Source organism: Homo sapiens, chromosome 7 (genome assembly GCF_000001405.40).
Source record: "Homo sapiens chromosome 7, GRCh38.p14 Primary Assembly".
In the NCBI taxonomy this organism is placed as follows: Eukaryota; Metazoa; Chordata; class Mammalia; order Primates; family Hominidae; genus Homo; species Homo sapiens.
The window spans coordinates 106,301,587-106,373,675 of NC_000007.14; the positions used below are offsets into that span (position 1 = coordinate 106,301,587).

A 72,089-nucleotide genomic window follows, 5' to 3' on the forward strand; every position below is an offset into this window, starting at 1 on the left:
TGAAGTCAATTTTAGAATAAGTGCAATATGGTGTTGAGAAGAATATATATTCTGTTGATTTGGGGTGGAGAGTTCTGTAGATGTCTATTAGGTCTGCTTGGTCCAGAGCTGAGTTCAAGTCCTGGATATTCTTGTTAATTTTCTGTTTTCGTTGATCTGTCTAATATTGACAGTGGGATATTAATGTCTCCCACTATTATTGTCGGGGACTCTAAGTCTCTCTGTAGGCCTTTAAGAACTTGCATTACTGGCTGGGCACGGTGGCTCACACCTGTAATCCCAGCACATTGGGAGGTCGAGGCAGGAGGATCACCTGAGGTTGGGAGTTCGAGACCAGCCTGACCAACATGGAGAAACCCCATCTCTAGTAAAAATACAAAATTAGCCGGGTGTGGTGGCATGAATGCCTGTAATCACAGCTACATGGGAGGCAGAGGCAGGAGAATCGCTTGAAACAGGAGGGGGAGGTTGCAGTCAACTGAGATCAAGCCAATGCCCTCCAGCCTGGGCAACAAGAGCAAAACTCTGTATCAAAAAAAAAAGAAAAAAAAGAACTTGCATTATGAATCTGGGTCCTCCTGTATTGGGTGCATATATTTTTAGGATAGTTAGCTCTTCTTGTTGCATTGATCCCTTTACCACTATGTAATGTCCTTCTTTGTCTTTTTTGATCTTTGTTGGTTTAAAGTCTGTTTTATCAGAGACTAGGATTGCAACCCCTGCATTTCTTTGCTGTCCGTTTGCTTGGTAAATATTCCTCCATCTCTTTATTTTGAGCCTATGTATGTCTTTGCATGTGAGATGGGTCTCCTGAATACAGCACACTCATGGGTCTTGACTCTTTATCCAATTTGCCAGTCTTTGTCTTTTAATTGGGGCATTTAGCCCACTTACATTTAAGGTTAATATTGTTATGTGTGATTTTGATCCTGTCATTATGATGTTAGCTGGTTATTTTGCCCGTTAATTGATGCCGTTTCTTCATAGTGTTGATGGTCTTTACAATTTGGTATGTTTTTGCAGTGACTGGTACCAGTTTTTTCTTTCCATATTTAGTACTTCCTTCAGGAGCTCTCATAAGGCCGGCCTGGTGGTGCCAAAATGTCTCAGCATTTGTTTGTCTGTAAAGGATTTTATTTCTCCTTCACTTATGATGCTTAGTTTGGCTGGATATGAAGTTCTGGGTTGCAAATTCTTTTCTTTAAGAAAGGTGAATATTGACCCCCACCCTCTTCTGGCTTGTGTGGTTTCTGCAGAGAGATCCGCTGTTAGTCTGAGGGGCTTCCCTTGGTGGGTAACCCAACCTTTCTCTGTGGCTGCCCTTAACATTTTTTCCTTTATTTCAACCTTGGTGAATCTGACAATTATGTGTCTTGGGGTTGCTTTTCTTGAGGAGTATCTTAGTGGTATTCTCTGTATTTCCTGAATTTGAATGTTGGCCTGTCTTGCTAGGTTGGGGAAGTTCTCCTGAATAATATCCTGAAGAGTGTTTTCCAACTTGGTTCCATTCTCCCTGTCACTTTGAGGCAGGAATCAAATGTAGGTTTGGTCTTTTCACATAGTCTCATATTTCTTGAAGGTTTTGTTCATTCTTTTTCATTCTTTTTTCTCTAATCTTGTCTTCATGCTTTATTTCATTAAGTTGATCTTCAATCTCTGATATCCTTTCTTCCACTTGATCGATTCGGCTATTGATACTTGTGCATACTTCATGAAGTACTTGTGCTGTGTTTTTCAGCTCCATCAGGTTATTTATGTTCTTCTCTAAACTGGTTATTCTAGTTAGCACTTCCTCTAACTTTTTTTCAAGGTCTTAGCTTCCTTGCATTGGGTTAGAACATGCTCCTTTAGCTCGGAGGAGTTTGTCGTTACCCACCTTATGAAGCCTACTTCTGTCAATTAATCAAACTCATTCTCCGTCCAGTTTTATTCCCTTGCTGGTGAGGAGTTGTGATCCTTTGGAGGGGAAGAAGAGTTCTGGTTTTTGGAATTTTCAGCCTTTTTGTGCTGATTTTTTCCTCATCTTCGTGGATTTATCTACCTTTGGTCTTTGATGTTGGTGACCTTCAGATGGGGTTTCTTTGTGGACATCCTTTTCATTGATGTTGATGCTGTTCCTTTCTGTTGGGTAGTTTTCCTTCTAATAGTCAGGCCTCTCTGCTGCAGGTCTGCTGGAGTTTGCTGGTGGTCTACTCCAGACCCTGTTTGCCTGGGTATCACCAGTGGAGACTGTAGAACAGCAAAGATTGCTGCCTGTTCCTTCCTCCTAAAGCTTCGTCCCAGAGGGGCACCCGCCAGATGCCAGCCAGAGCTCTCCTTTATGAAGTGTCTGTTGGCTCCTACTGGGAGGTGTCTTCCAGTCAGGAGGCACACGGGTCAGGGACCCCCTTGAGGAAGCAGTCTGTCCCTTGGCAGAGCTTGAGCACTGTTCTGGGAGATCCGCTGCTCTCTTCAGAGCTGGCAGGCAGGAACATTTAAGTCTGCTGAAGCTGTACCCACAGCTGCCCCTTCCCCCAGGTGCTCTGTCCCAGGGAGATGGGAGTTTTATCTATAAGTCCCTGTCTGGGGCTGCTGCCTTTCTTTCAGAGATGCCCTGCCCAGAGAGGTGGAATCTAGAGAGGCAGTCTGGCTACAGTGGCTTTGCCGAGCTGTGGTGGGCTCTGCCCAGTTCAAACTTCCTGGTGGCTTTGTTTACACTGTGAGGGGAAAACCGCCTATTGTAGCCTCCCCTAACCAAGCTCAAGCGTCCCAGATCGACTTCAGACTGCTGTGCTGGCAGCGAGAATTTCAAGCCAGTGGATCTTAGCTTGCTGGGCTCTGTGGGGGTGGGATCTGCTGAGCTAGACCACTTGGCTCCCTGGCTTCAGCCCCCTTTCCAGGGGAGTGAACAGTTCTGTCTCACTGGCATTCCAGGTGCCACCGGGGTATGAAAAAAAAAAAAAAAAAAACAACAACAACTCCTGTAGCTAGCTCTGTGTCTGCCCAAATGGCCATCCAGTTTTGTGCTTGAAACCCAGGTCCCTGGTGGCATAGGCACTGGAGGGAATCTCTTAGTCTGCAGGCTGAGAAGACCCTGGGAAAAGCACAATATCTGGGCTGGAGTGCACTATTCCTCATGGCACAGTCCCTCACAGCTTCCCTTGGCTAGGGGAGGGAGTTCCCCAACCCCTTGAACTTCCTGGATATGGTGATGCCCCACCCTGTTTTGGGGCTCACCCTCTGTGAGCTGCATCCACTGTCTAACCAGTCCCAATGAGATGAGCCAGATACCTCGGTTGGAAATGCAGGAATCACCCACCTTCTGTGTTGATCTTGCTGGGAGCTGCAGACCAGAGCTGTTCCTGTTCAGCCATCTTGCCCGCAACCCCATCAATTTCTTTCTGTATTAGTTAACATTTTCAATTTTATGCTTTCCCTGTCATATTGTCAGATTAAGCATTTTTACTGTTCTACTTTTTTCATAGATTTTTCTTCCATTAATATAAAATATTCCCCTTTTTTTATGTAATGATTTTTCATCTTGAATTTTATTGCATGCAAATTAACATCACGGTATTTTCTTTTTATTGGCATTTACTTTAGCTATTTTCTTTCCAAAACTTTATTTCAATTGTTCTGGGTCATTTTATTTTAGATACGTCTCTAATAAAAAGCATATGACTGGATTTTTTAAAAAAAATACTGAGTTTTTTTTCCTGTCAATAGAAGAACTTAATTCATTCATATTATTGGGGCACATCCTGACATTTTCTCTTATGCTCCCCAGTTAATATTCCCCCTTGTTAATTTTTTTCCTTTCCTCTGGAGATCAAGAGAAAATCCTAAAAGTTGCCAGAGGAAAGAGGGTAAGTTGCTTACTGAAGAATAAGAAGCAGAATGCTAATGGACTTTGCATCAGCAATGCGAAATACTGGAGGACAACAAGCAGTATCTCTAGTTCTGAAGGAGAATTAATTTTAAATTAGAATTTTTAGTCAGTCACAATTGAATTCAAATATAAGAGGTGGAAATGACATTTTTGAACATGCCAATACTGTCTACTGCTTAGTATAGAGTCGAGCAAGCCATGCTAAAAGGGCAGAAGTCTCATCTGAGGTCCCGTTCTTTTTACTGCAGTCTTTCATATTCTTGCCCAAGCATGTCCTTGCATTTGTGGATCTTGAGCGTGGAGCAGGGGTCAGCCACTATGGCCTTTGGGCAAAACCTACTCTGCTGCCTATTTTTGTAAAGGTTTTTGTAAAGGATGTTTGGTTGAAACACATCAATGTTTGTTCACGTATGCATCTGTGCTGCCTTCTCCTGCCCTGGAAGAGTTAATTGCTACAGAGACTGCCTGACTCACAGGGCTGAGACTAGGTGAGGAAAGAGAGGTGCCCAGGGTGCAATATGGATGCACTCCTTTTTAAGGCTGGCCCTGCACTTGCATGACCCCGAGCATTAACACTGCCTTGAATTGTACTCACCAGCTTCCTCACACTTAGTCCCTACTCTGCCCAAAATACTTTCAATGTGATCCTTAACAGAAATTGTTCCCCAACACCTGGTTTAAAGTATTACCACAATTGTTTGCATTCCTGGGATGGTTTTCTCTTGTACAAAGTATAGACCATAGTTTCCTACCTTCAGCTTTCTCTCTCACATGCTTTTTATTTGTGATCCATTATTTTTTAAAAACATTTTTTTCTACGTGTTTTGGGTAGGAGGATGGTAGATCTATTTTACAAAGAGATCTAATGACAATTTAGTCTAAAAGATAGCATTTTAATATAAACTGCTATTCTTTTCTTGTTCCATTCAACAACCCCCTCACCCCCACAACTTTTCCTGTAGAATCTATTATTGGAAGTTTTACCTTTTCAGAGCAAATCTGACAGTTTTGCAGCAGACATGGCATGGAGTTATATATTCTTTCCCAACCACCCGCCTGTCAAGTTCCTAAAAGGTTCATAAATATGTCACTAGAAATTGTATTCATATTGATTTTTTTCCTTGAGTCCTTTTGTATTTATTGCCAAGGCATAGAATTAATATCATTCTTACCCTCGTATTGGCTGCCTGCCTTGCACAGTAAAATGTCATTACTGACTTGTTTATGTATTTAGCATCTACTTTGTGCCAAGTACAAGTGCCGTGCAAGGGGCTAGGGCTGGTGATGAGAAAACTGACCCTGTTCCCGCTCTCACTGAGCTTACAGTCTAGTGTGTGAGGCAGCGATTAAGTATTAGTTATAAGCTGTGGTGAGTGGTATGAAAGAATGATACAAGAGGTGCAATAATGTCTAAAGGGTGATCCTGACCTAGTCTGAGACTGCTTCCCTGAGAAAGTGATGTGGGAGCTGAAATCTGCAAGAGGAGAAATCAACTAGATACACTTAAGGAGAAGAAAAAAGAGTATTTGGGGAGAATGAGCACTTTATGCAAGTGTCCTGAGGCAGGACAGAAATGACAGAAAGATAAAGTGACCAGAAGAAAGATAAAGTGACCAGAGGGCTGACAGTCACTTCCATGAGGAAAGAGTATGGACAAAAAAAGGCTAGAAAAGTGGTCAGTGGCCACATCATATACATGATGTAAATTTTGGCCCTATTTTTTAGAGCAATTGAAATTCATCAAAAGCTTTTAAGCTGGGAAATGGTTGATGATATTTAAATAATAATTAAAAGTCAGTATTGTAAATGCCAGAGGAGAAAAGAGAGTGGGTGTGGGTACAATTATGTTAGGAGTTATGGTAGGAAATGGGAAATGGTCCAGACTTAATGGCTTCCTTTTGCTTGATGATCTGTGAATCAATGTCGTCTGCTGAGAGCAAGGAGGGAACAGATGTGAGGCGAATGGAGAATTGAAGTCGATTTTGTGGGGCATGGGAGAGGAAGTTGACCAGAGGCACGTGTTGAATTTTGAGCGGCCTAGATTTGTAGCAATTGCTACAAATGTATGACAATCAACTTTAGGTCAGGACCACCTTTTAGACGTGATTGCACCTCTTGTGTTGTTCTTTCACACCACTCACCAGGGCAGCATGATTTCCTTTAGTAGACCTCTTCTGGCTGAGTGTAAGCTGTTTGGATAGGAAAAATTGGCTGACTGGTCAGGGAGCCCCTTTAATTTAATATGTGCCTCAAAGCTCCTAGCACAATGCTAGGCCTAGAGTAGCTACTAGTAAATATTTGTTAACCAGTTCTTCCCAAATGCTTTTGAAAAAGACCTGGTCAGCTCTACCCACCATTTCTTCTCCATTCCTCCTCGGAGAGCCACTTGGCCTCCCATATTCTCAGCATCCTGTCCATGCTCAGAAAAGTTAGGTGTTCTGGAACCTTGTTCAGTAGATGCATGTTGATGACTGTTTTTTTGTTTATTGTTTTTGGCTCAGTGAATGAAAATAAAATGGAGCAGGACCATTTAGGTCATTTGCTCCTGCTATCATTATTCTAACATTATGTACAAGGCCATTTTCTTTTTAAAATACATTTGTGGCATGTGCTTTTTAGGGGATGGAGTCCTTTAAGTCAAGGACTCTTTGCCAATGTTGTTTTATATCTCCCCTAGCTGTCTTTGTGGGATTCAATGTTTTGGCTAAAGTCTTGATCACAGCCAATTGGGGAAGATGAGGTACAGGCAGTTCTCCCTTTTCATCGTTGCTGCTGCCTTATTTGGCACTACCAGTGCTTCTCTGTTACCCTGAAGGCAGTGGTTTCTGCATAGACTGAAATGGTGAAAAACAACAGCATCTGAGCAACTGAAATAATACTCATGCTGTCAAGAATTTATCCTACTTCTAGGTGACTGAAAACATGGTTTTCAGAATACATTACATCTAAAGATGAGCTAATCTGTAACTGAAGATTGGTATCCCATCTTTTATCAGCCAGCAAGAAATACAAGGACCCACTGAACATTAACCAGGTAAGACATTTTACAATTAAGTAGAAAAATGTACCATTTCAAAAAAAAGGTCCCTGCTGTATCTTTTTTTGCATGTTGCTTAATAATATTATTCTGCTAAGCAAAGGTGAAAAATCTAAGAAAAAGACAATGTGAGATAAAAGACTGGACTAACCCAGTAACAAAGTACTTATGATTCTTATAATCTGTTTTTTTTTTTTTTTAACAAAGGAAATCTCAGAATGACATTTGTACCTCAGGCCTAGAAAGCAATACATCCAAATTAAAAGTCAGTGTTCTTCAAGAAGAAGAAAAATGGAATGAATTTCATGTAATATCTAGCATGAGTAAGAGGCTTGACTCCATTTGTAACCGGGTCTCACTCTGTTGCCCAGGCTGGAGTGTAGTGGCACAATCATGGCTCACTGCAACCTTGACCTCCTGGCCTCAAGCTATTCTCTGACCTCAGACTCCTGAGTGGCTGGGACCACAGGTGTATGGACCTCCTGGGCTCAAGTGATCCTCCCACCTTGACCTCCCAAAGTGCTAGAATTATAGGCATGAGCCACCATACGCAGTGGAAGATATTTCTTCTCAAAACAAACAAACAAAAAACTAGATGCAATCAGAACTACCAGAAAAACAAAGACCTACACAAAAAAGTCAGAATCTAAATATGCAATTTAAATATGCATAATGACTTTCAAAAATTGAGAGAGAAGAAGAAAGAAGAATCCATTTGACCTCAACTCCAAAACATTCTTCTTTGAGTGGCACAGGGGTTGTGATGTTGGCACTATACAAAAGAAACGGCACACTTCACCATGACTGTGCTTCTTCTCTATAGAAGGTCATTGCTCCTGAAGAGCAGCTCATCCCTTCCACAAAGCTTACCCTGGAAATTCTGGCAACTACTCCTTCTGTAGTTACTTCTGGCCTAGAGATTGCCAACCATGGCTGAATCACCATACCTTGCTGGTTTCCCTTAACCCTGCTCACACTTTTGTAAAACATCCTTCATGAAACTCTCTTCAATCACCTCTCTTGAGAGTATCTGTCAGTACACTGACACCATGAGGAAGAAAGTGAGACAGTGCTTTAAATTCCACCCAGTGATGACTGCAGGCCATGAGGTCATGGGAGATGAGAAACATGCATCAGGCCCCATGTCCTTAGGCCTCTCATAGTGTGCTCATCTTGTTGTGGCACATATGATTCCAATGTGTGTGTTTATAGGTACAAATGATTCCTAAACACAAACATACTATTACTACCTTAGACTTAAGTGAATAAACAGAAAGCAGTTCTCATAGTCAGATGTATTAGTCCATTTTTACATTGCTATAAAGAACTACCTGAGATTGGATAATTTATAAAGAAAAGAGTTTTAATCAACTTACAGTTCTGTGTGGCTGGGAAGGCCTCAGGAAACTTACAATCATGGTACAAAGTGAAGGGGAAGCAAGGCATGTCTTACATGGTGGCAGGAGAAGGAGAGTGAAGGGAAGTGCCACACTTTTCAACCATCAGTTCTTGTGAGCCCTCACTCACTATTAGAAAAACAGCATGGAGAAAACTGCCCCCATGATCTAATCACCTCCTACCAGGTCCCTCCTGTATTACAATTCAAGATGAGATTTAGGTGAAGACACAGAGCCAAACCTTATAATCACAATTAAAGCATTTAGTACTGTGATACAAGCTACTAGAAGGCTCCTTTTCTACATCTTGGCAAACAGAGAAGGCTACATCCATCCCTGTTCATCCCCAGCTTGGAGCCCTTCTGCAGGCTGTGCACAGGCTCCCCCATCACATGCAATGGTCCTGCGTCTCTCTGTGCCAGAGGAAAAATTGGTTATGTTGGACTTACTGAGCAACTATTCAGTCTTGAACTTTATAGACTGAGAAAATAAAATGTTGAACCACAGCCAAACCTTCCAAATCAATCTTCTCATGTTGGGTTATGAGAAGGGACTTGTTAGATGTTTCTGTGCGATACCAACACATCTCAGCAAAAGCCCAATCCAGACACCAGGCTCACTGACTGATGATTGAACTTTCCAGTTTTTATGAAAACACCTGTGTTTGTCCATTTTGCATTGCTAAAAAGGAATACTTGAGGTTGGGTAATTTATAAAGAAAAGGGGTTTATTTGGTTCATGGTTCTGTAAGCTGTACGAACATGGCTCCAGCATCTGCTTGGCTTCTGGGAAGACCTCAGAGAAGCTTTTACTCATGGTGGAAGGCAAAGGGAGGGCAGGCTTGGCACATAGTGAGACAGGGAGCAAGGGCAATTCCAGGCTTTTAGACAATCAGATCTCACGGTAACTAGTAAGAGTGAGAACACACTCATTACCATGTGGCGGCCCCAAGCCATTAATGAGGGACCCACTCTCATGACCCAAACACCTCCAACTAGGCCCTACCTCCAATACTGGAGATCACATTTCAACATGAGATTTGGAGGGGATAAATATCCAAAACTACATCAACACCTCTCTTGGTGCTGAAGACCACCCTTGCCTCTTGCCCTCTCAGATCCCACTTCCACGTTGGTATCCCTTCCCTCACTTGGTCAGCATCAAGGCCTTTCTACGTCTGCCTCACCCCTAGCCCAGGGGTAGCCACGCTGCACACATCAGCTTCTTCTAACCCTGCTTTCAAGTGCACATTTAAATTAGTGGCTCAGTTGTGAAGTAGGCAACACAGATTTCCAGGCTCCCCATTCTGCGTCATTTTCCCCTTTCTTTCTGGCTTCTCCCCCATATCAAGCTTCCAAGGTCTTTTTGTTTGGAAACATACCAATGCTACCCAAAGGATGTTTTTTTCAATTATTTATATTTGATCTGAAGGTCCATTCTAGTAAGGATAAGTCCTCACATTAAATGCATACAATTTGCCTGTGGGACTTTGGTATGGTTATGGCTGTCATACATTCTCCCTTCTTAGCCCAGTGTGGGTGTGCCCAGACTCCACTACTGGTTGCTGATAGAGCACCATTCTCTTTCTCAATTTAAAGCAATTAAAGAGCCCATTTCTACCCAGCACCACTCTGGTGTTGTGGCCCAGTCTATGACCCTTAATCCTATTTTACCAATAGGTGAAACCACAATAATAGCTAGCATTTTCTCAGTGCTTTACATTTATTAATTTATATATTACTTATACAAGTTATATGTAACTTACACTTGGTAGTTATACAAGGTAGATTCTATTATCCTAATTTTACAGGTGATAAAATTGAGGTACAGAAAGGCTACATACTTGTTTAAAGTCAGTAAGAGGTGGTAGGTTTCAAACCCACTCAATCTGGCTTCACAGTCCATATACTGGCACTCGATAAATGCCACATATCCTCTGGGCCAAGCTTAAATATCGCCCTTTCGGTTCTTTTTCTGCCTTATACGATGGGACAAATCTCTACCCTCTGCACCCTCATTAACCTGTACATGCCTCTATAGTAGTCCTCATCTCATTGCACAGGGTTATTTTACAAGAATGCTTTCTAGTTAGATGTGCCTTGAAGGTGAGACCATGCTTCCTTTTGGTATCTCAGTACAGTGCATGGCAGGCTATATAAATTCTACAAATGTTGGCTGAATAAATCAAACTTTTCCTGGTTCCTTCCGCATCCTTCAAAACTCCTATTCTATATCTCTTTCTAATAGGTTGCTGTATGATTTGTACATTTTTTCTTTAAATCAATGCATCAGTATCAATGGCTGATTAGAGTTCAAGTTTTGATGGGGAACTTTAATGCCTTAATAGGATATAATAGCTAAGGGTGGGAGGTTTAGGCACTGTGATACAATGGCAGGGGAGAGATTCGTCATCAGCTGGTATGAGCCTGAGGCTAAAATCTTACCTTGTAACTGGCTATTCGTTCTGTCCATTCTTAGGGCATAACTTGGTTACAATAACTGGAAGTTAGTGAATTTATTTCCTTTTCGTAAAATGAGAGATTTGAACCAAATGATGTCAGTGTTCCTCTTCAGCTCAAAATTCTGTATTTGTAGGAAATTATAGAAGTAAATAAATATATTTTGAGAAGCTGATAAAAATAGGTGGAATTAATGCAGGAGTTTCTAGGAAATTGTATAAAATGTTAGTGGTAAAAGTGTCATCTGAAACTACTTGGAAAGAAATGTATTTACAGAGTTAGGTATGTGCAAAATTAAATATTTACAAGGCTATGTGTAAGCATTAAAGTAAAAACATGGTTCCGAATATGGTAAGGATGAAGAACTTGATTTCATAATAAATACTGAATTACTATACTTCCTTCTTGGGAACACCAGCCAAGGGTTAGAAATTTTAAGGATAAAGCCATTTTAAAAATTATTGCTAGAAAGTTTTCATTTTACAAAAATTACCTAATTTGCTGTTCATACCAAGATAGAGTTTGTGTTTATATAAACAACATAAATTTAAATTAGATTTTTAAAAAAGTTCTTAATTGGTAGTGTAAGGTCCCCTCTGTGCATCTTCTAAGTGGTTTACATGGAAATATTCTTGAAAAAGCCCAAATAGATGAATAGTTGCCACAGCCTTGCAGTGCTATGCAATTCAAGTTTTAAGAAGATTTGAAAAAAGATAGGGTGGGAGAAGGAAACAGACATTCATTAAGTATGTCGACCAGTCATGTTCCAAGCATTGTGCTGGGTAGTTTACATATGCTGTTCCATTTAACATGCACAGTCACTTTGCCTGGTGTTTATACCATCCCCACTTAAAAATTTAGAGACTAAGTCTGTTCCTTCTTCCTAATGCTACTGTTTATTTCCTTTCTTTTCTCTTGAACACGGGCATTTTATGTTTTTAGGACAAGTTATTCTAAATAATAAAAAGAGCAACAACCGCTGTTTATTGGGCATTTTCTATGTACTAGGCATTGTGACAAACATTTTACAAAAATTTCATAATTTACTCTTTATACCAATCCTTTGAGGTGGGGATTACTTCACAAGAACAGAGAGATTAGATACCTTGTGCTGAATTACATGTCTAGCAAGCAGTGGAGTGGGGTTTGAAACTGGAACCATTGACTCCAGCCGCTCTACACTAGTGTCTCTGTGGTTTCCATGTGGTCCACTCAATACTGTGATGAGCTGGTTCACAGGAATGTCAATAAGAAAGAAAAATAATGATGTAAATAACAAAGTATGTCATGAAAACCATTTAATGTTGGTTAATTAAATTATACAACATCTGTGGAGCTGGAAAAGAAAAATTTCAGGTTTTACAAATAGTGCCTAATAAAACAATTGAAAACACAGTAAGCATGATTTTATCAGAGTTGAAAGTACACAAAGTGCACACAAAAATTCAGAAGTACCTTTAGTCCACGTTGTATTTTCTTCCTGTTTAGTCACTTCCTTTAGGGAAATATTGACAAATCCCTTACAGCCCCCCATTTAAAACAGTTTAACCAGTAGATTCTTGAAATTCTGAACAGGGTCTTTAGTGATTAATTAATTGAATGCTTTTTATATTCGATTCTTATTCTCTCTGTGAGGCACAGCTCTAATGTTTATAAACCTAACTTTGTTCAACCCCCAATAAAGATAGGTTGGCCTAGTATACACGGAAATAGGATGTCTTACATTGAAAGTGCCTTTATTATGTACATTTTATGCTGTTCTTTTCTTTCAATTTCTCTTTCTCCAGCTTTTCTCTTATACAGTTCCTTAAACTTACTTCTCCATTCTTCTTTCTGGTTTTTCTCAAATCTTTGTTCACTTCCTCAAAAATAAAACTGAAGTCATTCTCCAAGGGTTCTTTCTGGTCCTGTGTCTGTACTTCCACCTTAGAGTCAGTAGTCTCTTATGTAAGTTTCCGTATCCTGACTCTAACTTCCCTGAACAAGCTCTTAACTTTCTCCTTTCTCTCTCTCCTTTTCTTATTTTTTTTTTGTTGTTATCAATTGTCTTTGATAGAAGTTTGTCTTTTTAAAAAACATTTTTATTCCACTCTCCTTGTCCTTTAATTGCTTCTGCCCATTTGGTTGGCAAGACTGAATAGCCCATTTCTGCTTCTCGTTTTCTGTATGCTTCAAATTAAAGAAAGTGTTAATTTTAAACCTGATCCCCTTTCTGTCAATCTCCTCTTCTCCCAAGAATGGAGGCTTGGCTTCTATTGGCTTATGGTACCCTTGTTTCTTCCTGGGTGATTATAGAATAATGGGCATCAGATTGACCTGGAGAATTTTCCCATATGTCTGATCTTCCCATTTCTTTTACATCTACTCTGATATCCTGGGAATAGGGTGGTATAGGGGGTGAACAGCAGACACAAGGTTTTTTTGACAAAGCTCCATGTGATTTTCCTGCTGAGACCTTCTCTCTTCCAGCCTACCACTGATTGGGATCCTCTACTCCAGAAGCTCCTACTTCCTGGGTAAGACATAGATACATGTGTTTAAGGCAGGATTCTGCCAGTTGATGAATGAGCCATCAGTTTAGCAAGCAGTGAGCGGAGTGCTTTAGGGGGCAAGATGTGAGTGGTGCATGAAAGGGATCATATGCCTCTTTTCCATTTGCTACCAGGAAATTCATGTAGGGTTGAGCCAAGATTCATTCTATTATTAAGTTGGTGCAAATGTAATTGCGGTTTTTGTTATTAAAAAAATGGCAAAAATTACAATTACTTTGCATTAACTGAATACAATCAATAGTAATTCTTCATACTGCATTTCTGCATACTTACTTAAATTTCAAGTGAAAAACACACACACAAAATGTTGTTCTGAGTTCACATAGCCTTTGGTTTGCATACAGAGTCTGCCCTAAATTCTCCAAGAATTGGAAGTCCACTGCGTCCAAAGAAATATACTGAAACAAATAATCTTCAGGCAATGCCTAGAGATGTGTCTACCAGTTTCTCTGACTTGGACTAGAGCCTTGGATAAAAGTAAAAAAGAGACATTGTCCATTTCCAGTGAAATTGAAGGACTCAACACCAGTATCTGATGATGTATCAAGTCAACTATATCCTCCAGAAGAACAGGAAGAACTTGATTTTTTATTTGATGAACAGACGCAACAAATAGAAGAAAAAGAAACACATTTACTGATTGGTCTCGTAATGATTCAGATTATGAAATTGATGAGCTGAATTTCAACAAGATGTTGATTTGAACTCAGCTATCATTTTACCTGAGAAAACATCCTGGATAAGATCAAACAGGCAACCACAGGTTTCAGGCAAAAATGGCCTATGTCATTATGAATAAGACTTGTGGATGGAAGAGGATGAAAACAAACATACAGCCATAAAGAAATCGACACGCTGATCTAAAATTCACATGGAAATCCAAGGGAACCAGAATAGCCAAAATAATCTTGAAAAAAATGAATGAAGTTGAAAGACTCGTACCTCCTGATTTTAAAACTTACTATAAAGTTAAAGTTATCAAGACAGTGTGGTACTGGCATAAAAACAGACATATAGGTCAGTGGAACAGAATTAAGAGTCCAGAAACAAACCATGTGGTCAACTGATTTTTTACAAGGATGCTAAGACTATTTAATGGGACAGAAGACTGTAGTCTTTTCAACAAATGGTGCTGGGACAACTGGATAGCCACAAACAAAAGAATGAAATTGGATTCTTACCACACACAATATACAAAAATTAATTCAAAGTGGATGAAACACCTAACTCAAAGAGCCTAAAACTATAATACTCTTAGAAGAAAACATAGGCATAAGTCTTTTTGAACTTGGTTAAAACATTTATGACACCAAAAGCACAAATGACAAAAGAAAAAAATGGATTAGATTTCATAAAAATTTAAAATTTTCAGCCAGGTGGTGGCTCATGCCTGTAATTCCAACACTTTCCGAGGCAGGGGGATCACTTGAGCCCAGGAGTTCAAGACAAGCCTGGGCAACATGGAGAAACCTCATCTCTACAAAAAAATTTAAAAATTAGCTGGGTGTAGTGGTGTGTACCTGTAGTCCCAGGTACTCAGGAGGCTGAGGTGGGAGGATCAATTGAGCCCACGTGGTCAAGGCTGCAGTGAGCTATTATCATGCTGCTGCGCTCCAGCCTGGGTGACAGAGAGAGACCCTGTCTCAAAGAAAATACAAATTAAAAACTTTCGTACTTCAAAAGACACCATCAAGAAAGTGAAAAGGCAACCCAAGAATGCGAGAAAATATTTGCAAGTCATGTCTGATAAGGGAATTAAATGCATAAACAACTTTTACAACTCAATAATAAAAAGACAAATAACTCAATTTAAAAATGGGCAAATAATCTGAATAGATATTTCTCAAAAGGAGATTTACAAGTGAACAATAGCACATGAAAAGATGTTTGGCATCATTAGCCACCAGGGGAGTACAAATAGAAACCACAATGAGATACCACACTACCTAGCACTGGCTGGCATAGCTATAATCAAAATGACAGATACTAACAAGTTTTGGCAAGGATGGAAAGAAATTGAAACACTCATAACCTGGTGGTGGGAATGTAAAATGGAAAACAGTCTGGCAGTTCCTCAGAAGGCTAAACATAGTTATCCAGCACCTCTTATCATAGGTATATACCCAAGAGAAATGAAAATATGTGTCTAAACAAAAACTTGTACATGAATATTCTTAGCAGCATTGTGAAAGTGGAAAGAACTCCAATGTATACCAACTGATGAATGGATAATTAAAATGTGGTATATCCATGTAATGGAATATTATTTGGCAATAAAAACAAATGAAGTACTGATACATACTACAACATGAAAACCATATGCTAAGTGAAAGAAGCCACTCACAAAGGACAACTTATTGTATGATTCCATTTATATGAAATGCCCAGAATAAGGCAAGCCATAGAGACATAGAGCTGGTGGTGGGGAGCAGGCAGAGAGGAAATGGGGAATCAATGCTAAGGTTTCTTTTTTGTGGTGATGAAAATGTTCAAAATTGATTATGTTGATGGTTACACAGCCCTGCTTATACACTAAGAACCCCACGGAATTGAATACTTTAAATGGATAAATTATATCATATTTGAATCGTATCTTAATAAAGCTGCTACAAAAATTTTTTAAATTGCTGTTATGTTTATATAGAATAAGTCCCATAAAAATGTTCTGAAGACATTTTTCTGTGTAGAATATTAAGCCAATACTAGTGACAGCAGGCTGATGCCAAAATATTCATATATATTAAACTAGAATGCTGGAGAAAGCTTAAGGAAAAAGGTACATTAAACAGAGTAGAATTGAAAACTACCTCTTCTCTCTGGTTTCACATAAAGTTTCTATCCTCAGCATGCTGTATGAATTATAAGAAATCAGAAGTAAAGAGTAGAAATGCTATTCCATGTGGTTTGGGGTGAAGAAAATAAACTTTTGCATCAAACACGTGTTCAAATACTAACTCAGTTTATTGTGGGGCAATAAATGACAAAGTTATTTACCTAATGGTAGGGCAATGGTTGAGGAAAACTGTTGAACTGTTTCCCATACATAGTCTGGGGATATGTGGGTATTTTGTTTGTATGTTTTTTGTCTGGCTAGTGTCCTTTTATCCTTCTTTTGTACCAGAATCTAGAAATATCCTTGGGAGAAACATCTTTCTCCTTCTGTCAGTTCCTGTACTTTGGTGAACTTGAATTCCTTCCTGCTTTTCCATGTAGGTGCCTGTAGCCTGGATGATCAGCACATTCCGAGGTTTAGGGATGGGGCCAAATCAAATGTAGCCAGTAGGATTAATCTTATGGCCTTTGTTTGATTGTGAAAGTGGACTTCCCTCTGCTGCTGTGGGTGAGCTCGAATCTGACAGGACAAATGTCTGGAGTTCTCGGACTTCCTGCCCAACTCATGAAGTCTGAGCGTGTGGCCAGTGCTGTTGTGAGAGAGCGGAAACATGCAAAGGTCCTGGGTCCTAGGGACATCATTATGGCCCTTGTTAAAGGCACAACAGCATGAGCCCTGGACTTTCAGTTATAAGCCGAGACTTTTGCTTTCAAGCTTAAATAAGTATTGGAAATTACCTGTACCCAAATGAATCCAAAGGTAACATTACTTGCTGTTCCAGTTACTATGGCTTGTAGCAAATGGACCCAAAACTTCATGGTTTAACACAAGAACACATCTATTTTGCTCACAAATCAGCAATCTGGGTGGGGATTGGAGTGGCTCATTTCTGCTCTATTCAGCGTTAGTTGTGGCTGGAAGCTGGGGCTGGACTCATCTGGAGGTTTACTCCCTTACATCTGGTGCCTGGGCTGGGACAGCTCAAACAGCTGGGACTGGAGAAGTTGGGGCTCCATGGGTCTCTCTCTACATAGTCTGCCCATGTGCTCTCTCCAGTATGGCAGCTTCAGAGTGGCTGGATTTCCTACATGTCAGCTGAGGGCCCCCAGGGCACGTGTCCCAAGGGAGGAGAGCAGGGGAGAAGCTCTATCATCTTTTTTGTCTTGCCCTCAGAAGTCATGGAGAATCACATACACCATAGTCCCAGGCCCACCCAGATTGGAGAGGAGCAAACGTGGACCCCACGTTTTGATGGAAGAGTGTCAACATCATACTACAGGAATTTATGGATTGGGATATACTGGCATAGCCATTTTTGAAAATACAATTGGCCACACACTATGAGGTATTTGTAAAGATTAAATAAAAATTTTGTCATGAGACTATCCTGCAAAAATATGATATAGAGCTGGAGACCCAAATGGGCTGAGAGACTCTAAGGAGACTGTGTGAACTGGAAAAAATTATCTGGCCAAGCCAGGGAAATGCTAGTGAGGAGAGATCAAAGAGGGAGTTGAGTGGAGAAAAGCAATACCCAAGTTTTATCATGTCTAGCTCTAAAAGCAAAAACCACAGAGGCTTGATAAAGGAAATGTACAAATAACATTTATTTATAAATCTGTTGTTTCTACATATGCTAGCATTTCTGATTAAAGCTGTTTATTTTTGCAGTCATGCTTGCATAACAGCAGAGGATAAATGAACATGGTGCCAGCCTCTTCTCTTGGTTCAAAACTTCCTATGATAGAAGTTTTACTCTGTTAATCCTGTGACTGAAGCAGAATGCCAACATTAATATTCCTAAAATGTATCTTCAATATTTTTTTGAGAAATCAATATAAGGATTTTGGAAGCTAATGCCATAAAATTACAAATAAAGTTACAAAGTGACAGCAAATGTTGGATACTTATATTAAATATGAATCAGAATATTGCTTGGGGGTTAAGACAGAATGACAAAGTGAGTAAAGCCAAGACTAACACAAAATTTACTGATGAGGCCATTGCAATTAAATTGAGTTACAGTAATAAAAAACCCTTTAGATTCAACGTCTAAAACAATGCAAAGGAACTAGCTCTCCAACTTTGTAAAGTCATTCTGCCCCCTCTAAACTTCAATTTCCTCATGGACAAAATGAAAGTGTCTGATTAGAGCAGGGGTTTCCAATCTTTTGGCTTGCCTTGACCCAAGACGAAGAAGAAACCAATTCTCTTTTTCCAATAGGATTGGAAAAAGAATTGCTAATTCTTCTTTTTCCAATAGGATTGGAAAAAGAATTGCTAATTCTTCTTTTTCCAATAGGATTGGAAAAAGAATTGCTAATTCTTCTTTTTCCAGTAGGATTGGAAAAAGAAGAATTGCCTTGGGCCACAAATAAAATACACTAACACTAACGATAGCCAATGAGCTAAAACAAACAAGCAAACAAACACAACAGCATCTTGCTTCCAAGATGGCCAAATAGGAACAGCTCCAGTCTATAGCTCCAGGTGTGAGCAACACAGAAGATGGGTGATTTCTGCATTTCCAACTGAGGTACCGGGTTCATCTCACTGGGGCTTGTCAGACAGTGGGTGCAGCCCACGGAGCATGAGCCAAAGCAGGGAGGGGCATCACCTCACCTGGGAAGTGCAAGGGGTTGGGGAAGTCCCTTTCCTAGCCAAGGGAAGCTGTGACAGATGGTACCTGGAAAATCGGGACACTCCCACCATGACACTGCACTTTTCCAACAGCCTTAGCAAATGGCACACCAGGAGATTATATCCCATGCATGGCTCAGAGGGTCCCACGCCCACAGAACCTCGCTCACTGCTAGCACAGCAGTCTGAGAGCAAACTGCAAGGTGGCGCGAGGCTGGGAGAGGGGCCTCCACCATTGCTGAGGCTTGAGTAGGTAAACAAGGAGGCTAGGAAGCTCGAACTGGGTGGAGCCCACTGCAGCTTAAGCAGGGCTGCCTGCCTCTCTAAACTCCACTTCTTGGGGCAGGGCATAGCTGAACAAAAGGCAGCAGAAACTTCTGCAGACTTAAACGTCCCTGTCTGACAGCTTTGAAGAGAGTAGTGGTTCTCCCAGCACGGAATTTGAGATCTGAGAAAGGACAGACTGCCTCCTCAAGTGGGTCCCTGACCCCCACGTAGCCTAATTGGGAGGCACCTCCGAGTAGGGGCTGACTGACACCTCATATGGCCAGGTGGCCGGGTGACCCTCTGAGATGAAGCTTCCAGAGGAAGGATCAGGCAGCAACATTTGCCATTCTGCAGCCTCCGCTGCAAAAGGGGTCTGGAGTGGACCTCCAGCAAACTACAACAGACCTGCAGCTGAGGGTCCTGACTGTTAGAAGGAAAGCTAACAAACAGAAAGGACATCCACACCAAAACCCCATCTGTACGTCACCATCATCAAAGACCAAAGGTAGATAAAACCACAAAGATGGGGAAAAAGCAGAGCAGAAAAGCTAAAAATTCTAAAAATCAGAGCACCTTTTCTCCTCCAAAGGAATGCAGCTCCTCGCCAGCAATGGAACAAAGCTGGACAGAGAATGACTTTGATGAGTTGAGAGAAGGCTTCAGACGATTGGTATTAACAAACTTCTCTGAGCTAAAGGAGGACGTTTGAACCCATCGCAAAGAAGCTAAAAACCTTGAAAAAAGATTAGATGAATGGCTAACTAGATAACCAGTGCAGAGAAGTCCTTAAAGGACCTGATGGAGCTGAAAACCATGGCATGAGAACTACGTGACACATGCACAAGCTTCAGCAGCCGATTTGATCAAGTGGAAGCAAGGGTATCAGTGATTGAAGAACAAATGAATGAAATGAAGTGAGAAGAGACGTTTAAAGAAAAAAGAGTAAAAAGAAATGAACAAAGCCTCCAAGAAATATGGGACTATGTGGAAAGACCAAATCTACATCTGATCAGTGTACCGAAAGTGACAGGGAGAATGGAACCAAGTTGGAAAACACTCTTCAGGATATTATCCAGGAGAACTTCCCCAACCTAGCAAGGCAGGCCAACATTCAAATTCAGGAAATACAGAGAACGCCACAAAGATACTCCTCGAGAAGAGCAACTCCAAGACACATAATTGTCAGATTCACCAAAGTTGAAATGAAGGAAAAAATGTTAAGGGCAGCCAGAGAGAAAAGTCAGGTTACCCACAAAGGGAAGCCCATCAGACTAACAGCGGATCTCTTGGCAGAAACAATGATCAATGAAACAGATCAATGAGACAGAAAGTTAACAAGGATATCCCGGAATTGAACTCAGCTCTGCACCATGCGGACCTAACAGACATCTACAGAACTCTCTACCCCAAATCAACAGAATATATTTTCTTCTCAGCACCACATCGCACTTATTCCAAAATTGACCATATAGTTGGAAGAAAAGCACTCCTCAGCAAATGTAAAATAACAGATATTATAACAAACTGTCTCTCAGACCACAGTGCAATCAAACTAGAACTCAGGATTAAGAAACTCACTCAAAACTGCTCAACTACATGGAAACTGAACAACCTGCTCCTGAATGACTACTGGGTACATAACAAAATGAAGGCAGAAATAAAGATGTTCTTTGACACCAATGAGAACAAAGACACAACATACCAGAATCTCTGGGACACATTTAAATCATTGTGTAGAGGGAAATTTATAGCACTTAATGCCCGCAAGAGAAAGCAGGAAAGATCTAAAATTGACACCCTAACATCACAATTAAAAGAACTAGAGAAGCAAGAGCAAACACATTCAAAAGCTAGCAGAAGGCAAGAAATAACTAAGATCAGAGCAGAACTGAAGGAGATAGAGACACAAAAAACCCTTCAAAAAATCAATGAATCCAGGAGCTGGCTTTTTGAAAAGATCAACAAAATTGATAGACCATTAGCAAGACTAATACACAAGAGAAGAGAGAAGAATCAAATACAAGTAGTAAAAGGTGATAAAGGGGATATCACCACCGATCCCACAGAAATACAAACTACCATCAGAGAATACTACAAACACCTCTACACAAATAAACTAGAAAATCTAGAAGAAATGGATAAATTCCTCGACACATACACTCTCCCAAGACTAAATCAGGAAGAAGTTGAATCTCTGAATAGACCAATAACAGGAGCTGAAATTGTGGCAATAATCAATAGCTTACCAACCAAAAAGAATCCAGGACCAGATGGATTCACAGCTGAATTCTACCAGAGGTACAAGGAGGAACTGGTACCATTCCTTCTGAAACTATTCCAATCAATAGAAAAAGAGGGAATCCTCCCTAACTCATTTTATGAGGCCAGCATCATCCTGATACCAAAGCCGGGCAGAGACACAACCAAAGAAGACAATTTTAGACCAATATCCTTGATGAACATTGATGCAAAAATCCTCAGTAAAATACTAGCAAACTGAGTCCAGCAGCACATCAAAAAGCTTATCCACCATGATCAAGGGGACTTCATCCCTGGGATGCGAGGCTGGTTCAATATACGCAAATCAATAAATGTAATCCAGCATATAAACAGAACCAAAGACAAAAACCACATGATTATCTCAGTAGATGCAGAAAAGGCCTTTGACAAAATTCAACAACCCTTCATGCTAAAAACTCTCAATCAATCAGGTATTGATGGGACGTATTTCAAAATAATAAGAACTATCTATGACAAACCCACAGCCGATATCATACTGAATGGGCAAACACTGGAAGCATTCCCTTTGAAAACTGGCACAAGACAGGGATGCCCTCTCTCACCACTCCTATTCAACATAGTGTTGGAAGTTCTGGCCAGGGCAATCAGGCAGGAGAAGGAAATAAAGGGTATTCAAATAGGAAAAGAGGAAGTCAAATTGTCCCTGTTTGCAGACGACATGATTGTATATCTAGAAAACCCCATTGTCTCAGCCCAAAATCTCCTTAAGCTGATAAGCAACTTCAGCAAAGTCTCAGGATACAAAATCAATGTACAAAAATCACAAGCATTCTTATACACCAACAACAGACAAACAGAGAGCCAAATCATGAGTGAACTCCTATTCACAATTGCTTCAAAGAGAATAAAATACCTAGGAATCCAACTTACAAGGGATGTGAAGGACCTCTTCAAGGAGAACTACAAACCACTGCTCAAGGAAATAAAAGAGGATACAAACAAATGGAAGAATCTTCCATGCTCATCGGTAGGAAGAATCAATATCATGAAAATGGCCATACTGCCCAAGGTAATTTACAGATTCAATGCCATCCCCATCAAGCTACCAATGACTTCCTTCACAGAATTGGAAAAAACTACTTTAAAGTTCATATGGAACCAAAAAAGAGCCCGCATCGCCAAGTCAATCTTAAGCCAAAAGAACAAAGCCGGAGGCATCACACTACCTGACTTCAAACTATACTACAAGGCTACAGTAACCAAAACAGCATGGTAGTGGTACCAAAACAGAGATATAGATCAATGGTACAGAACAGAGCCCTCAGAAATAATGCTGCATATCTACAACTATCTGATCTTTGACAAACCTGAGAAAAACAAGCAATGGGGAAAGGATTCCCTATTTAATAAATGGTGCTGGGAAAACTGGCTAGCCATATGTAGAAAGCTGAAACTGGATCCCTTCCTTACACCTTATACAAATCAATTCAAGATGGATTAAAGACTTAAATGTTCGACCTAAAACCATAAAAACCCTAGAAGAAAACCTAGGCATTACCATTCAGGACATAGGCATGGGCAAGGACTTCATGTCTAAAACACCAAAAGCAATGGCAACAAAAGCCAAAACTGACAAATGGGATCTAATTAAACTAAAGAGCTTCTGCACAGCAAAAGAAACTACCATCAGAGTGAACAGGCAACCCACAAAATGGGAGAAAATTTTCACAACCTACTCACCTGACAAAGGGCTAATATCCAGAATCTACAATGAACTCAAACAAATTTACAAGAAAAAAACAAACAACCCCATCAAAAAGTGGGCGAAGGACATGAACAGACACTTCTCAAAAGAAGACATTTATGCAGCCAAAAACACATGAAAAATGCTCACCATCACTGGCTATCAGAGAAATGCAAATCAAAACCACAATGAGATACCATCTCATGCCAGTTAGAATGGCGATCATTAAAAAGTCAGGAAACAACAAGTGCTGGAGAGGATGTGGAGAAATAGGAACACTTTTACACTGTTGGTGGGACTGTCAACTAGTTCAACCATTGTGGAAGTCAGTGTGGCGATTCCTCAGGGATCTAGAACTAGAAATACCATTTGACCCAGCCATCCCATTACTGGGTATATATCCAAAGGACTATAAATCATGCTGCTTTAAAGACACATGCATACGTATGTTTATTGCGGCATTATTCTCAATAGCAAAGACTTGGAACCAACCCAAATGTCCAACAATGATAGACTGGATTAAGAAAATGTGGCACATATACACCATGGAATACTATGCAGCCATAAAAAATGATGAGTTCATGTCCTTTGTAGGAACATGGATGAAATTGGAAATCAGCATTCTCAGTAAACTATTGCAAGAACAAAAAACCAAACACTGCATATTCTCACTCATAGGCGGGAATTGAACAATGAGAACACATGGACACAGGAAGGGGAACATCACACTCTGGGGACTGTTGTGGGGTGGGGGGAGGGGTGAGGGATAGAATTGGGAGACATACCTAATGCTAGATGACGAGTTAGTGGGTGCAGCACACCAGCATGGCACATGTATACATATGTAACTAACCTGCACATTGTGCACAAGTACCCTAAAACTTAAAGTATAATAATAATAAATAAATAAATAAATAAAAAAGAAATTAGTGGTGTTGAGGAATAGTTCTCTTTTATTGTAAGAGAATGGCTGACTTTTTTTTTATTACTTCCAAGGCTTTCATTTTTAAGTGTCTGAAACAAGAAGATAGCATAAATAAGTAGGCTTTAACATCACCATGCCAAATTATGCATATTTATTATGTGCCCTGAGAGAACATGACCTTTTAGAGAGGGACTTATATTTTATTCACCTATATACTCTGGTCTATAGTGTAATGGCTAGCACACAGAAAGCTGTCAATAAATGTTTGATTTTGTAGTGTTTCTGTGTCCAGAGGGAGTGGCCCTCCTATAGGTACAGGTGTGCAAAGATGGTTCCCCATGTTCAGGTTGGAGTAGAGGGACCAGTCCCAGCCACCACACACCTAATCCCTTCACTGGACATCAGTGCTGACAAGGTGGGAGGCCAAGCAGGGTGGGGAAGCTGGGAGGAGATCATGGGACAGCTTTAAGGATGACTTTTTCCTTTTTGTATGTTCTCATCACAAAGAGAAAGGTACAACCTGCTGTTAGTGTACCCATTGAAAGTGTTTCTGAGAATATAAATTTGGACTAGCATTTTAAATTGCACTATCCTTATATCCAGATGCTGCATTTTCAAAAGAACCTTCTTTTTTTTTTTTTTTTTGGTGTTGTTGAGACTGGGTCTTACACTATCACCCAGGCTGTAGTGCAGTGGCACCATCAAAATTCATTGCAGCCTCTAAAACTCCTGGGCTAGAGGAATCCCCTTGCCTTAGCACCCCCAAATAGCTCCTTCTTTCTATTAGAAAATTTATACATAAAGCCTGGCCAGTAACTTGGTCTCCATTTATTCTTTTCTCCAACTATCTATTAATGATCCTATACTTTTAAACTGTGTTAATTATTGTTTAAATTAGCTATCATATGGGTCAAAATGTAAAGAATCTAATCTAAAGAAGTTTCTCTGTTACCATTGGAGCCTGGCTATTCCATTTCCTTACAGGCAACCAGCATTATTAGCTTCTTGTCTATCCTTTCTTAGTCTTTTGAGTAAATATGAACAATTAAATCTCAAATCTCTTCTTAACTAAGAATGGGGCTGTTACTAAGGTCATTTGTTTGTTTCGTGTGGGGTTAACAGTGTAAGGATTTGGCCTTGTCTTTCCTTTTATGGTTTTCTGTTTTGATCTCCCATATTTCAGATTTGTAAAACAAGCTCTGAGCAGCCAGTGGTCCATTCCCATGTGCTCTCTGTCCCTCTGTCCTCAAGGGCAGAGTGAGCAATGTCACTACGTCTTTTCATGAAGTCACAGTAAAGCAAATATTACTGTACTGGGGCAGGGCCTTTCGAGTTATTTTCCATCCCACTCTCAACTTTTATTAATCTTCAGAGTCACTCTGGCAAAAGGTTTCTCTGGCTTCATATCCAGAGATGAAAATCTAAGCTTGTCCCTCATTCAAATTAGTGGGATCTGTCTCTTTACTGTTTTCCTCGCTTCTCTGTAATCTGAAAGAATGTTGTTTTTTCAAAAGTCCATTACCAAACAATGATTCAGGGCTCCTAAACTGTTTTAATAAAGAAAATTTTCTATTTGTCATTTCTCCCATACTTTGTCCGTGAGTGGGTGTGAGGGCAGGCTGGACTTGGAAAAACACTTTAACATGGACTTGTTGACTGGATTCCATTATTTTGTGTGCCCAGAATTCACCCATTTCCTTTCCTGTGTATTCCCTCCTCCTTCTAGGAACTGTCCTTTCTTCTTCTCCACATGCTTAATTGGGAGCTGCTAGGTGAGTTCAAATGTAGGTTAGACCCTGGCCACAATTTGTTGGTGCAGGAGTGAACGCCGGATCTAAAATGGATCAATTGTTCTCTTCCCAGGGAATTTGGACTTTGGTATAAGACTCAAGTCAGTCTCTTTCCAAATGGCTGAACCTACCATTAAGGTAAAATTCAGGAGCTTTGGGCTCCTGAATGCTCCTAGGTTTGCTGTTACAAGGGTGGAAGAAATAGAGACAGAAAAAATGATGTAAGAAGAGATTGAAGGCTGCTGATGGTGTTCCAGGCCCTGGATTTGGCCGTCACTGCCCTTGCCTTCCATGAGACATCTCAGTCTTCGGAGTCAGCTAGTTCAGATTGGTTTTCTGTTACTTGCAAGCCAGAGTGTACCAAACACAGGGGCATGCCAGCAACAGCAGCCCTGAGCTCTCCTGGGTGAGGTTTTGAAATTTCACTCGCAAGATTCCCTGCAACATTTTCTCCCTTCTGCCAGTTAGAGTTTGGACTCAGATCATGTTTGTAATTGAAAATATCTAACTGAAATTAAATGTTTCTGAAATTTTTTTTCTCATAAACGTTGAATTACAGTAGAATGTCACTGATACTTCTCTCGTGGCCAGAAAAATGTTTGTAATTTTCAGTTTGTGTTTGTTTTCTCTAAGCACGTCCCCTTTCTCCTATTCAAACAAACCCTCAGCAGTATTCAGAGAACAGTTACTGAGTCTTTGGACTCTTATATGTGCAAACACCTAAACCCAGAAAAGAGATTATGCGAAGTGCTTCTGAGGAAAGCATAGCAAAATTAAAACAGAAATCCTACTCCTGCCCGAGGGATCTAGGAGCAGAAAAAAACTTTATTTACCAAGCATAGCCCTGGGGAGGCAAGACCCCAGGAAAAAATGTGGAAATATCTGGGGAGACAGGCTGTTGTAGACAGTTTTGATGAGATGTGTATACTCTAGAGAGGCAAGGAAGCAGCAGAAAGATGCCCATGCCCGCATGCATGTCAGCGAAGTAGGACAGAGGAAGGCTGGACTTAAAGGGGCTGTGAAGACAGGAAATCTCAGCCCTGACCTGCAAGGGTTGTGTTCAAGGACTGTAACTATAGATATCCCAGTGAACACTCATGGAGACAGAGAACTGAAGGACAAGACGCCACAACCTCCAAACCCACCATTCAATGTCCTAGCTCCATTGGAGTCTCCTGGAAACTAAGACAAAACTTTGGAAAAAGAGACCCTAAATTGACTGAGAGTAAGTTTCTATTACCCTAGCAGACTGTAGGAAAGAAAGAGAAATTAAGTGGAATGATAAAAAATAAAGCCATATTTTGTGCTCACTTGCATTTCTGGACGAAGATTCATACATTGCTTTATTGTGTAGTTAGGGCAAACAATGTGTTCCCAAACACAACAATATTTGGTTACAGTCTATAATGACAATCTAAGAAGCTTTTGTTTATTCTGGTCATAATAACTAAAAACTTTTGAGCACTTCTATCATGCCAAGCATTGTGCTAAGGACTTCATACTTATTATCATGTTGAGTATTTAAAACAACACAAAACGGTAGAAATTCTAATTATCAGTATTTTGTGGATGAGAAATACAAGTCATTGAGATGATAAAAAATTTTCCCATAACAGACATTATAAAGATTTCCATTTTATTTGTGATGATCGCTTCCTTCAAGGGACTATTTAGATGGGATGTCTATGCCAGAATAAGAGTTCCCTTGGGATTCCAAATTAACTACACAGTATACAAAGCCAAGATATCATTAAGTGTCTTTTAAAAATTGTTCATTAGCATGAAAAGACCTTTACTGAGGGAAAATTTGGACCAGAAACTGCCAGGAACTTGGGTTAACAAGGGCAACTTCTCCTTCAAAGAAACCCAGCCACGGTGGAGTTGTTAAGAGGTTTGTTGTCAAGAGATGATCTAATTTCTCAAGCACACTAGCCATTAAGTCAGAAAACTACAGATTTTAGAACTTGAAAGGACCACCAAAATTCAGTTCAGCAAGTGATTGCCTTAGATAAACAGGTCACCACAATCCTACATTATTGGTGGGTGCAATTAAGGCCCTGAGTGATCAAGGGGTGTGGAAACTAATTGTCTTGCCATTTAATAAATACTTTTTCCATGGCAACCACGTTGTCCCTCATTTCCTGCAGAAGAGAATTCTTTCTTTTATGGAAAATTCTTGAGAGAATTTAGATTCTATGAGATGACAAAAAGCAAAGAATGAAGAACCATACTACTCCATACTGGCATTTGGTTCAGCCACAACACAATACCAGTGTATTAGTCAGAGTTTTCCAGAGAACCAATAGGATATCTCATCTGTATCTAATCTGTAGGTATCTATATCTATTCATCTCTCTCTCTTTCTCATATAATAGAGAACTATGTGTCTCAAAGGCTGGAAACTCAGGCTGGTCTCCTACATTGCAGTCCCTTTTTTGGGAAATCCTCAGACTTTACTCTTAAGACCTCTAACTGATTGGAGGCTAATCTGCTTTATTCTAAGTTTACTGGTTTAAATGTGAATCTCATCAAAAAAAATACCTTCACAGCAATCATTGACCCAAGAAGCTTGAAAGGCTTCTCTAGTTTAGGGTTTCACCAAAGACAGGTTGCATGGAATTTTAGTAAGCATTCCACCCAAAAAGTTTCTGTGATCAATGTTTTTTGGCTTAAACAATGTCAAACACTTTTATTTATTAGAGAAAGCCTTTATTATGCTCAAAATGCTGGGAATTCCCCATGTGGGGGTTATGGTTTGCAGTGATCCCTGGTTTTTATACTCAATCTTTTTTGTGTGAGTCATCTCTCTGAACAAGCATTTTTGGAAGCAGACACACTGATTAAAATAAATCTCTCTATTTTGTAGCTGACAAAACCAAGGCCAAGAGAGGGGAAGGGCTCTGGCTCACAGAGAGTTGGTGGCAGTCACAGACCAAAGTTTACTGACTTCAGTGTTCTTTCCAAATGCAAAATGTAAAAAGTTGAGAATAAATGGAGAGGATTGGAGCCATTCCTAGGGAGGTGTTTGACCCAAGGCAGGCAGCTCTGGTGGGTTTTGTACCTCTCCAGCATTTCTGAATAGCTGAAGTTAGGCCTGATTCATGCAGAGATGGGAGATGGGTACATGGTAGAAATGGAAGCCCCACTGGCTCTGTTTTGATGATGGTCATGTCTGTAGACTATCAGAAGATAGAGCCATCTCCTTTTCTCCCTGAGTCAAATTTCTCTGAGTAACAGCCCATTTGTCAGCAGGTGGTGGTGGGAGAAGGGGTTGAGTGAACCAGTCTTGGGGTTTGAGACAATTGCCTCCATTTGCTATACCTTGAAGATGACAATGGTAGCAATTTCCACCTAGTTGAAACATATCATCAGAAGAAAGGTTATTAATATATGAGGGCATATCAGTCAAGGAAGCTATTTAGCATTACAATTAATAGGGGAATATCTTCAGAAGCTCCTTTCCAGGAGAGTCAAAAAGCCTTATTAGATTAATTCTTTTTCCTTGGCTATTGGCTAGGGCAGATGATTTAAAAGCTATTATGCTAAATTTATTTTGTTATATTCTCTTTCAGGAATAGACATCCCCCAGTATGTGTGAATTTCTTAGATTCATTTACATCTTTACTTTAAATCTTTCTGGGAACTCTTCGGTGATCCCAGGTCATATAACTTCATATAACCTCGTTCATATTTTCTTCTGTGATAGAAGCATCAAATATAGGTGCCAGTATCTAATTTATTATTACTGGTTTTCCCAGTGTTCTCAAGCAAGTGTGGAGGAGACTGGGACATAAACTAAAACCATAAAGTCATCCTAGGGGATGAGACCAGTATTGTAAAGATATTCATATTTTGTCTGACAATGGCCTGTGGTGGTTCTTCACAAACTAGCCTTGAAAATTAGGAGATAATCACCCGTGCACCCCCTTTTTCTAATTGTTAAAGACCCAATCCTCAAATCATCTTATTTCCCCTTACATTTTCCTCTTAGAGCTAAGAGCATCTACATATTTAATATCCATGACATAAAGCAGCTCTTGTTGGGGTTCTCACCACTGCACCCTCTCTGGGTCAATCATGGATTCTGAAAGATGCAGCAAAATGGACACTTTCAGCATATGCACTTTCTTTAAACCTGGGGTCTTAGCTTCGGTTCCCTAGCAGCAGAGCCTGCAGCAGGAATTCTAGCACAAATAATTTATTAACAGCATGATATCAGGTGAATTCAGTAAGGGAATGAGAGAAGTGGCATAGCACAGGGGAAGAAGCTAAGCAAGATGTGGTTTCAGCTGGATGATTTCAGCTGGAATTTAGGCGCAGTCTGAATTAATGGGAAGCTTTGGAGCAAGACTAGTACCATGGAATTGTCAAACATTGAGGCTAGATGGGCTTTGTGTATCCCTATATCAGTCAGTTAATGGCTGCAGGTTGCCCTGGGGGGAAGGGGTAACTTCTTATCAGTTCTGGTTGAGGGAGCTACCACAGCAGTTCGTGGAGGATATGGCAGCTGGGGGATTGGTGCATTGGTTCAGTAAAAGGTACCTGGGTAGGTCACCAAGAACAGCTATAACTAGGCAGACTTATTCTGAATCCCCACTTCCCTGTTTATTCTTCTGACTTTAGCATACATTAGCATAAAGATAACATATACTGCACTCCCTCAGCCCAGAAAACAGACCCAGCTCTTGGCATTCAGCTCCCTCCTTCACCATAACCCACATAACCTAAACACTAACTGGAGCTCCTAATTTTAAATCCCCAAATTTACCCTCACATCTTTAAGCCTTGAACTCCCTCATCTCCTCTCTGTTTATTAACCATTTACTCCATTGACAAGAGTTTCTGCTCACCACCCAGATTCGGTTTTGGTAGGGCAGTGCATTAATTATTTATTGCAATGTAAGAAATTACCTCCAAACAGAGTGTTTTAAAACAATGATAAACGTTTATTTTCTTATAGTTGGGCTTGGCTGGGTTGTTCTTCTAGCTCAGGGTGTTTTTTTGATTTTTCTTTTGACAAACATAACATCTGTTTTTCAGATGTTGGCTGGGGCGGCAATCATTTTGAGGCAGGAGAATAGGGCCTGGAGGCAGGGAACCTAAGGTCTTCTTAGAACTGAATCAAATGGAAACACTTCAGCTATGATAGGAAATATCCTCTTCATTTACATTGGGCATACGACTAGTAAATGACTTCGTAATTTTACTTCATCCTCTTCACTTACATAGGTGTACACCAAGTAACCAACAGAAACCTCTAGAGGGTATTTAAACACCAGAAAATTCTGTAACTGTGCTGTTGAGACCCTATACTCATGCTCACTCCCACTCTGTGGGTGTACTTTCATTTTTCCATAAATCTCTGCCTTTTTGCTTCTTTCTTTCCTTGCTTTGTGTGTTTTGTCCAGTTCTTTGTTCAGGATGCCAAGAACCTGGACACACTCCACCGGTAACATATTTTGGCAAGCCAGACAGGAGGTAATCCCAAAGTTTGGGATTTATTTTTCTCCTTTTCTTTTCTGCTCCATACAGGGGAATCTCTCTCTCTCTTTTCCTTTCCAACTCGGGCCCCTTGGTGGGCAGTGCCTAAACACAGAGGCAACTGCAGATTTCTGGCCGGGGCCGCTCTGAAGGAATATTTTCTATTTTTTCCGGTTGTGGTCCCTAATCCCTACATGTGGTACAGCTCAGGGTGAACTGACAAGCGTTTCATGTGACTGAAACCTTCTTTTCTTATGTTAAATTCTTCCCTTACGCTACTCAACTGGCTAAGGGCAGAAGAAACCCACCCAGCCTCCAGTTCCTATCATTAAAGTTCATGGCTATCACTAATGGAATGGGAAGCACGGGAAAGCATGGCGTTATCAAATTATAAGGATGCTAGAAGTTGAGGCCTTCATCCAGGGACAAAAGGAAAGCTCATAGTAGGCTATCCCCTCTGGAGGGAAAGCATGCAAAGTGGCACTGGTGCCCACCTAAGGTCAGAGACATCTGACACTCTAAGATTGGACCCTAAAGGGGGATTCCCTGGGGGATCCTCCAGACCCCAACCTCTCCAAAGCGGACGCCCTTGGCAGAGGTCCTGAGGTCTAGTGCTAAGCCCCCCTTAGAATTTTCTCTTGCAGTTGCAATACTGTGTGGACCCCATATTGTTTGGAATCTGAAGTTTGCTGTTGAATGGGAAAGTGGGACGGAGTTTTATGTGTCTAGGCTTTTGTGCTGCTTTTCTAAGCAGGGGGCCTGGTGAACGTGTTATGCTTTCCTTTGGTACCGTTTGGCCCCAGTGTTCTTTGGAGTCTGGGGAAGTTTGGCCTCTAAAAATCAAACTGCCATGGAAACTGCTATACCCGAAATTTTGGTTCACAGCCTTCATTGGATTACCTATTGGGGCAAACAAAGTAAAACCAGTGAGCTTGTATTGCTATCTCATGGCTAGGGTTCCAAGGTAAAAGCTATTGAATCTTCATTTGTGTGTGTGTATATATATATGTCTAGATGTGTTTATTTGTATGTACACTTGTTATACGTTGTGTCTACCAAATTGGCCTATAAAAGAGCACTCATAAATCAAGTAAATAAGTCTGAGCAATTTTCAAGTTCACATGACTTAAGTATAACTTTACTAAACAAGCTGGTTTTTAAATTATTGATAAAATAAAAATAGAAATGCCTTCAGAATTGTTAGCATACATTTTTATCTGGATTTTATTTTTATTTTTATTTGAGACAAAGTCTTGCTCTGTCTCCCAGGCTGGAGTGCAGTGGCGCGATCTCGGCTCACCGCAAGCTCTGCCTCCCAGGTTCACGCCATTCTCTTGCCTCAGCCTCCCAAGTAGCTGGGACTATAGGCGCCCGCCACCACGCCCTGCTAATTTTTTGTATTTTTAGTAGAGACGGGGTTTCACCCTGTTAGCCAGATGGTCTCCATCTCCTCACCTCGTGATCCACCTGCCTTGGTCTTCCAAAGTGCTGGGATTACAGGCATGAGCCACCACATCTTGTCGTTATCTGGGTTTTATATTTGTCTCTGCTAGATATTCTGAGGTATCAGGGTTTGGCATAGAAAGTTATAAAACTATAAACCCAGCCAAAACAAAATGATCTTGGTTTGCCTGCCCTTTTTTTTTTTTGACAAATGATAGTAATTTAACATTAGCTAAATCTTCTGAGCTGTTGGCCAAAATATCTATGTACTTAACTTTGAGGCTCTTACTTAGGTTTGGGTGAGCACCTGATGTTCACTGGCTATTAAAAATGTGGTTAACAAGGAAATAACTCACTTTAAATAATAGTGTCTAATATCTCAGTTTACAGAAGTAATCTAGATAAACTGTTTAAAAATGAAATAAGTACATGTAAATGGGATAAATGTTTTAGGTGAACTTTTTGTGTAAATTAAAATCTTAAAATTATGTTTGATGCTCATTGAATATCTGGGTCATTTCCAATTAAGAAAGGGTTGTGATATGGGGAAATATGTTTCTAAATACTGTGGAATTATTCTTATCTATAAATGTCCATATCTCGTAGCTCAAGATTTCTTGCTTTTTAGGATTTCACTAAAGTTTTAGGTTACTAAGGATAAGAATTCTAGTTAACACATAATTTTGTATACAAAATGTACCAGAAAGGGTTGTGTTATTAATGAGAAAAAGAATAATTTCATCTAATTCAGAAGTTATATAAAAGTTCCAGTTACAGACTTCAAAAGGTTATTTATGAAATAATGTACTACGTAACTAGTAGGTAGGGGAGAAAAATGTGGAAAAAGTTTAGATAATATTCTTTAAAACCTGATAGGGAATTGGAGACATTTCACTAATTAACATTTTCATAGTTAAAGCTGTTAGTCTTGACTGATAAAATAAGAAGTATTGTAAAGAAACGCATTGGCAGTTTGGCAATTCTTTTTTTTAAATACAGTTAAGCATGAAGCTGGATTTAGTGTGGAGCCAAATTTCGTATACATAATTGCATTGCTTCCCCCTATGTTTACTGTTTTGTGTGGATAGTGCTGGCACTGGAGTACTTATTGGTCATGTGCCTAGAGTGAATTTCTTGGTTGTACAGGATGTATGGTGATATTGGTGGACTTGAGGATACTTAATTGTGTATCAGGAATAAAATATTCATTATGTGAGTTTTTTTGGGACCCTGGGTAACACTATAGTCTCCAAGGTAGATTGAGTAGGAACATTTAGGGTTGGTGTCCTGTTTACTTGTCTTTGCTTCCAATTTTCATTTGTTTGCTGTTTATTCTCCTCTGGCTTTCCTTGTGTGTGCATATATAAAACCATTTATTTTTTTGTTTTGTTTTTTAGTTTCTAGTGGAAGGCTTTTATTTGGTTCTGTGGATAGTTATTTTGTTTCCTATGCATTCCTAGCAAGTCATCATTTGTTTTGTTTATCTGGAATTCCTAGGCTACCTTTGTCAGGCCCGCAGGAATTGATGGAGCACAAAAACTTTCTATCCTTAAACTAACTTTTTGGAATTTAGGCTTCCTGATACTTTAAGGGTGTTGAGTGTACTTTCTTAAATAGAATTTGAGTCAATATTTCTCTCTCTGCCTAATTTCTCCAAAATTTGTAAACTATGTGTGACTATTCTTAATTCATTGCAATGTGATTGTTTGCATACACAGTTGAGCAGGGTTGCTAGGGCTGCTCAGGGAGAGAGAACCCAGAAACCTGGCATGCTGGCAAAAGGGTAAGAATTTCTTACCATTCAGACTCTGGCCTCTCTCTCTCTTTCTTTCTCTCTGTGCAAACTGGTTAAATGAATAGTAAAAGTCACTGTTTATCTCCTCTGTAAAGTTTTGATTAATATAAAAAAGAATTCTGAGGCTGGTCTTAAGCTGTAGTGAATCTGGTGTGCTTTATGTGTCTTTCTGTATTGTTCTGTCACAAAAAGGGGTACATTAGGATAAAATGCGTGCCTAGGACTCCATAGGCTTGCTGTTCAAGATGGCCCAGCAAACTGGACAGTCATGTCCTTGGGAGCTTGACCTCGTAACCATGTGGCCATGCTTTCTTTCTCTTTTCACAATGGCAGCTGGGTTTAGGGTTCAATTCCTGGCTTAGGGAATGAGTCCTTTATCTTCTATCTATGTATTTATGTGTGTTGTGTAATATAAAAGAACTTTAATTAATTGGTTTAATAATAAGAGCTTAAATCAAATATTTTGTCAGAAAAGTAAAAAGTTTAATGCCTTTTATTTAGTTCATGTGGCTTAAGTAATCTTTGGGAAATAAAGACAGTTTTAAAGATTATTGGTAAAATAAAAATATCTTCAAAAATGTAAAAATTTGGTCTAAATTATACAGGTCAGATACCAGGTTTGCTAAATGTTTAAGGTCATAAACTGCTTGTTTGACTTTTAAAAATTATTCAATTTATTTTGGAGTATTAGATTCTAGGTAAGACCTGGAGACATGTGAAATTAGTCATGTCACCTAGCTATGCAAAGAAGTTTATAAAGAAAAGAAATCTTACATAAGAAAGGATCTTATATGGTAAATTCTTGTCCTAAAGTAAAATAACAGGTTGTTTAAAAGGAGAGATGTTTAGGACAAGTCAGAAAGTCCAAGCATATTATAGATGGTCTGTGTAAATCATGAAATAATTTATGAAAGAGAATTTATGCAAGAAATGTTGTACAGTTTAAAGGTGATTAGGCCTCCTAAATGCTTCATAAAATGCCACTGTGACTCTTAACTGTACAACTTGCCTGCTTTACAGCTAGGTAAAGCCTGGGACACATGGAGTTAGATGCTGGAAAGGGTCAGACCTTATCTGGACTTCTGGGTGGGTCCTAGGCTCCACCCCTAGTACATAATTAAAATCCCAAACTTATCAAGGTTTTCACCAAAAGTAAATGTCGCCAAGAGTTAGCATTGTAACATGTAATTGAGCCTACTGAAGAAACAGTTTTACATGAAAGGTATGTAAGAAAAGTGAAATATGTTTTTGGTAAAAGATTATAAGAAAGCATGGGAATGTGGGTTTTTTTGTTGTGCCTAAAGGGCTAAAAGATTGTTTTAAGTTAGAATAAAGCTAAAGGTTTGAACAGGTTGTGGAAGGTTTGCAAACAATTAATCTTGTAAAAAATTATGTGTGTGAACATATTGACTAAATTTAAAGGGTTATTTTCTGGTTTGTCTGTAAATTGAACATTGAAATAAAAACACAAACATGGTTTTCTTAAAGCACTGATCTGCTCTTTACTAAAAATTTATAGAGGGTTATAAAAGATTTATGAGATTCTCATTGTATGGTCAAACTGATTAAGATCGGAAAGATTTGTCTATAAGGTTTTATTAAAAATTGGGGTTGACATTAATAGTACACTAATGCAAGGGTGAAATGTGGCTTTCTCTCCTGAACAAGATTTTCATGTAATATTAAAAGACACTGAAAGATTTTTATTTGCCTTTTGAATAAACTACCAACAAAAAAAGAAGGGAAAGACAAGAGACAGATTGTTTGGAAAGCTAAGTCTTCCCTCTTTCAATGAGTGAAGGTTTTTGCCTAAAAAAGAGGTTTTTTTGATAATCATTTTGGCTAAATGAATGACTTATGGTAACCTGGAGTTCTATTTCATAATATCAAGTGTTTTAAGCCTCTAACATATTTGATAGGCTTCCCAAAATCAAATTGCAGCTTCAAAATTGTCTTTTCTGACCTCTAACTTTGAGATGCTGCGAAGGGCCCCTGAATCATCCAAAAGAGAGGTGAGAAGAATCATTTGACACGTTTAGTTACATGGGAAGTATTGACAAAAACTTAAAAAATTTAGTCTTCTTCAGGTTATAGTTTAGTGAATGATATTATATATTTTCCAAAATTGTATGGGATTTCTAAAATTCTAAGATGTCTGAGTATATGCCATCAATCATAATTATGGTTATTATGTTAAATGATTGTAAACCACAGAAATAACCAAATTTCCTTGTCAATTGTGTTTTTAACTGTAACTATTTAAAGTTATTTCCACAGTTAATTGTTTAATGCTGATGCAGTTTCTGAAAACGTCACAAGCACACAAAATCCTAGAATATGGTGTCTTTTAGGAAGTTGATTAAAGGATGGAAAGGACTCTAAAAAGCACTCTTGAATACAGGTTTCTGAGAACTTTAGAATCATATCATTTGAACTGGGTAAGAATTCCTGGAACTTTAATGAAAAGACTGACTGGGTTATAAAACTGCTAACCTAGGTAGAACAAAAATTAATTAAATACCAAGAAAATACTTTGCCAGATTTTTATGCTAAATCGGCTGTTACTGAAATTGTTTAGATATACAATTTGAATGAATTCCATGGTCTAAGTCAAATTACCTATGATAACCCATCAGTTACCAGTGTTATTCACCTAATTTGGTGAAACAACTGGTATTCAAGAGCATATAAGTCTAATGTTCATTAAGCATGGATTCATGGAAAATGAGGATGGCCACCTTGTCCTTCTCAAGTCCTTAAAGCTTTTATTATTAAAAGTTCAGCCAGGTGTGGTGGCTCACACCTGTAATCCCAGCACTTTGGGAGGCTGAGGTGGGCAGATCATGAGGTCAGGAGTTCAAGCCCAGTCTGGCCAATATGGTGAAACCCCATCTCTACCAAAAATACAAAAAAATTAGCTGGGTGTGGTGGCATGCACCTTTAGTCCCAGCTACTTGGGAGGCTGAGGCAGAAGAATCACTTGAACCCAGGAGGTGGAGGTTGCAGTGAGCCAAGATTGCCCTGGACGAAGATTCATCTTTGATGTAAACATCTTTTTCCAAGATCACAGATTAAGACTTCTACTATCATGAGACTCTTATCCTTGAATATTTTTTGTTTATGCCTCTATGAACAATAGAAATGAAAAAGGGATCTGTTTTGTGCACTTATGGGGTATACTTTTATTTGTGAAGGATTTTGCAGCCAGCCTTATACATGGATAATCTTATACTCTGATAGATAAAAGATGAAGACCCAGTGTAGGTGAGAAACTTTAATGCTACATACGTTGCCTCATAATCAGTCAGAAACAGAAGATTGGTTCACTCCTATTAACCCACTCATGGGTTAAAAAGAACATTCCCAGGAGGCCTTCACTCTTCTATAAGAGAAGGGCATCATTTATTAGGTCTATTTTCCATTTGGAAGGATTTGGAATAAAAGAGGTAATGATTAAAAATGTATCCCTCACAATAGGTTCTATAGCAGATTCTACTGTAAAGTCTATAGTTACACAACAGACTTTAAATTATCTTGTGAAAGTTATGCTAAAGAATAGAATTGGCCAAAGAGAAAAGTATCTATGCAGCTGCTGGCAGTCATGGCCTATGGTGGAAAACATCAGGTATTATAGAGTTTCAGTTGTAGTGGATTAACAAAGAGACTGTTTAGTTAAGTGAGTAGACTGCTTATCTAGCTCATTCTTTGATCTATTTGATTTTAGGTGGTTTGGTTTATGGGGACCCTGGATAAGGAACATACTTCAAACTCTTGGTATTATCCTTTTGATAGTCATAATAATAGTCTCCCTGGTGCATTGTATTCTCTCAAAGGTTTTACATGCTTGCATGCAGCCATCTCTAGAATGTCAAATGGTCTCTCTTCAAGTGGAATGACAAAAGCTGAATGAAATATGTGACCACAAGGACACTGTAACCTATGAATGGCATGCTGAGACCAGAAACCCAAAATGATGGTAACTGAGAGTGGTACTAAGGCTCTAAGTTTTGATCATACTCTCACCTAAGTGAGAACCTGACCAAAAGGGGGGAATTTTTAAAAACAAAATTGTGGTAGGCCATTGTTTTGGACTGAGCTCATGCATTAGACCTCATCAGATCAAACCAAACAAAATGGAGTTGCTTGGGCTAAGACTTTAAGGCGATACATTGTATTAGTCCATTCTCACACTGCTGATAAAGATATACCTGAGACTGGGCAATTTACAAAAGAAAGAGAGGTTTAATGGATTTACAGTTCCACGTGTCTGGGGAGGCCTCACAAGTATGGTGGAAGGCAAGGAGGAGCAAGTCACATCTTATATGGATGGCAGTAGGCAAAGCAAGAGCTTGTGCAGGGAAACTCCACCTTATGAAACTGTAAGAGCTCTTGAGACTTATTCACTATCATGAGAACAACATGGGAAAGACCTGCCCCCATGATTCAATTACCTCCCACCAGATCTCTCCCATAATACGTGGGTATTCAAGATGAGATTTGTGTGAGGACACAGCCAAACCATATCATTCCGCCCCAGCCCCTCCCAAATCTCATGTCCTCACATTTCAAAACCAATTATGCCTTCCTAACAGTCCCCCAAAGTGTTAACTCATTTCAACATTAACTCAAAAATCCACAGTCCAAAGTTTCATCTGAGACAAGGCAAGTCCCTCCTGCCTGTGAGACTTTAAAATCAAAAGCAAGTTAGTTACTTCCTAGATACAATGGGGGATAAGCATTGGGTAAATACAACCATTCCAAATGGGAGAAATTGGCCCAAACAAATGGGCTACAGGTCCCATGCAAGTCCAAAATCCAGCAGGGTAATCAAATCTTAAAGCTCCAAAATGATCTCCTTTGACCCCGTGTCTCACATCCAGGTCATGCTGATGCAAGAGGTGGGTTTCCATGGTCTTGACAGCTGCACCCCTTGTGGTTTTGCAGGGTACAGCCTCCCTCCCAGATGCTTTCACAGGATGGCATTGAGTGTCTGCAGCTTTTCCAGGCTCATGGTGCAAACTATTGGTGGATCTACCATTCTGGGGTCTGGAGGATGGTGACTCTCTTCTCATAGCTCCACTAGGTGGTGCCCCAGTAGGGACTCTGTGTGGGGGATCTGACCCCACATTTCCCTTCTGCACTGCCCTAGCAGAGATTCTCCATGAGGGCCCCACCCCTGCAGCAAATTTCTGAGCATCAAGACATTTCCATACATCCTCTGAAATCTAGGCGGAGGTCCCCAAACCCCAGTTCTTGACTTCTGGGCACTCATAGGCTCAACACCACCAACTTATAGGCTCAACAAGCAAGATGGCTGCATGCAAGCATGCCTTCTGCAGCCATGGCCTGAGCTCTATGTTGGCCCCTTTCAGCCATGGCTGGAGTGGCTGGGATGCAGGGCACCAAGTCCCCAGGATGCACACAGCACAGGGACACTGGGCTTGGCCCATGAAATGATTTTTTACTCCTAGGTCTCCATGCCTGTGATGGGAGGGGCTGCTGTGAAGACCTCTGACATGCCCTGGAGACATTTTCCCCAGGGTCTTGAGGATTAACATTCGGCTCCTTGTTACTTATGCAAATTTCTGCAGCCGGCTTGAATTTCTCAGAGAAATTGGATTTTCTTGTCTATTGCATTTTCAGGCTGCAAATTTTCTTAACTCTTATGCTCTGCTTCCCTTATAAAACTTAATGCATTTAACAGCACCCAAGTGACCTCTTGAATGCTTTGTTGCTTAGAAATTTCTTCTGCCAGATACTCTAAATCATCTCTCTGAAGTTCAAAGTTCCACCAATCTCTACAGCAGGGGCAAAATGCCACCAGTCTATTTGCTAAAACATAGCTAGAGTCACCTTTCCTCCAGTTCCCAACAAGTTCCTAATTTCCATCTGAAACCACCTCAACCTGAGCTTTTTTGTCCATATCACTATCAGCATTATGGGCAAGGTCATTCAACAAGTCTCTAGGAAGTTCCAAACTTTCCCACATTTTCCTGTCTTTTCCTGAGCCCTCCAAACTGTTTCAACCTCTGCCTGTTACACAGTTCCAAAGTTGCTTCCACATCTTCACGTATCTTTTCAGCAGTGCCCCACTCCTGGTACCAATTTACTATATTAGTCTGTTCTTACACTGCTGATAAAGACATACTCAAGATTGGGCAATTTACAAAAGACGGAGAGGTTTAATGGACTTACAGTTCCACGTGGCTGGGGAGGGCTCACAGTCATAGTGGAAGGCAAGGAGGAGCAAGTCATGTCTTACATGGATGGCAGCAGGCAAAGTGAGAGCTTGTGCAGGGAAACTCCCCCTTATAAAACTATCAGATTTCATGAGACTTACTATCACAAGAAGAGCACAACAAAGACCTGCCCCCATGATTCAATTACCTCCCACTGGGTCCTTCCCACAACACATGGGAATTCAAGATGTGATTTGGGTGGGGACACAGTCAAACCATATTACACATGGATCCTAGAAGAGAAGAGGTTTTGTTTTTCTCCTGTAAATCTCTATAACAAACATTCCTGAGAGCATAAGTATCTACCTCCTGAAGTTCCCATTAAATCTTTTAACCAAATTCATTTCCTCTCTCCTAGAGACCATCAAGCTTCAGATGATCATGTGACAAAGGTTCCAGTCAGTTCCAGGTGAAGACACCACCCCTGGTCATTAAGGAGCTACCCTGTCTCCATTAGACAGAGCAGGACAAGAGTTCTGTGATCCACAATGGGTAGGGACTACACCCTGAGCCAGCATGAAGCAGTTACAGAAGAAAGACCGTCAGTCCCTCTGCCTCCCATAAAGATTTATGGGGATCACATCTTTTGGGGGGAAATAAGACAGGAGAATAGGGCCTGGAGGCAGGGAACCTAAGGACTTATTAGAACTAAATCAAAGGAAAACACTTCAGTGATGACAGGAAATATCCTCTTCATTTACATAGGGCATACACCTAGTAAATGACTTTGTAACTTGAATTCATCCTCTTCATTTACATAGGGTTTACACCAAGTAACCAGTGAAAATCTCTAGAGGGTATTTAAGCCCCAGAAAATTCTGTAATCGCACTGTTGAGACCCTATGCTTGCTCCTGCTCCCACCCTGTGGAGTGTACTTTCATTTTAAAAAAATCTCTGCTTTTGTTGCTTCATTGTTTCCTTGCTTTGTTTGTGTATTTTGTCCAATTCTTTGTTCAAGACACTAAGAATCTGGACACCCTCCAGTGGTAACAATTTGCAAGCTCGATTGGAGGTGGAGTGGCTTCAAAATTGGCTTAGTCACATGGCTGGCAAGTTGGTGCTTGCTATTGGTGGGAGGCTTTCACTATTTCTCATGGGTTCTTCTCCAATGGGCTGCTTGAGCTTCCCTCCAGTATGGTAGCTGGCTTCCCAGAAAGAGTGGTCCAGCAGAACAAAGCAACAGCTGTGGTGACTTTTATGACCTATCCTCAGAAGTTAAACATGGTCTTCTCCATCAAGTGGTTGCACAGACCACCTCTGATTCAATGTAGGAGGAGACTTCAGATGATCACGAATAGTAAGAGGTGAAGATCATGCAGGCATCCTAGAGCCTGACTGTGACAGGGTAGTATATGCCTATATTCCTCCCTCAATATTTTCCTGTTTTCCTACTCTGCCTGTTTGGCAAGGACACAGTGGCTCCTAACCTCTCTACTCTTAATCTCTTCATTGTGTTTTCTTGATATTTCTCAAGATTCCTACATATATTGAGTCATACAGAATGTAAAACCAACAGTTTTTAAAATTAATCAATTTTAGCAGTTTTTAAGCTTTCAGAGCTGTCCACTTCATCCTAACACTTTAGGAGTTGGTGGCCATCCCATGATCTCCTTCACGTTTATGTAATGTTCTATCTGCCTGCTCACAGTCTGTATCTCATCCTGGAGAGTCCTTATTTGTAAAGCATATCTGTCTTCTTGTACTTATCCTTCTGGTCTCTTCATGGATCTACTACCCTTTCTAGTGCTTTACCTATGTCATCACAAAGATTCCAGAATGAAGTCTCCTTCCTTCAAGATGGCAACCCTGGAGCATGGTTTTATTTGAGCCTGAGCTGGAATTGCAAAATTAGGCAGCTTGGCAGGAGAAAGCTAGAGCCAGGCATCAGTGGACCCCAACCTCTGAAGAAACCAACGCTTTTACAAACAGCTCCCTTCTGTAATGTCATGGGAGAGTAATTTTTTGCTTTTATAGGGTTTCTTCAGACAGAAGTACCACACAAAGATTATACAAGGATCTATGCTTTTCCATGTGGGGGTTTGATACATTAATGAGAATTTGACAAATCCTGACCACTCTGCCATCTGTGGGCCTCATTCTGTTCCTACTTCTGTGATGCTTTCCATCTGTTCTGAGACAGAGGAACTCGTTCCACTGACATAGGCAATACTCCTAACCCTACCAGCTGTCTTACAAGGGTGTGTTGCTGCTCACTGGAGAAAATGAAAGAAAAGGTATATATTCAACAAAAATCCTGCCAGAAACAATTCACATTCTTCCGTACAGGTAGCTTACAAAGGGGCACAATATGGGATGGGTTTATATTAATCATATCTCATACTTTTCATGAGGTTATGTCATCTTACTGCTCAGAAACCTCCAATAGCTCTCACGACTTAATCAAACTCCTTATCTTAGCATTGTAGGCCTTCCGGCTGTCATTCAGGCTTCATGGCACTTTATTAATACAATATTCCTTTCCCTTCCCCGCTACATGTCACCTATACTTTAGCCAAATGGGACCACATACTATTGTTCTAACCTGCTCCATAAATTTCTGCCTCCATGCTTTTAGAAATTGTATTCTCTGCATTCTAAATGTTTTCCTGTCATGTTGACCATAGAAGTGCTTCCCTTCCCTGAGATCTGTGGTAAGTGCTACCTCACTTATGACACCCTTCCTGATTTCCTCTATCTAGTGATCTCACTTCCCCATGGACTCTGAGAGCACTTTAGTGGTAACGTGTTTATAGACTTACCACATTCTTCCGGATATTTGAGCTGTTACTGTAACAGAGTCACGATGCTTACTTCCGCACTTGATGTTTTCCAAAATATTGATGGCTGAGAGTGAGAACAATCTGTTTTAATTCTGCCAGTGATTATTAAATTTATCTTTGAAGAAGGGTAGATCTTTGAGTTTTGGAGAAGAATAAGACTTAAGGGAGTTTTAGATTATACAAATGAAAGATAATCTTTTGGAATACAGAGACTCTGGTCCAATGTTTCTCAATTTGGTTTCCACAAAACCTTAAAGTTCAATATGTCATCACTAGGGGTTTGTAAGAGATTTTGATTTAAAACCTAGACATCAACTTTCGAAGTTTGCATACTTTGAGGATAGATAGTGGCTAAGCAGACATGTCAGCAATTTCATTCGGGGTCTTTCAGCCCCATTGTGGCAGTGTGCAATAGGATTGTATTTGTTTGTGCCCAGTTTGGTTTATGATGCAAGCTATGGGAGGTTACTGGTAACTGATGAGTGCTATATTGCACAGACGAGAGGGGTGGTAAATGGATGACATGAGTTTTTCCTTCTCTAACTATTTCCCCTAAACTCCCCTTATGCACTACAGGATGACTCACAGGACCAAACAAGCTTTGCTAGTATAACTAAAAATGAGGGGAAATTTAATTTTCATTCTAAAGGCTCAGCTGCACCCTGCCCCACCTCCTGCCCCCAGTTTTGTTGTGGTTACAAACATGGCAAAACATAGGTTGAAAAAGACTAAAAGTGATTTCTCCAGTGATTGATGAGTTTGGGGGGATTTTTAAATTTTACTATGCTCTTATGTTTTACACTTAACTCATGTTTGTATTTTATAAACATGTTTGATAACCCAATGTGGTAATTTTTGAAGGTGAGATGTGAGATGGAAGAGGAAAATTTTAGGCCTGGGGATAACCCTGATAAGGGTAGTGATGATGAATTATAACCTTCTGAGTCATTTTCCTGTGTGATTGGAACAAAGGACACAGAAAAAGTCCATCTTTATGATGAAAGACCCTTACCAAGGAGCTTCTATAGGCTGATTATCCAAATTTTCTTATTTTATTGAGAATCATCCATGTGAGGAGGCCAGCAAGATTTTTCTGTAAAGAGGCAGGTGGCAAATATTTTAGGTTTTTCAGATCACATGTAGTCTCTGTCACATATTCTTCTTTGTCTTTGTCTGCTTGTTTAAATGCTTTAAAAATGTAAAAGCCAATCTTAGCCCTGAGGGCTGTACCAAAGCAGGCCTCTGGTGAGGTTCGGCCCATGGGCTGTCATTTGCCAATCCCTGCTATGTCAAACAACTTAGAGATGTGGGAATGGCTCCAATAAAAAAAAAAAAAGAAAACCCAAACAAAACAAAAACCCTTAAATATAAGTCATAGGTATTCGAGAAGTAAAGATGCTGATTACTTTAAGCAGCTATTAGAATCTTAAAACAAACAGTAACTCTTGTTAAAAACACACAAACACACAAACAAACAAGAAACAGGTACATTCAGTGAAAAGGACCAGGGAGCAAGTTATTTAGTAGCAGAACTTACTGTCTTAAACAGGAAAAGTCACACAGTTGGTAAGGCTAACAATGTGATCATGTAAAATTACTGTGAATCAAAGGCTAGGAAAAGATGCACTACAAGAAACTGAAAAGGTTCCACAGCCTCAAACAGTGTCATATGGTGAAGTATTGATGACACGTCACACAACTTTGAAGAGGTTTTGTGACATACCCTGAAAAACCGCAGCTTCCTTTTCTAGGTTGATGAGTCAGGGGATTTCACCAATAAATGTCATACTTAGCATTTGTAAGATTTGCAAGTAATTGTGAAATTCAAGAAAACAAAGAGTGGCCCATAACAAGGAAAGGCCAAGATATAATTAATGTTTGGCCTTCATATCTATAAACAAAAGGTCTAAGAACTACATTGACATGAACACTGATAGTGCTCTGTCAAATTTGGTTCTATGAGAGCTTTTGCATCTTATTAAATGAAAAAAGTTTCTCACATTTTCACAACACATTGGCTTCTTCAAAGAGAATGTCAAACATTCTTGGAGATGAAATGAAAGTTTTAGATAATATTACAAAATGGCTATCTTTGTTATATAAAGGCTAACTTGAGAATACTTTTAAAACTGAAAAGGTGTCGATAAAGGCCACAGAAATATCCTGCTATACACAGAAATTTGGTGGCTCAGCAGAGGAAGCATTTTCAACAGGGTGTTTGAGCTAAAAGATGAAATTCAAAAGTACTTTCAATATCATACTGGGCAAGTTTCGTTAAGTGTTTTGATGAACAATGGCTACAAAAAGTTGCCTTCTCAGCGGACATTTTTCATTATGTGAACAAGTCTCTGCAAGGCCCTGGAGAAAATGTTTTGACTTTGAGTGACAAGATTCTTGAATTTAAAAGGTAACTGAGAGGGACTTCCGATTCAAGTGATGATGGAATAAGACCCTTGTGAAAAATTCCCTTGCAGTAAAACAACTATAAAACCTAAACATAAAGCAAAAAGCAACTACTTGAAGGCACTAGAGAGAGAACAGAAGCAGAAAGACATTGGCAAAGAATAAATATTTGGAAGAGGAAGCAGTATGAAGTAAGTGCCCTGTGTCTGTGGCTTCTAGCCTTGGTCTCAGTGCAACCCACTGAGTGTGCACAGTGGCAGTGTGGTAGAAGCATCAGTAGAAAACCCACCATCTCTCTGGTAGGGGAATCCATGGCTGATGGAGAGAGTTGGAGAATTCCCAAAGAGAAAGAAACAGAGAGCAAATCCCCAAAATTTTGTCTAATGATTTCTCTGACTGATTCCTGAATGACATATGCATGAAACAGACCAAAGGCAGTTCAACTAAAGACAAATGATCTGAACTGAGACTAGAGTTAAGATGCAAGAAACAAAGTTGCATAAGCCAAAGAAAACCACTTGTTAGAGAAGCAATAAAATCAATAATCTGCACAGCTTGATATTCATAAAGTCCAGGGTAAATCCAAAATTTCCCAACAAAAAAGAACCAAGAAAAATGGAATGTATCAAGAAAAGAAGATCAATTGAGACCCTCAGATAAGATGTTAGATACAACAGACAAGGATTTTTAAACAGCTATTATAATGATATTCAATGAAACAAAACAAAATATGAGCTCAATAAATAAAGAAAAATTGAAAATTCAACAGAGAAAAGCAGACAAAACTAAATTGAAATTCCAGGACTAAAAAATGTAATATCTGATCTAAAACAATCACTGAAGAGAACAGCTGAGTGGAAGTGACAGAGGCAGGAGTAAGTGAAGTGAAAAATAGATAAATAGTAATTGTTCCATGTGACAAACAGGGAGAAAAAAAATTGGAAAAAAACCTACAGAGTGCAGGGACTTGGTACAAAAATATTAAATGTTCCAATATATGTGTAATTGGAGTCCTAGGAGAAGAGATTAAAAAAATAGAAAAAAGATGATTAAAAATGGCCCCCCAAATCTCCCAAATTTGATAAGACAGAAATTTACAAATAAATATGCTCAAAGGACATCAGGTAAAAGAAACATAAGCAATCCCACATCAAGGTACATCATGGTCCAACTGTTTAAAGCCAAAGATTGAGAAAAGTCTTCAGACTATCAACAGAAAACACCATATATAATAGAACGATTATTTAATTAACAGCTGAGTTTTCATCATAAACCACGGAGAACTGAGTGGTAAAATATCTTTAAGGTGCTGAAAGAAAAAAAAAAAACATCAACCCAGATTCTATATCCAGATAAAATATTCTTCAAGAACAAAGGCAAAATAAAGATATTTTCTGATGAAAGAAGCCTAGAAGTATTCATTACAAGCAGACCTGCACTAAAAGAAATGGCCAAGGAAGTTCCTCAGGCTAAAGGTAAATGATACCAGATGATATTAGTATCTCCATAAAAAGAAGAAATAACATAAAAAATTATAAATACAAAATAATTTTTGTCTTTGATTTTTCCTCTTAACTTCTTTATGTGACTCACATAACTCTTCAAAGAGAAACTATAACAGTATCTTCTATGATTTATAACAAACATAGATGTAACAGATATAATAATTATAACATGAATCATGAAGGGCTTATGGAACCAATGGCTTCCAGGTTTTTCTAATTTACTTGAGTAGTACATTATTAAATGTAAATGGTAAAGTTAAGGATTATATTGCACTCATAAATTAATTACTAAAATAATAATACAAATAAGGATAGCCAATTATTTCAAGATGGAGCAACAAGGACTGAATATATCCTCTTGCCTGAAACAACTAAAAAATAAGAAAAAAATATGAATATTAAGGCATTGGGTATCAGACAATAAAATACAGTGAGATGGTAAACAAATGAAATAGCCTATCATTGCCCCAGCTTACTGCCTTGACAAGAGTTTTCAGGCATGGTGTAGGGAGGAGAAGCCAGGCAGAACCTGGATGCCTCCCTGCGTGGAGGACTCAGAGCTGGGAGAGAGGAGAGGCCAAGGCAGCTAGGGTTTTCAGGGCAGAGCAGCAGAGAGAAGAGAACTCTGGAGATCAGCAAAGGGTCCCCTGATTCTTCAGCTGGGTACTGATCAAAGCCTGTATCTGAGCAAATTAGCCAAGGCTGGGGAAAGAACTACTCAAAGGATTAGAGAGAATAATACTCAGAGCTCACCCAGGGCCTGGAGAAGTTTCTGTTCCCAACAGCCAGAGTGGAAAAGCTCATGATTTATGGAGAATCAGGTAACATATACAGAAGATGTTTGACTCAGTAGTCAGGGAAAAGTCATTCTAGATGAAACACTTTCTAGAAGAAAGCCTAACAGCAATTCCTGAGAGGATTTAACTGTTGCCAAGTAATCTAACTGTGTTAAGGACAAAGATCAAGAGTATTTTTAGGAATACAAATTGAACAAGTTAAAATTGACAATACCTGGCATACAATCGACTGTTACCAGGTGTGTTCATTTTCTGTTGCTGCCTAACAAATTACCACTGTTAGGGACTAAAGGTGTGTTTCCCCCCCAAATTCATATGTTGAAATTCTAACCTCAATGTGATGGTATTAGAAGGTGAAAATTTGGGCAGTAATTAGGTCATGAGGGTGGAGCTCTTACAAATAGGATTAGTGCCCTTATAAAGGAACCAGAAAGCTCTCTTGCCCTCTTTCCACCATGTAAGGATACAACAAAAAGCTGACAGTCTGTAACTCGGAAGAATACCCTCACTAAAACCCAATCACGTTGGCATCCTGATCTTGGACTTGCAGCTTCCAGAACTGTGACAAATAAATTTCTGCCACCTAGTTTGAAGTACTTTGTTATAAGTGCCCAAACTGACTAAGGGAACCACAAATGAAATGGCTTAAGATAACATACGCATTTATTACCTTAGTCCAGACAAGGCTCAATTAACTTCTCTGCTCAAGGTCTCACAAGGCTGTGATCAAGATGACAGTTGGGGCTATAGTTTCATCTGAGCCACAGTGTCCTCTTCTGAGGTCATGTGATTATGGGCAGAATTCATTTCCTTACAGCTGTAGAACTCATAGAGTTGGCATCATCCTCAAGACCATGAGGGACACATTTCTCTGGCTTTCTCTGTTTCTTCTCTCTAGCTTCCTTGTTAAGAGATCATCTGATTGTGTCAGGTCTACCAAAGTCAATTTCTCTCTTGATTAATCCAGTTGATTTGGTACTTTCATCTTTGAAATGTTATCTTGTCTTTGGACATGTAATATAATTATAAAAGTCATATTACTTCATCAAGGCTAGGGGGTTACAAAAAAGCATCTGTCACTGAGGTCATGTTAGAGTTTTGCCAGCCACACTAGACAAGTAAAGAGGCAGAAAAATATGACCCACATTTTGGGGTCATGATGAGAAAAATCAATGGGTAGAAATCAGCCTAGAAATGACACAGATGACAGAATTGATAGACAGGGACATTAAACCATCATTATAGCTATGTTCTAACTTTAAGAAGCTAGAGGGAAGATTGAGGATGCTAAGCAGCAACAGGGAAGACATAAAAAGACACAAATGTAGCTTTTAGGGATGGAAATTAACAATGTTTGAGAGTAAAAGTGCACTGGTTAGACACTGCAGAAGGAAAGACTAGTAAACTTGAAGATTTTATATATATATATATATGTATTTATATGTGTATATATATGTATATATATATACATATATATATATATGATCCAAAATAAAACATACAGAGAAAAAATATTAAACAGAGAAATGGGAACCTGTAGGAGGCTTAAACTCTGGATAACTGAAGTCTCAAATTTGGAGGTGGATAGAATAGAAAAAATATTCAAGAAAATAAGGCCAAACATTTTCAAAATTTGATAAAAACTATAAACCCATGAGTCCCCAAACCACCATGACCCTCAAGCATAAGAAACATGAAGAAAATTACACCAAGTCACTTCAAAATCAAACTGTTAAACCCGGTGATAAAAAGAAAATCTTAAAAGCATCCAGAACAATGACATGTGTAGGGGAAAGAGGATAAGAAAGACATCAGGCTTCTTGTGGGAAATAATGCATGGGAGAAGACAGTGAAGCAGTATTTTTAAAGTACTGAAAGAAAAACATCTGACAAGCTAGACTTCTATATTCAGCAAAAATCTTTCACAAATGCAGGCAAAAAATAAAGAATTTATCTTTAGCACTGTTTCACAAAAGATATTTTAAAGGAAGTCCTTTAGGCAGAAAGAAAATAATACCAACTGGAAATCTGCATTTACACCAAGAAATCTTAAGCACTGGAAAACCATACCAATACTATAAGGATGGATTTTTCCCTGACTACTGAGTCAAACATTTTCTGAATATGTTACCTGATTTTCTTTTTTTTTTTCTTTTGTTTTTGTTTTTGTTTTTGAGACAGAGTCTCGCTCTGTCACCCAGGCTGGAGTGCAGTGGCGCCATCTCAGCTCACTGCAAGTTCTGCCTCCCAGGTTGATGCCATTCTCCTGCCTCAGCCTCCCGAGTAGCTGGGACTACAGGCATCCGCCACCACAACCGGCTAATTTTTTATATTTTTAGTAGAGATGGGGTTTCACCGTGTTAGCCAGGATGGTCTCGATCTCCTGACCTTGTGATGCGCCTGCCTCGGCCTCCCAAAATGCTGGGATTACAGGTGTGACCCACTGCGCCTGGCCCTGATTCTCTTAAACAACAACAAAAATTAATGCAGCAAGTAATCATAGTCACCCAAAGAAGAAAACAAATGGATTCATAAAATTCTCAGTCCAACAGAATATAGAAAAATTGGGAAAACGTAACAAATGACAGATGGTAAAAATTTCTAGTTTTGTGTGTATTTCTGTAGTATTAATTTTAGAAGTAAAATTTTTAGTTGAATTAGAAAATACCAAGATGATAGATTTAAAATCAATCATATTAACATTCAAATGAATGTAAATGGTCTAAACATTCTAATTAAAAGCCTGAGATGGTCAAATTGGATTTATTTTTAAAAAGATCTCTTTATATGTTGCCTAGAGGAAATCCACTTTAAGTATGAAACAAAAATAGGTTATAAGCATAGGACTGGATTAGAAATGCCATTAATTAATGCTAACATTAATTAAATTTGAGCTGGAATGGCTGTATTAATATCAGAAAAAGTAGATTTCTAAAGAAAAATAGTACTAGGGATAAAGAGGGTCATTTCATAATGATAAAGGTGTCAATTCATCACGAAAGCCTAACAATCGCAAATGCTTATGTATCCAAATATTAAGCTTGAAAATGCAAAATGTAAAAACTGATAGAATTGCAAGTGCAGTAGACAGACTTACAAACATGGTAAGTGATTTGAAAATCCCTGCCCGAGATATTGATAAAACACTAACAGCCAGTGACCTAGTTGACTTTACACAACAAGTCACCTAACAGCAACAACATATTACACATTAATTTATATATACGCACAAATATATATATAGCTTTTGGGGTACAGGTGGTTTTTGGTTACACAGAAGAATTGTCTAGTGATGAAGTCTGAGATTTTAGTGCAGCTGTCACCTGAGTAGTGTACACTGTACCCAATATGGACTTTTTATCCCTCATCCCTCCCAACCTCCCCACTTCTGAGTCTCCAGTATCCATTATACCACCCTATGCCTTTGTGTACCCATAGCTTAGCTTCCACTTATAAGTGAGAACATACAGTATTTGATTTTCTATCCCTGAGTTACTTTACTTAGAATAATGACCTCCAGCTCCATCCAAGTTGCTGCAAAAAAATATTATTTCATTCTTTATTTATGGCTGAGTAGTATTCTATGGTGCATATACACTACATTTTCTTTATTCACTCAGTGGTTGATGGGCACTTAGGCTGGTTCCATATCTTTGTAATTGTGAATTATGCTGAGATAAACGTATGGGTACAGGTGTCTTTTTTATATAATGACTTATTTTCCTTTGAGTGCTCAGTAGTGGGATTGCTGGATTGTATAGTAGATCTACTTTGAGTTCTTTGAGAAATCTTCATACTGTTTTCCATAGAGTTTGTACTAATTTACATTCCCACCTGCACAGATTACACATTATTTTTGAGTGCACATAGGAGACCTACCAAGACAGAACATATTCTAGACCATAAAAGGTCTTCATATATTTAAAATGATTAAAATTTTACTAAATATATATTCCTATCCTACTGGAATTAAATTAGAAATTAATAGAAATCTCTCAGGAAAATCCCAAAATATTTGAAAACAAAACAACACACTTCTAAATAACTCATGAGACAAAGGAGAAACAAAAAGGGAAATTACAAAGTATTTTGAACCGAATAAATATGAAAATGCAACATATAAAAATGTGTTGCATTTAGAGCAGGACTTAAAGTGAAAGTTATAGGCTTAAATACCTACCTTAGAAAAGAAAAAAGGGATCAAATTAATAATCTCAGTTTACCCTATAAAACAACTAGAAAAAGAGGAGCAAATTAAACCTAAAGTAAGCAGAAGAAAGGAAATAATAAAGATTAGAGTGTAAATCAGTGACTGATAAAACAGAAAACCAATAAAGATAATCAATAAAACCAAAAGTGTGTTCTTAGAGAAGATCAATAAAATTGATACATCTCTAGCTAGATCAATCAGAAAAAAAATAAAGGACACACAAATTACCAATATCAGGAGTGGAAGTGGTGATGTAACTATAGATTTTTGAATTATTAAAAAGAACGCAAGGAAATATTATCCATTATGTCAATATATTTGACAACTGAGATGAAATAAATTCTTTAATAGATGCAAATTACCAAAACTCACTTAAGAAGAAACATACTTGACTGTCCCTGTATCTATTAAATAGAATTTGTAACCAGAATATTCCAACAAAGAAAATTCCAGGGCCATATACCATCACTAGTGAATTTTACTAAACATTTAAGAAAGAAAGAAATCAATTATACAAAAACTTCCAAAAAATGAAGGGACTTATTCCCAACTCATTCTATGAGACTAGAATTACCTTATAATAAAGTCAGATAAAGACATCACAAAGGAAAAAAAAAACTATAGACCAACATCTCTAATGAGAATATGTGCAAAAAATCTAAACTAAATTTTATACATCGAATAATCTATTAAACAGGGTAATATATCATGAATGGTGGAGTTTATCCTAGGAATGCAAAGTTGGTTTAACTTTTAAAAGTCAGTGAATGTAATTCACAATAGTAACAGACTAAAAAGCAAAACTCATGATTATCAGAATAGAGAATAAGTATTTGACAAAATTAAATTAAAAATCTATTCCTCATAAACTCTCAGAAAAGCATTATAAGGGGCTTTCCAACCTGATAAAGGGCATAGGAAAAATCACAGCTAGCATGATACTTAATGGTGAAAGACTGGGTATCTTCTCCCTAAAATCAGGGACAAGTCAAGGATATCTACTGTCACCACTGCTATTCAGCATTGTACTGGAAGTTCTAGATCAGGCCACAAGGTCGCAACAGTAGCTGGAGAGAAACGAACACCATATTGTGGGCGGAGGCTACAACCACAGTGGGAGTGGAATTGAGGAACATGTGATCTCTCCTCTAAGTTTCCCAGAGAAAATTAGATTTGGGAGAGGAAATTGTTAACTACCAGGACTTCATGTGGTCAAGAGGATAGGGATTCCGGCTGTCGTTAACGGAGTGTTAAAGAAAAGTGTAAGTCGGACCTGAAGAAGAACTTGAACACATCTAGGTAACATTTGTATGTCTCAGCTTATTGCTCTTACATGGGATAAATTCTTCATGATCAGGGAGCTTGTCTTTGTCTTAATTTCTTTCACCAAAGCAAGCCTAATGCCTTGAACACAGCAAACACCCATTAAATATTTGTTGAATGAATGAATGAATGAATATATAAATATAACAACATGGACTCTCCACAGAAATATTATTAAAATTCTTTAAAAAGATCAGTGACCTTATTTTAGAACACTTTAAATTGGGATGATTTTCATGTTCCTGTATCGGGGATATTACAAAATACTTTCATTACCTCTGTCATTGAAAGTTACTGACAAGATATTATGGCCAAGGGCATCTCCAATATCTGATCACCTCCAGAAGGCTGATCGAAGAAGATCAGGTTCAAAACATGCCTGGTGTACGACTTAAGAAATGCAGAACAAAAGAAATAATTTTCTTTAATTAGAGAGATTTTCACTGGAAAGAATGCTCCACTGAAGCATGGCATTGCCAGTCTTGTATATGTATTTCTGGTTCCTAGAACAGCACCTACAGTAGGGCCTCCAGAAATTGTTTTTTGAGTGAATAAATGAGGGATTGCCCTCTAAGTTGATAAGATGAAGATTTGTTGACCTTCAGCCATTCATCCAAAACTTGTCTTTTTATTGTTCCACATGAGTCTCACAGGATAAATCCTACTGCTACAAGAAGGATTTTCACAGCTCACCTCTGATCTGGAGGTAGACACGGTGGAAGTGGGGAACAGGAAATTTTGTTGAAATACAATTGGGAGGGCTGAAGATTATCTTTGAAAATTATTCCAAAAGCAATACATATTTATTCTAAGAGTTCAAACATAATAATAAAACTACACCAAGTAAAAGGTGAAAGGTTGTGATGTCTTAAGATTTTTTTGAAATTATTGCAAAAGTAATACTTGTAAGAATTCAAATGTCACAGAACTATATGAAGTAATCTGTGAAAAGCTCCCTTTTCCCTGTTTAAGTCGGCTCCCTTGAGAAATCACTGTTACTGGCTTGGAATGTATCCTAGCCTCTCCATGGCAGTTTATGTAGATCGAATGCTTTATTTTAATGGCTGGTTACTAATCCATTGTATAAATGGTCCATAATTTACTTAAACTATCCCTGTTGGTGTGCACGTGAGTAGTTTTCTTATTTTTTTTCTATTATTAACTGTGCTCCAATGAAACATTCTTACACATACATATTTTTATAGTTTTGTGGGTATTTATGTAGAATAAATTTTAGAAGTGAAATTGCTGGTTCAGTTACAGAGATCTTAAGGGTAAGATCCTTAAACACGAGGCAGAGAATCCCTGTGTTCTGACTATTTTCCAGAGAGGACCCTGTTTTTCTTAGCAGCCACAGCAAAGAAGAAACCATGATTGTTTACATGATTCACTGTGTCCTGAAGGAGAGACGATGAAAGCAAAAGCTACCTTTGAGCAGAACCAGTGGAATAAGCACCAAAGAGAAGCAGCGCTTAGTCAGTTCAGGTGAGAGTCAACCTGTGAGAAGAGACCTGACTCCTTTCCTATCTTTTGGGAATATCAGTTGCAGTTTTCTGAAAAGATCCTGAGCCAAGTGCTGAAGTACAGGAGATTTCTGTTTTGTGCCAGCCTAATAGCCTGCATTCTGTTGAAAGACTTTAGAATTACACAGACCCTTTTTAATATAGAAGGTCTGAAAGTGTAGAGGTAGGAGAACAAACATGGAAGTTAGTCCAACCACTGCGTCAAAGGTGGTCACAGGAGGCATGGAACCTGATGGACTGGTTGCAAAAATAATAATGAGGTCTGACCATGGCCACATAGTGTGATATATACTTTCTGTAATACTTAACTCTCATCATACCTCTGGCAGGAGGTATTATGCTTATTTTATAGATGAAGAACCAGCGGAACAGAAAAGTGAAGTAGCTTGCCCACAGTCACATAGATAGGAAATGGGAAAACTGGGACTTGCATTCAGACCTGGCACTTAGAAGGCAGCTAATAAGTTCATTCTGAAATGAGATGCTGAGACTTTTGGATTAGGAAAGAGCAATGACTATGATACAGTGAGGGGTTTGGATACACAACAGCAACTTGGTAGGGGCAGGAAGTCTGAGATCCTTACTCAGTATTCACAGAGCAAGAACAGGTGTCTGTGTCACACCTGTCCAGATACTTGAAGTCTGAAAAGGTACCACATAAACTGTACATCACATGTCAGCAGCCAGGAACTGAGGATCCAGTGAAGATATTGGGCTGATTCTACTATCAATGAAAAAAGAGGGTTTGGCCCTTGGTTGACTTTCCCTCTGCAGCCCTGCCCACCTAGGTCATGGAGGGCATACACTCTGAAGGGCTCATCCCTAGACCACCACTCTCTCTGGGGATTCTTGGGCAATCCCTCTGTGTGTAGCCAAAAGAAGACAGCATTGCCTCTTGAAATGTTGCAGCCCCCATTGTTCATTTCTTAAAAGCCACGGCTACGCCAAATAATTGAGATATTTTACTAAACACTTACAAGTCTCAAAGAGGAAACAATCCCCAAAGACAATTTCCAAAGAGGAAATAATTGCAGCAAAATGGAGCTGTTTTCAAGCTACGGTGAAATGCATGCTTCCTAATTTTTGTCTGTCTTGGAGATGCCTGTGATAGGATTAGAAGTGTCACTAATTTTTAATGCCACTGAAGGTAAAATCGCATAGTGTGTGATCATAACAGTCATTGCCTTATTGCTGCTTTGCTAATTTAGAAGAAAGAGCAATGTTAACATAAGTTATTTTACTTTTAATATGATGATTTATTGTTCATTTCACACAGATTTATTGAGTGAGGCCCAGGCTCTTGGCTAAGGGTTGCAAGTACAGAAATGAGACTTGGTGCCCTAAAAATTTCACCCAAAAGATATGGCAAGCCTGTGAATTCAACTGGCAGGGTGATTTGGCAATCCACAGGATTAAGCTGTGCTTTTAGTTTTCAGCTCCCTCTGTGCTGTGGTTGTAAGAGATAAGAATTTCCTTTTGGACAGTTATAGAAAGTCCCTAGTTTCAGTCCAAGTCATGAGCCCACAGTTTAGTCATTTAAGTTAATCATTCCCTTTCTTTTAGCTGTTCAGTCCTTAAAGAAAGTATTGTATTATCCTCAAATTTCTCATATCCTTCAAACCATTTTATGGTGGCAGCAATTCAGTTTCCCCGAAGCCGTATCTTCAATGGACCTTTTATGCCTTGTGTCCACAGATAATAATTCAACTAGTGGCTCCTGTCCTATATGCCATAGGCTGTCAGTTGCCCATCTCTGATTAGTGATGGAATTTGCTGTTGTCTTCAGTAACTAAGATAGATAACCAGTCTTAGATATTTGGTAGCTCCTAGAGCTCCTGAGAAGACTAGAGAACTAGGTTTAGAAAATGGATAGGAATGAAGGCTGGGCAGCTTAGAGAAGCGGAATCTGTTCACAGTGCTCACATAGGTACAACCAACAACCATCACCCCTCTTGGTTCCTGGCTACCATTGACACCACCGGTACAAATCCTAAACCTTTCTTGCTTCTTCATATCATTCATACTCAAAATCTCAGAGAAGGGCAGCTGATTGGTTAAATTCAGACCAAGTGCTCTAGCTTCCAGGGGGCCAAGAAAACAAATGAATGGACCCTCACCCGGATTTACACAATGGAAACTTCACACACTCAAAATAGAAGGGTGCTCAGATACAGCCAAAAAATGACAGATATCCTCTATATTTTAAAAATGTAATAAATTAAAATAATTTTTAGATGGAGTTTTGCTATGTTGCCCAGGCTGATCTCAAACTACCTGGCTCAAGCAGTCCTCCTGCCTCAGCCTCCTGAGAAATGTCCTTTAAAGTTAAGGCCAGAAGTAACATGATCTTAGAAAGCAGCTTGGTTGATGAATTCTAACGATGTGAGACTAGGTGGGAACTGATTGGAAGTCTCTTTTGGACCCAGAAGGGTGAAACTTGATGCTGTATTGGATGTGAGGTGTGCATATGAGAGAGATGGGGGTAGAATCTTGGACCACTCTCAGATTTCTGGCTAGAGTGACTAGGTGATTGGCTCTGCTGTTGATCCTCACAAAAATACCATTCAGTGGGTGAAGCCTGGTAACATCTCTCTTACCTTGTTCTGCAAGTCAGTGAAGGAGTAAGGCAGGAGCCTAGGTCTTCCAACTCTAGGACCAGCAGTATGGTGTAAGATACTCCAGATACAGTCTTCTTGGGTTCAGCTCCTAGCTGACTGCTTTCCAGCTGTATGACTTTGGATGTGTGATTTAACCACTCCATGTTTCAGTTTCCCCCATTTGTAAAATGGGAGTAGTAATAATATCTGTCACAAAAGGTGGTTATCATGTTGACTGAGCATATATATGTAAAGCACTTAGAAAGATGCCTGATACTATTAAGTTCTCAAAAACTGTTACAACTGTTAGCTATTACCATTCCAATTAGTACAGTGAGTTTGGCAGGCTTCTATAAAAAAGGTGGATCTGAAACACTGGAGTGGTCTTTAGCATTTAGAAATGTAAATCAGCCATGAGAATTTCATGAAGAATATACAAGTATCAATAGCTGAATCGATCAAGTGGAAGAAAGGATATCAGAGACTGAAGATCAACTTAATGAAATAAAGTCAGAAGACAAGACTAGAGAAAAAAGAATAAAAAGGAATGAACAAATCCTCCAAGAAATATGGGACTATGTGAAAAGACCAAATCTACGTTTGATTGGCATACCTGAAAGTGACAGGGAGAATGGAATCAAGTTGGAAAACATTCTTCAGGATATTATCCAGGAGAACTTCCCCAAACTAGCAAGACAGGCCAACATTCAAATTCAGGAAACACAGAGAACACCTCAAAGTTACTCCTCAAGAAGAGTAACCCCAAGACACATAATATCAGATTCATGAAGGTTGAAATGAAGGAAAAAACGTTAATGGCAGCCAGAGAGAAAGGTTGGGTTACCCACCAAGGGAAGCCCATCAGACTAACATCGGATCTCTCTGCAGAAACCCTACGAGCCAGAAGAGAGTGGAGGCCAATATTCAACTTGCTTAAAGAATTTTCAACCCAGAATTTCATATCCAGCCAAACTAAGCTTCATAAGTGAAGGAGAAATAAAATCCTTTCGAGACAAGCAAATGCTGAGAGATTTTATCACCACCAGGTCTGCCTTACAAGAGCTCCTGAAGGAAGCACTAAATAGCGAAAGGAACAACTGGTACCAGCCACTGCAAAAACATACCAGATTGTAAAGAACATCGACACTATGAAGAAACAGCATCAACTAATGGGCAAAATAACTAGCTAGCATTATAAGGACAGGAACAAATTAACAATAACAATATTAACTTTAAAGTTAAACAGGCTAAATTCCCCAATTAAAAGACACAGACTGGCAAATTGGATTAAGAGTCAAGACCCATCAGTGTGCTGCATTCAGGAGACCCATCAGTGTGCTGTATTCAGGAGACCTATCTCATGTGCAAAGACACACATAGGCTCAAAATAAAGGGATGGAGAAATATTTACCAATAAAATGGAAAGCCAAAAAAAAAAAAAAAGCAGGAGTTGGAATCCTAATCTCTGATAAAACAGACTTTAAACCAACAAGATCAGAAGAGACAAAGAAGGGCATTACATAATGGTAAAGGGATCAATGCAACAACAAGAGCTAACTATCCTAAATATATATGCACCCAATACGGGAGCACCCAGATTAATAAAGCAAGTTCTTAGGGACCTCCATAGAGACTTCGATTCCCACACAATAATAGTAGGTGACTTTAACACCCCACTGTCAATATTAGATAGGTCAATGAGACAGAAAATTAACAAGGATATTCAGGACTTGAACTCAGCTCTGGACCAAGCAGACATAATAGACATCTACAGAACTCTCTACCCCAAATCAACAGAATATACATTCTTCTCAGCACCTCATCACACTTATTCTAAAATTGACCACATAATTGGAATTAAAAAACACTCCTCAGCAAATGCAAAAGAATGGAAATCATAACAAACAGACCACAGAGAAAAAGAACTCAGGATTAAGAAAATCACTGAAAACTGCACAACTACATGGAAAGTGAACAACCTGTTCCTGAGTGACTACTGGGTAAATGACAAAATGAAGGCGGAAATAATGATGTTCTTTAAAACCAGGGAGAACAAAGACAAAATATACCAGAATCTCTGAGACACATTTAAAGCAGTGTGTAGAGGGAAATTTATAGCACTAAATGCCCACAGGAGAAGCAGGAAAGGTCTAAAATTGACACCCTAACATCACAGTTAAAAGAACTACAGAAGCAAGAGCAAACAAATTCAAAAGTTAGCAGAAGATAAGAAAAAACTAAAATCAGAGCAGAACTGAAGGAGATAGAGATGCGAAAAACCCTTCAAAAAATCAATGAATCCAGGAGCCGGTTTTTAGGAAAGATCAACAAAATAGACCACTAGCCAGACTAATAAAGAAGAAAAGAGAGAAGAATCAAATAGAGGCAATCAAAATTGTTATAGGAAATATCACTACTGATCCCACTGAAATACAAACTACCATCAGAGAATACTATAAACACCTCTACACAAATGAACTACAAAATCTAGAAGAAATGGATAAATTCCTGGACACATACACCCTCCTAATTCTAAACTAGGAAGAAGTTGAATCCCTGAATAGACCAATAACAAGTCCTGAAATTGAGGCAGTAATTAATAGCCTACCCACCAAAAAAAGCCCGGGACCAGATGGATTCACAGCCGAATTCTACCAGAGGTACAAGGAGGAGCTGGTACCATTCCTTCTGAAACTATTCCAAACAATAGAAAAAGAGGGAATCCTCCCTAACTCATTTTATGAGGCCAGCATCATCCTGACACCAAAACCTGGCAGAGACACAACAAATAAAGAAAATTTCTGGCCAATCCCTGATGAATATCAATGCAAAAATCCTCAATAAAATACTGGCAAACTGAATCCAGCAGCACATCAAAAAGCTTATCCACCATGATCAAATCAGCTTCATCTTTGGATGCAAGGCTGGTTCAACATACACAAATCAATAAATGTAATCAATCACATAAACTGAACCAATGACAAAAACCACGTGATTATCTCAATAGATGCAGAAAAGGCATTCAACAAAATTCAACAGGCTTTCATGCTAAAAACTCTCCATAAACTGGGTATCGATGGAATGTATCTCAAAATAATAAGAGCTATTTAGGACAAACCCACAGCCAATATTATACTGACTGGGCAAAAACTGGAAGCATGCCCTTTGAAAACTGGCACAAAGCAAGGATGCCCTCTCTCACCACTCCTATTCAACATAGTATTGTAAGTTCTGGCCAGTGCAGTTAGGCAAGTGAAAGAAATAAAGGTTATTCAATTTGGAAAAGAGGAAGTCAAATTGTCTCTGTTTGCAGATGACTTGATTTTATATTTAGAAAACCCCATCGTCTCAGCCCAAAATCTCCTTAAGGTGATAAGCAACTTCAGCAAAGTCTCAGGATACAAAATCAATGTGCAAAAATCACAAGCATTCCTATACACCAATAACAGACAGAGAGCCAAATCATGAGTGAATTCCCATTCACAATTGCTACTGAGAGAATAAGATACCTAGGAAAACAACTTACAAGGGATGTGAAGGACCTCTTCAAGGAGAACTACAAACCACTGCTCAACGAAATAAAAGAGGACACAAGCAAATGGAAGAACATTCCATGCTCATGGATAGGAAGAATCAATATCATGAAAAGGTAATTTATAGATTCAATGCCATCCCCATCAAGCTACCAATGACTTTCTTCACGGAACTGGAAAAAACTACTTTAAAGTTCATATGGAACCAAAAAAGAGCCCGCATTGCCAAGACAATCCTATGCCAAAAGAACAAAGCTGGAGGCATCACGCTACCTGACTTCAAACTATACTGCAAGGCTACAGTAACCAAAACAGCATGATACTGGTACCAAAACAGAGATATAGACCAATGGAACAGAACAGAGCCCTCAGAAATAATACCACCGCACATCTACAACCATCTTATCTTTGACAAAGCTGACACATACAAGCAATGGGGAAAGGATTCCCTATTCAATAAATGGTGTTGGGAAAACTGGCCAGCCATATGCAGAAAACTGAAACTGGAGCCCTTCCTTACACATTACACGAAAATTAACTCAAGATAGATTAAAGACTTAAACCTAAGACCTAAAACCATAAAAACCCTAGAACAAAACCTAGGCAATACCATTCAGGACATTGGCATGGGCAAAGACTTCATGTCTAAAACACCAATAGCAATGGCAACAAAAGCCAAAATGGGATTTAATTAAACTAAAGAGCTTCTGCACAGAAAAAGAAACTATCATCAGAGTGAACAGGCAACCTACAAAATGGGAGAAATGTTTTGCAATCTATCCATCTGACAAAGGGCTAATATCCAGAATCTATAAAGAACTTAAAGAAATTTACAAGAAAAAAAACAAACAACCCCATGAAAAAGTGAGCAAAGGATATGAACAGACACTTCTCAAAAGAAGACATTTATGCAGCCAAGAAACATATGAAAAAAAGCTCATCATCACTGGTCATTAGAGAAATGCAAATCAAAACCACAATGAGATACCATCTCACGCCACTTACAATGGCGATCATTAAAAAGTCGGGAAACAACAGATGCTGGAGAGGATGTGGAGAATTAGGAATGCTTTACTCTGTTGGTGGGAGCATAAATTAGTTCAACCATTGTGGAAGACAGTGTGGTGATTCCTCAAGGATCTAGAACTAGAAATACCATTTGACCCAGCAATCCCATTTCCCAAAGGGTTATAAATCATTCTACTATAAAAACACATGAACACGTATGTTTATTGTGGCACTATTCACAATAGCAAAGACTTGGAACCAACCCAAATGTCCATCAGTGATAGACTGGATAAAGAAAATGTGGCACATATATACCATGGAATACTATGCAGCCATAAGGGAGGATGAGTTCATGTCCTTTGCAGGGACATGGATGAAGCTGGAAACCATCGTTCTCAGCAAACTAACACACGAACAGAAAACCAAACATTGCACGTTCTCACTCATAAGTGGGAGTTGAATAATGAGAACACGTGGACACAGGGAGGGGACCATCACACACCGGGGGCCTGTCAGGGGGTGAGGGGCTAGAGGAAGGATAGCATTAGGAGAAATACCTAATGTAGGTGACGGGTTGTTGAGTGCAGCAAACCACCATGGCACATGTATACCTATGTAACAAAACTGTATGTTCTGCACATGTACCCCAGAACTTAAAGTATAATAAAAAATTAATAAAGAAGGTCAGTTATATCATGTTTAACAGGATCAGCAGCAGCTTTGTAAGTGACTTTACAGAGACTAATAAGGGATTTGATCTTTCTTTTTTGTTATCGAGGCTTTTGAAATGTGGAACTTGTGTATTCTGCTTTGTTTATTTATTATCTTTTCAGACTCAGTCTATATTTTATGCTGAGTTTTGAAAATGAAATACTTTATGTGAACCGGCAAAACTGGTACCAAAGGGAAACATTAACCATTTGGAAGAACATTTCTGTAAGGGGAACAGGTGACAATATACACGTGTGCTAACTGTAAAATGAGCATCTTAATCCTTAAAGCAAATCAGAATTGAATACGAATAATCTTTTCGTCAATGAAATAAACACAGCTCTTTGAGGATTTGAGACTACATTTACCCTTTATTCATAGTCGCTTACAGTTTTGCTTTTCTCTGCATTTCTCTGCTGTAAGATGACTGTTGCATTGTTGAATTGTATTTTGAGTGGATATTTTTGTTTGGTAATAATTAAAATTTTAAATTGTAAAAAAAAAAGAAATGTAAACCAGCCTGAGTTCAATTATTTACAGCCTCTCACATCAGGTGAGATGGCGCACTCCTAAGTTGAAGACAGTGTTCCAGGGCAAGTCAATCAGATATCAAAAGCATGATTTCTGCAGACCTGAGACCATGTCTTCTGCATATTCCAATTTCACTTTCAGAAACTGCCAAGTCACAAGCCACGTCTACTAAGGGAATGACACAACATTATGAAACCTCCACCATAGCATGAGCAAGTCAAACAGGTTTCTTACATAATAAAAGCTTTGCCATCTCACCCAGGGCTTGACTCCTTGTCAGCCCCTCCACCCCCAGAAAAAAACACTGAGATATTTGGACAGCTGGGTGTGACCCAAGCTTGGGGCATGGGGCAATGTTCAGGTCAAGGAAGTGGGAGGCCAACTTTACCATGGCTTAGAGGCCCTGGAATATGTCGGATACAAAGGAGAGGAAATGCTTAGAGACCCCTGGTTCCAACTCCATCAGAGTGTACTTGGGGAAGTTCTGGGTCTAGACCTATCTCGATCCTGTGGAACTGCAGAACTCACTAATCTCCTGGAATTTTCTGAACTGTCTTCAGCTCTCTATCAGGTCATAAGGGTTGGAGCTTCTCCCTAAGGACTTTCCCAATGCCCAGAACTAAGAGAAGCTGCATGTAGAGCTTTCACCCACAATAAACAACTTGCATAACAGGGCAGGTCTAAATTTCCTGAAGGAAGGAAGAACCAAGGGCCAAGAAAGATACAGATAAGTTTTCCAGCTGGAAAAGAAATATCCTTCTATGCCAGACTAAGGCAAAAACAAACTAAAAATTTACCCAAACCTTTCCACACAAACATTTCACTCATTTTTCATTCTGAACTGCTAGGATAATCATAGGGCACTCATATTACATGTGAGGTCTGGGTGAAAAGAGCTAATCAGTTCTATAAAATATATGATCTCTCTCCAGGTACAGTGGCTCATGCCTGTAATCCCAACAATTTGGGAGGCCAAGGCAGGTGGATCACTTGAGCCCAGGAGTTCAAAACCAGCCTGGGCAACATAGTGAAACCCTACCTCTGAAAAAAAAAAAAAAATTAGCTGTGGTGGCATGCACCTGTAGTTCTAGCTACTTGGGAGAAGTGGGAAGATCACCTGAGCCTTGGGAGGTTGAGGCTGCAATAAGCCATGATTGCACCAGCCTGGGTGAAATATATACATGATCTCTCTACTTTCCTGAGTCTTCTTATTCAAATGAAACTGGCTCTTAGTCCGGACGGATCACTTCTGATATATGATCTAAAATGATGAGTGTTTTTATGTTGGGAAAATTAATCAGGATGTTATTTTTGACATCGCATTGAAAGAGACAGAATTTAAGACATATCAAGAAGGCAAATAACTCCATTTTACAAGAGTTTGCTTTTGCAGTTTTAGTGGAAGGAGCGTTACTGAACAGGTGGATTTCTATCTCAATAATGAGAACTCATATCCAATATTATCCTTGGCATTTTGAACACATTATCTCTAACTTTCACAACAAATCTGCAAGTTAGTCATTATTGTCCATTGCAGGGATGAAGAAACCTGGGTTCAGAAAGGTAACTTTGGCTAGGAAGGGAGAGGTGGACTGGGGACAGGCCTGCTACCTCAAAGCACCAACTCTTTAACTCTTTTCATTACACCATGATGTTTTTCCCTAAAGGAAAGAAATAAGTCTAGACTGAAAGCATCTTCTGGTTTAGGTAATTCAGATTAGACCCAATCCTTCCTTAGAAACTTAACCCAACCCCTTGCCAAATGGTAGGTAGTTTGGAGATGAAATCACACTACCTTTAAGGGTCAAAGTGTCATGTTTTATACATTTTTGGTTTTTTTTTCCCCTCTTGCTTCAGTGCAATAAATCACAGCAGTTCAGGCGTAAAATTACCTGCAATTTGTGAGCAGGTCTTAGACGCATGCTGTTGAGAGCAGTGCCCAGCCCACCCAGGCTTTGCACTGAAGGATCTAGTCCAGAGAAGCTCCACAGAGAGTCTACTGCCCTCTTCAGGGATAGTTCCTGTATTTACACAGTCTTTCCTTTTGTGCAAAAAGAGCCAACTCATGGGCTAACCAGCAGCCATTCTCTTCCTGCTCAGTCTATCAACGGGTAAACTCCTGGAGGGCAGGATCTAGATTTGATTTATCTTTGCTTCTCCCATGCAACACTTGCCTGAGCTCTGCTGGCTTCTGGGGCTCTTTTGCTCCAACAAGTGATGCTACACACCAGGAGGTGAAGTTCACCAAGTAATTCATACATCCCTGTTCTCAAGAAACTGATACTCTAAAGAGGTAATATAAAACCATCAGGAAAAAAAAACAGCTAATGTTTGAATCTGGGGATATAAGTGTTAACTTGTATGTGTGCCAGAGTCCTCAGGACGCCTCATGCAAGAGGAGAAACTTGGAGAATGGATAGGATTGGGGTAGGTGGGAGGCATGGTGGATGAGGGGAGCAAACACAGGAAGTAGAGGGCAGAGGAAATTATGGTAGGTGGAGGAAATAGCATCTCTCTCAGCATTACTGGTGCTTTCTTTCTACTAGCCCTCTTTAGTCATAACCATTCATGTTGGGCCTCTCCACAAGTTTCCATTGTATTTCCCTGTCTTTGTACAGGAGCCCTGATGATGTGGAGGGGAAGCAGTCTGTAGTCCCGTGACTAGGTCTCAGTCTGCTAGTGACACTGTGAGTCAGGGCTGTGGCCTTCCCAGGTGCTTCTGTTTTTCCCCGTTAGGTTAGACAGGATAGCTACAGGGTGCTGGAGTTGCGTATTTCCATTCCCCTAGGTCAGTTAGGCTCTACCAGAACCCCAGCTGGTTAGGTTCTGGAAAGTAGCTTCCCTTGAGGGAGACCCCATTAGAAGAACAGAATGCTCTGGCATATTTCAAAATGGTGACTTTCTCCTGATGTACAGGGAGTTTTGCTCAGATCTTCACTGATAATCTGGTGGCATTCCTGGAGGTAGCACTCGCAGAGTTGTGGGGCACCCCCTTAAGATTGGCTCCTACTGGAGTTTTCACCTCCCAAACTTGTCCACACTGAGCCTTCAGCAATACATCAATATGGTTTAGTATTGGTACCTGGCTCCCACAGAGGTTTCTTCTCTGGTAAACTGTGACTTTCTGTATTCACCTGTCTGCCTCTCCCTAATTTTGGGAGCATTGGTTTGCCCTGTGACCTCAGTTCTCTGTTGGATCTAAGAAAACTTGTTGAGTTTCAGTCTGTTCAGCCTTTTTGTTGTTCTGAGTACCAGAGTGATGACTCCCAGACTCCTTTTATGCTGCACTTGAAAGCAGCACTTTCCTGCAGTGTGTTCTGCAAAACATGAGTTTATCTATAGAGTTCTACACAAGGTTAGAGTTCAACAGCAGCAGGGGCCCATGTTCAAGGAGCTTTGAGAAATAGAGGTGTCTTTACAGCAGCTCTTTTCAGTGCCTTTATTATATCAATATGTATTTAATTACACTTTATGGGACAATCGATTGCATTGTTTCCTAAATGGATTTGACCATGAAGTTCTTTTGGGGAAGAGTGTTTCAGAAAACCATCTTCCTCAGAATTGGGGAAATGCTGCCTTACAGTTTTTCTAAATACCTTCTCCTTGCCTGAGGTTGCTGCTTCTTTGTGGGCCAGTTGACATAATCAGTCCTATCTATGTTCATTCATCCACAGATACTTACTAACTCTCCATTACGTGCCTGGCAGTGTGATAGGTCTGATGGGGGATACTAAGTGTTTAAGACATGGTAGCTTTTAGATTTACAGTCTGGTATGGAAAGTAAGACAGACATGCACAGAAATAACTAGTTCTGGAGACTTCAAAGAAAGAAAGGCTCCCTTAATATTTCTACTATTTACAAAAGGTGAATCAAATTAGAGAACCAAAACAGAAAATAATTTTTTTAAATGAAAGCTGTTTACTTTCCACATTTCACTGAGGTGCCAAGTTGGCTTCAAGAGTGAAAAAGTCTTGTAGATCAGGTTTCTTGGCAGAACATCAGTCTGTACAACACTGCCCACGACCTGCCATCTTGTTCACCGACCCGTGCTCATCGCAACATCTCCTCACGGAGTTTCCAGGGGTCTCGGTGGACAGCATCAGCAGGCAGGAAATAAAGGGCTGGGTGGACTCACCCAACCAAAATCTTGTTTTCGGCAAGTGTTAGGGCTTTGTGGAGAAGTGATGCGGGATCTGTGGCACCATCCACCTGTCAGCCTCTTGTCTGCCTTTTGGACAGAGCCTTTCCTTTCCTGGCTAAAGGACTCATCCTTTCAGAACATGCCTCCAGCTTCTAATGATGAACAATACAAGAAAACAAAAGACAGCTGCCTTGGCTCCAGGCACAAGCATCCAGAAGGAACCAAAAACTGGCAATGAGTCACCAGCTCGTGAATTACCAAGAAAAGTGGTTTTTGTATGCAGGCAGGCAGTTTAGTGCAACCTGAGAGAGCTCAGAAGATGCTGCCCCAGCTCTTCCCCTGCTTGGCCCTCACTCAGTTGCAACTGGGCCTGAAATCCACCCTCAGGCAGGCATTTTTTATTTTCTCAAGCAGTTTTTCTCTGAAAGTCATCTTTTTTAAAAGCAAATACTTAAGGGGGGGAGGATGTAATTTTAATGCTATAGTCTTCTCATGGCTGTTATCAAGTGGCAACATTTTGGGATAAAAGGAACAAAAGACAAATCATTTTATCTTATTCCTCAGTTTCTTTGTTTGTAAAATAAGGGATGAAATAAGAAAGTTCTAAGTTATGTTCCCACTTTATGACTCATTATCACTCCCAGAATTGAAACAGCATGAAGGCACTGGAAACTCAGGGGAAAGGGAGGAGAAGGCCTCACGGCCTGAAATAAGTTATTAGTATTTATTTTCTGTAATAGAAGAGAATAGGGAATGCCCGATTATGTTATATGCCATAAGAGTAAGTATTGTGTTTTGTGAAGCTTTTGTTGTACATATAGATTTAGGTATAGATACAGATAAATATGTAGATATATGATATATGCATATTGTATTTGTTGGAGTTCTCCATGGAAATAGAACCTATGTGTATATTTAGGTTGGCAGACTGAAGACTCAGGGAAGACTTGGTGTTGCAGCTTCTGTTTGATGACAGTCTGGAGGCAGAATTCTCTCTTACTTGGGGGATCTCAGTCTGTTTTTTCTTAAAGCCTTCAACTAATTGGATAAGGCCCACTCACATTATGGAGGGTAATCTGCTTTACTCAAAGTCCACTGATTTAAGTGCTAATCTCATCTAAAAAATGCCTTTACAGCAACATCCAGACTGATGTTTGACCAAATATCGGTACTGTAGCCTAGCCAAGTTGACACATGAAATAAACCATCTTACATATAAGAGTACCCAGCACACACACACGCACATGTGAGAGTACCCAGCATACACACGCACATATGTTCAAAGGGAGTGATAAGATAGAAGATGACTGACGCTCAGCCAGTCAGATGCACCTTTCTGGGAACAGCACTAGGGAGCAGGCACGGCAGATGATCACTGTCACGGGTGGAGGCGGCTGCAGAAGCACTCCTGGTTTCCAGGGTAGCAATAGCAGTGATCCGGGCAGCAGCCACGCATATGTGCGTGTGTGTGTGCTGGGTAGTGGAATAAAATATATTCTTATAGCATATCGTGGCCAAGAAGATTGAAAACTTCTGAAAATCCACAAAACCATTCTGAATTCTACTTCTAAGCCAGCACTGCCACCATCATAAAAAAGGGGACCATGCCTCCAGGTGTAAAGTGTCCTTTGTTACACCTGCTCTCACACCAACTAGGGAGACCTTGATACTGCTAGGCTGCCATTCCAACACTGTCTCAGAACTCCCTGCTGCTCCTTTTGCTCTAGGCACAGCGGCTCCTGTTTCTTCCTTCAGAGGTGCTCATGTATGCCCACCTCAAGACATTTGCTTCTGTTCTCCCTCTTCCTGGAAGGTTCTTCCCCAGGCCTTTTCGTTGTCTGACTCCATCCCATCTTTCAGATCTCTGACCAATTCCCCCTACCTCCTCAGAGAGGCCTTCCTTGACCATCCCATTAAAGTAATCCCTGCCCACTTCCCCATGCTCCACACATATCCATACATTCCCCAGTGACCCTGTATCCTAGTACACAACTTTATTTTCTTCATTGCATTTATCACTATCTGAAATACCTTATTTATTGTCTTCCCTCCCCCACCCCACAAAAAGATAAGCCCCATGTCTTTCCTATTTATTTTTGTATTCTTAGTGCCTAGAATAGTGCCTGGCATATGGCAGGGTCTCCACAAATGGTTAGGGAATAAACTATCCATAATGGTTATAAAGTGGACATTTGTCCATGATTTGGCTGTCCATCATCTGAACTTCCTGTCTATTTTAGGGAACACCATTTTATGAGCCTTGGTGGGGGAAAGAAGCTGACAATGGTACTCACTCTCTTAGCTTCCCTTTGCGGTATGTGTGGACATGTGACCCACTCAGCCAGTCAGATGCACCTTTCTGGGAACAGCACTAGGGAGCAGGCACAGCACATGATCACTGTCATGGGTGGAGGCAGCTGCAATAGCACTTCCGGTTTCCAGGGTAGCAATAGCAGTGATCCAGGCAGCAACCATGCAAGCCATGGCATCCGGTGAACAGAGGCAGTGGCACAGTGTCCTCCCTGGACTGATTCTGTGGTATGGCTTTGGCTTTGTTCTGGTTGTACCAGATTTCCCACACTCCTGCCCTCTTCTGAGTCCAGTCCCCAGCCTCTCAGTGACTCTGCGAGCTTTCAGATAGCCTTTTTATAAAGTCCTGTTGCTTAACTCATAGCAGTTTCTGGTGCTGGAAATTCTCTTGTCTTTTCCCTTCTCTTGCCTTTCTCATCTTTTATCTTATCACTCCCTTTGAACTTTCCAAGTCCTTGAAGTCATCTTTATGTCCTTCTCCCTAGATGTGATACTCATCAGTGGCTCCCATGAGTCTTGGCAGTCAGGCTTGGTTTAAAAGGAACGAGGGTCTCTCTGGTATAGTTTTGCTCTACCAGTAAGGGTAAGACGGACTGAAGAACAGTGGGTGGATCTGAGTCAGTCATTGGATCTTCTGTGATTCATCAATGAGTTGAATTTTAAGCCTTTGAGTTGGTCAGCACTTACTGATGAATATTTGTGACATCCCATACAGGGTATTTGTGGCTTCTTATAAGAGCATCACACATGGTTTATCCTCAAGAAGCCTGTCTAATAGAAAGGAAGAGAGAATTGTTACACAATTAAAATAAGTAAAAGGATATGGTAGATTGTGCTTCCCAAAGATGGCCACAATAATACCTTCTATATGCCTTTCTGAAATGTCACTAATAGAGTTTGGATGTTTGTCTTCTACAAATCTCATGTTAAATTTGACCCTCAGTGTTGGATGGGGGGCCTGATGGGAGATGTTTGGGTCATGGGTTGGGGGTGGATCTTTCATGAATAGCTTGGTGCCCTCCCAAAAGTAATGAGTGAGTTCTTGCCCTATTAGTTCACATGAGAGCTGGTTGTAGAAAAGTATGGCACTTCACACCTCTCTCCTGCTCCCTCTCTTGCCACGTGACATGCCTGCTTCCCCTTCACATTCCACCATGAGAAATAACATCCTAAAGTCCTAGCCAGAAGCAGGTGCTGGAGTCATGCTTGTACAGCCTGCAGAACTGTGAGCCAAATAAGCCTCTTTTCTTTATACATTACCCAGCCTCAAGTATGCCTTTATAGCAAGATAGAGTAATATAGTTACCTTGCCAAATCCCATCAAGGCTGAGACTCTTTCTCTGCACTTTCTTGAACCTGGGAAAGCCCTGTGACTACTTAGACCAATAGAATGTAAATAATGCTGCAGCAGCTCCAGGCACAGCCCTTAATTGGTTTGATAACGTCTGCTTCCTGCATCTTGGAAGCCAGTCACCGTGTAAGAAATAGGGCACATTGAGAACAATGTGCTGTGAGAAGCCCAATCCCCATGTGGAGAGGCCCTGGAGGAGGAGGTACTGTGTAGAGAGAGAGGTCAAGGTGCCAGACTCATGAGTAAGGAAGCCATATATAAGGTGGTCTCCCAGCCCTGCCTTCCCTAGCTGATGCCATGTGGACCACAGACCAAGCACCTAGCTGAACCCTTCCTAAATTCCTGACCCACACAATTGTGAGCAAAATAAAATGGTTGTTTTAAGCCACTGCATTGTGGGATGGTTATTGTTATGAGGCATTGGATTAACTGGATCAAAGGACAAGGACTCATCTATACAGAATGCTTCTAGGCACCTGGCTGAGATCATGTAGCGTGCTTTATGTAAGTGTGGAAACAGTTTTGGGTGATAAGAACATCAGAGTAGATACTCCAGTCACCTGAGTGTACTCAGTACCCTTTGGAGAAGCAGCTGTCAAATAAAAGGAAACTTGTAGTTATTCAAAATTGAAAATAATCTCACAGTCAGATGT

General features: G+C 39.7%; 1 pseudogene, besides 3 other annotated features; it reads left to right on the forward strand.

The window, feature by feature from the left end:
- Positions 11,848–11,987: a silencer, noted in NCBI's record as "silent region_18534". NCBI's record gives its function as "represses an Ori minimal core promoter by ATAC-STARR-seq in GM12878 lymphoblastoid cells {active_cell/tissue: GM12878}" and the evidence as "EXISTENCE:reporter gene assay evidence [ECO:0000049][PMID:35858748]".
- On the forward strand, positions 13,639–14,157 carry LARP1BP2 (LARP1B pseudogene 2; annotated as a pseudogene).
- Positions 18,300–19,499: an enhancer, noted in NCBI's record as "MED14-independent group 3 enhancer chr7:105960332-105961531 (GRCh37/hg19 assembly coordinates)". NCBI's record gives its function as "activates an origin of replication core promoter dependent on BRD2, BRD4, P300/CBP and CDK7 cofactors, and independent of MED14, by STARR-seq in HCT116 cells {active_cell/tissue: HCT116}" and the evidence as "EXISTENCE:reporter gene assay evidence [ECO:0000049][PMID:35650434]".
- Positions 44,551–45,750: an enhancer, noted in NCBI's record as "P300/CBP strongly-dependent group 1 enhancer chr7:105986583-105987782 (GRCh37/hg19 assembly coordinates)". NCBI's record gives its function as "activates an origin of replication core promoter dependent on BRD2, BRD4, P300/CBP, MED14 and CDK7 cofactors, with strong dependence on P300/CBP, by STARR-seq in HCT116 cells {active_cell/tissue: HCT116}" and the evidence as "EXISTENCE:reporter gene assay evidence [ECO:0000049][PMID:35650434]".